General features: G+C 36.9%; 3 protein-coding genes across 3 annotated transcripts in view; 2 read left to right on the top strand and 1 right to left on the bottom strand.

Moving 5' to 3' along the window:
• The window catches only part of LOC102516063 (remodeling and spacing factor 1), a 51957-nt gene extending 36040 nt beyond the window's left edge, over positions 1–15917 (top strand). Inside the window, exons 10-14 of the mRNA XM_032489497.1 lie at positions 1639–1706; positions 2978–3185; positions 4797–5017; positions 6996–7184; positions 9954–15917. Coding sequence (XP_032345388.1) covers positions 1639–1706; positions 2978–3185; positions 4797–5017; positions 6996–7184; positions 9954–10525 — 1258 coding nt within the window. The 3' untranslated portion in view covers positions 10526–15917. The remainder of the gene's footprint in view (positions 1–1638; positions 1707–2977; positions 3186–4796; positions 5018–6995; positions 7185–9953) is intronic.
• An 8907-nt stretch (positions 15918–24824) lies between these two features.
• CLNS1A (chloride nucleotide-sensitive channel 1A) lies at positions 24825–42278 on the top strand. The gene is made up of 7 exons (XM_006191645.3): positions 24825–25046; positions 30164–30300; positions 33408–33509; positions 34169–34276; positions 35352–35525; positions 38930–39019; positions 41525–42278. The coding sequence occupies exons 1-6, from the start codon at positions 24922–24924 to the stop codon at positions 38995–38997; spliced, it is 714 nt and encodes a 237-aa protein (XP_006191707.1). The 5' UTR covers positions 24825–24921; the 3' UTR covers positions 38998–39019; positions 41525–42278.
• A 7513-nt stretch (positions 42279–49791) lies between these two features.
• On the bottom strand, positions 49792–63164 carry AQP11 (aquaporin 11). The gene is made up of 3 exons (XM_006191644.3): positions 62218–63164; positions 54570–54686; positions 49792–51300 (listed from the first exon to the last, which is right to left on the bottom strand). Exons 1-3 carry the CDS (start codon positions 62834–62836, stop codon positions 51221–51223), a joined length of 816 nt encoding a protein of 271 aa, XP_006191706.1. The 5' UTR covers positions 62837–63164; the 3' UTR covers positions 49792–51220.
• Between the last annotated feature and the right edge of the window lie 8925 nt (positions 63165–72089).

Below are 72089 nucleotides of genomic sequence, written 5' to 3'. Positions count from 1 at the left end.
CTTATGGTTTTGATTTGCATTTCCTTGATGGCTGATGATGTTGAGTATCTTTTCATATGCTTGTTGGGCATTTGTATGTCTCTCGTCACTTTTCATTAATTCCTTCTGCTTCTTAGTACTTTTTAAAGAAATTTCATGGGATCCTTCATATGCTTTCTCTAATTTTTTTAAAGTTTGATTGTTCAGATTTAAGCTCTAAATACACCTAGAGTTCACTTTGTAGGTGGGGTGCAGCAGAACTGTTACGAGTATAAAGTGTAAAGCACTTAATAAAGTATCAACACAGAAAAAGGACCAACTCCCCCAAGATTTTATCATTACTATCATTTAATAATTGTTTATCACTTTCTTACTGCACCTAAAAGAGGATGACATCAGAGTTGACTAGAAAGAGCATTGTATTGGGGACCAGAAGACTTAAGATTATAGTCCTCACCATGCCACTGATTTGAGTGGTCAGTCCATTGCCCTGGGTCTTGGTTGCCACACCTATGATGGTGGACTAACCCAGATGATCCCTTTAGCCTTAAAATTATATAACAGTAGTATAAGAATTTACTATAAACTGTGTTCTTTGCCATAAAATGTGTTGTGTGATTCATTTCTTTATGCCCTGCTAACGCTATCCATCCAATAGAATTTACTGGTTATGAAAATGTTCTGTTTCTTTGCTGTCCAGTATGGGAGTCAGTAGCCATGTGTCACTGTTGAGCACCTGAAATATGGCTAGTGAGGAACAGAATTTTTCATTTTAATTAATTTAAATATAAATACCCACATGTAATTACCATATTTAGCATTGTCTTCCACAAGTCACTTTGAGGTTATCCTTTGATTACCTCAGTCCTAAAGTGAAAGGACTTTTGTAAGTGAAGAAATCTTAGGGATTATCGAGTCTTGATCTTTTCTGTTAAGTTGGAGGAAATATCTCTTGTAAGAAAAAGTACGTTTACCTACTTCTATAATTCTGACCATCTGTGTGAGTTTCAGTAGTAATAATATAATCTCTAATAATAATAATATATTCCTCACACTTAGTATTATTTCTATTCTAGAACACTAATTTTGTTCAGCTTACTTTGTCCTGTGATTTGTGTAATCAGGGGTTGGCAAACTATGGCCTGTGGGCCAGTCCAACTCACTGCCAGTTTATGTATAGCATGTGACCTAGGAGTGGTTTTTACATTTATAAGTGGTTGAAAAAAAGAACCAGAAGGAGAAAATTACATGAAATTCAAACCACAGTGTCTTTTAAATACAGTTACCATGGAACACAGCTGAGTTCATTCATTATATTGTCTGGCTGACTTGGCACCACAGTGGCAGAGCTGGGTAGTTACAAGAGACTGTACAGTTTGCAAAGCCTAGAGTATTTACTGTCTGGCCCTTTACAAAAATGTTTCCTGATGCCTGGTATAGATGATCTTTGAAAATGAAAAACAACAACTTAGATACTGACTTACAAAACCCTATCTTACCAAAGAAATTGAGGTTATAAGGAGCCAGGTGATGTGGCCCAAGCCCCACAGCTCCAAAGCAGTAGAGAAGTTTCACATTCAGGCCCTTTTTACTTCAGAGACAAATCTCCTAACCCTTATGCCAGGACAGGCTCTAATGTGATTGTTGTATATATTTTAGATTTGATGAGTTTGATGAAGCAATTGATGAAGCTATAGAAGATGATATCAAAGAGGCTGATGGAGGAGGTATGTGTTTATCATTCTTCTTCAACTTGGTCAGTATGTCAACTAAAGTGCCCTGGTTAGAGCAGTGAGCAAGCATATTTTCATATTCCCCTTGGTATGTATCACAGTCACTACTGATCTTAAATGGCTGAAATTCAAAATCATCTGTGGACACAGTGTCAGTGTGTAGACTGAGATCTTACTAATTTTTTAAAAAGTAGTTTGTTTTATGATCTGATATAAAACATAAATGTTCCTCTTCAGATTAAAAAATGTACTTCTGAGGCGGGTTGGGAGGGTACAGCTCAGTCGTAGAGTGCATGCTTAGCATGCACAGAGTCCTGGGTTCATTCCCCAGCACCTCTATTAAATAATCAATCAATCAGTCAAATTACCCCCTCCTTCAAATTTACTTCTGTTTCCAAACAGAAAACTGAGTGAAACTTTGCTTTTGTCTTTCCATTTTTAGATTACTACTGCTACAAAGTCTCAAAAATTATGGATGATCAGAATATAAATGATTGTTTTCAGTTAACATTTTAAAAATCATTTATTAATTTCATAGTCTCTAACAGGCAACATTAAAATAGAATTTGAAGGTAATTTAATTAAAGAGCTGTGTGGGCAATTACCAGTGCTGCAGTGTGGAGCATTGTGATTTCTGTGTAGTTATTACGAAAGCTCTAGAAAGGATTCGTAATAAGTAGGCTATTGTAGTGGAACTGAAGAGGTCACTAGCTTTTCCAGACATGTATGCCTTATTTACATCTTTACTGCTGAATTCTCACTTTTTCTATCCTGCAAACATAGTTTAAAAAAAAAAATGGATTGGCCTCTTTCTAAAGCCGTCTCCAAAAGACAGCTTTCAAGAAGAGATTCTTGAGTGACTGCTAATAGGTATGAGGTTCCTTTTTGGGGTGATGAAAGGGCTCTGGAATTGGTGGTGACGGTTGCACAACTTTGTGACTATACTAAAAACCTCTGAATTATATACTTTAGAAGGGTGAATATCATGGTATGTGAATTGTATTAAAATATTTTTTAAAAGAAGTTCTCCTCACAGTGAACTTCTATTTAGTAGGGTAAACCTCTACTTGGGAACTCTGTCAGCTAAAGTTGTGAGAAAATTGCATATTTGTAGGAAGAAAATGAAGAAATCCAAAGAAAAGCTATTAAGCATGATTAAGTACAATATGTAAATATTAAAGGGAAGCTTTTAATAAATACACAGTTGTCTTTCTCTCTCCTTCCCTCTCTTTCCGTCACCCCCACCCTCCTGCCCCTAAACTCAGGTGTTGGCCGAGGAAAAGATATCTCCACCATTACAGGCCACCGTGGAAAAGACATCTCTACTATTTTGGATGAAGAGAGGAAAGAAAATAAACGACCCCAGAGGGCAGCTGCTGCTCGCCGGAAGAAACGCCGGCGACTAAATGACCTGGACAGTGACAGTAACCTGGATGAAGAAGAGAGTGAGGATGAATTCAAGATCAGTGATGGGTATGTGGTCTGTCAGTAGAACCTGTTCCCTAGATCCAGGCTTGAACAGGGCTGGTAGAGAAGCTTGGCCCTGCTGTGATGGGGCTCTTGTGATTGCACATAGGCAATCTCTTTATTGTCCGGATATTAAAACAGATTCAAGGATGCTGATTTTTGTTCTTTTTAGATTAAAACAAAGTAGGTTGTTTATTTAATATTCAAGATTGTATTTAAATTTCATGAACTGTAATTGAGCATTCATTTGTTGTGTACCTCTGTGCCCTCTGTGCCCCCTTCTGCCACCATGACCATGAGAGGTTCCCAGTCAAATATGAAAAATGGAGAAGAACAAGTAACTAGAAACTGTTCTCTGGTGACCACAGGGGGTTTGCGTTGGGGCAGGTAATTCAGTATGGATGATCAGAAAAGTCTTCCCTGCAGAGCAGCTATCGAAACAATACTGCAGAGTTTCTCCTCTCACATTGTTAATGGAGGAAACATTTAAACCACAAAAAATCATTCTGCATTATTGCTACTAAAATACAGGTAAAGCATAAGTCAGAGTATGTATAAATAAATACATACTAACTTTTAAATATATATAAATAAGTACATATAAATTTAAAAAAAAAGTCTGTATGGAGGAGAGTCAGATCAATCTAGGAAGGTCAAGGAAAGCCTCAGAGTGGAAATAAAGCTTGATCTGCAATTTGAAGAATGAATTGAACAGATTGATGAATTTGGGATTATAAGCAGTATGAGGAAAGAAAGTATTCTAAGCTGAAAAGTCATGTATCCAAGGCAGCAAGGCATAAAAATATTATGGGATATTTAGGAAACTCCTGGTGTGTCACGATAGCAAGAATGGAGGAGAAAGCAGAGAGTGCCCTGCTGGAGATGTGGCCAGGACATAAAAAGGAACCAGATGATGGAGTGTTTTGTTTGTCATGCATAGGAATTTGGACTCTATCCTGAAGATGATGAAAACCCACTAAAGGGTTTTTAAACACCAGACTAATAGGAGTTTTATGTTTCAGAAGGGTTCATCCTGGCATTCATTGGGAGGATATGTTGAGGGGAAATGAGTCTAGAGATTAGAGAGACTTCAAGGAATTGCTGTAGTAGTTGAGATGGGAGATGAGAGCCTGAACAGAGAAGAGGGACGGGTTTGAGACATTGTCTGTAAGAAGTAGACTTAGGAGGAATTAGTAATTGATCAGATGTGAGAAAGAGAGAGAGAAATCAGGATAAATACCAAGTTTCTCCTTTGAGTTACTGGATCGGTGTTGGTACCAAATACCAGCTTAGGGAAAAGAAGAGAGGTAGGTTAGGAAATAATGAGTTTGCGTTGGGGCATGTTGAATTTAAAGTACATGGGGAATATCTCAAGAGGCCAAAGCAATTTATATACAAAAATAAACATCAGTTCATCTTCATAACTTCTTAAAAAAGGATAGGTAGCAAAACATCTCTTCATTTTATTAACAGGGAAATTGATACAATTATTTAGATATTTTACATCAGACATTGTGTAATGATTCACTGGACTTGTTCAAAATTGAACTCAGAACTCAAACATGGGTTTATGGTTTTAAATGTACTATTATAATTCATCTGGTTTCTCTTGGACAGATCTCAAGATGAGTTTGTTGTATCCGATGAGAACCCAGATGAAAGTGAAGAAGACCCGCCATCTAATGATGACAGCGACACTGATTTCTGTAGCCGGAGACTAAGGCGACATCCCTCCCGGCCGATGAGGCAGAGCAGGCGTTTGCGGAGAAAGACCCCAAAGAAAAAGTACTCTGATGATGACGAAGAGGAGGAGTCTGAGGAGAATAGTAGAGACTCTGGTAAAAATAATTTGTGTCCACATCTCACCAAGTCAATAAATTTTTATGATTTCCGGAGTTAAGATTTCTTAAATTTCCATTCAGTTGTAATACAAGCTTTCTGATAAAAATATTGAGTTCTATTCTTACAGTTCACCACCGACTAAATCTTTCATGTAAGATATGTAAATGGATATGTTAACTTCATACCAAGTTCATTAAGGATTGTGATGAATCCTTTTGATGCCAGGTGTTTCCATGCCTAGATTTTACCTTCACAGTGTTTTTTGGGAATCATTCTTAATAAGCTGAGAACATTTTTCTCAGATGTCACCAGTTATTTCTATCACGGTCAGTGATTTGTTAGTTTTCATAAATTAGCAGTGGTTGATGTTACTGTAACGAAATCAGTAGTGAGAGGCACAGATACCGGTGCTCCGTGGAACTGGCAGGCAGGCAGCTGTCGTCTTGCTGAGGAGTATTACATCCTTAACTCAGGCCAGGCTTACAGAGTTTTTTTGCTTTGTTTATTTAGCTTTTTTCCTAAACCTTTTGAGTAAGTAGAGACATCATGCCCCTTCATCAGTGATTATTTCCTAAGAACAAGGACATTTTCTTACATAACCATAGTCCAATATCAAAATCAGAAATTTTAACACTGAAAAAATACTACTATCTAATCAGCAGTATACATTCAAATTTCATCAGGTATCCCAATTTTATCTTTCATATAATTATTTTCCCTAGTCCAGCATCCAGTTTAGGATTACACATTGCATTTATTCATGTCTCTTTAGTCTCCTTTAATCTGGAATATTCCTCAAACTTTGTCTTTTTTGACCTTAGCATTTTTGAAGAATACATACTCCTTATTTTGTAAAAATGTACCTCAATTTGGGTTTTTCTTTTTCCTTATGGTTATTAGATTGAGGTTTTTGGCAGGAATATCCCAGAGCTAATGTATGTCCTCTAGGTCTCTCCTTCTTATTTTCCCTTTGTAATTAATAAGTAATTCGTGGGAAGTTATTTTGAGACTGTAAATATCCTATTCCTTATCGGATGTTTCTCCCACTAGTTTTAGCATTCATTGATGATGTTCTAACTCCATCATTCCTTTTATACTTACACTTATTACATGGTGTTCTGTGAGGAAGCACTTTCTCTTCTCCCCTATCTGTGTATTTATTTCTTTGTATCAGTATGGACTTACGGATTCTTATTTCAGTTAGACTCAATTTGTCCCATATTTGGCCAGTGGGAACCCCCATAAACTTTTGGCTAGCTGTTTTGTAATACTTGAAATCCACTAGAAAACAAAGTAGGATATGATGATTCATTAGAATTTGTCAGCACTCCTGAAAAGCTGCTCTGACACAATGCCATAGTCTGACTCTGGTTTATTGATCGGAGATGACATGACAAGAACAGTACTGTTAGCAGCACTTCGAGAGTTACAGTAGCCCTGTGTGCCACAATGAGCAGATTTTAATTCCATATGGAAAAAAGCCAAAAATACAACTCCAGTTCTATACTTATCTGAAACAGGCTCATCAAATTTCTGTGGTTAGAGAGTTTAACCTCTGTGGTACATTGTGAAGCGATGACCATAACCGAACAGCCACGTACATAGAGCAGCAGATTATCATGAGGCAGAACAGTAACTACCTCCCAGGAAGAGCAGTGGTGGCAGCCATGCAGCCGACTGGGGAGCTCTAGGTTGAATGAGATAAAGGATTATGTTAAACATCTTTTAATCTTGGGGATTGACTGCTAACAGGATGCATTGTGAGGTTTGGCATTAAAGCCCCAGATTTACTCATATTATTGAACAATTAAAGATTTATGAAAGTTACTATTCACTTAAAAGTTATTATGATTGAACTCTGCTTAGTAGCTTTACATTTTTTTAATCTAGGTTAACTACATTTCTATTTAGTGGAATTAAAATTTGTACTTGACTTCTTTTTCCTCCCCTCACCCTTTTTTTTTTTTTTAACAGAAAGTGACTTTAGTGATGATTTTAGTGATGATTTTGTAGAAACTCGACGAAGGCGGTCAAGGAGGAACCAGAAAAGACAAATTAACTACAAAGAAGATTCAGAAAGTGATGGTTCCCAGAAGAGCTTACGGCGTGGTAAAGAAATCAGACGAGTTCACAAACGTAGGCTTTCCAGCTCAGAGAGTGAAGGTAAGGACTAGCTCTCCAATTGAGTAGAAGTTTGGACAAGGCAAAAGTGGAAGTTGTAAAGTGAGCTCCAGATTGTGATTCTGTACCATTTCTTAGGAATTTAATAACCATAATATCTTTGAGATAAAACTCATTATTTTATGCCTGATCACTATTACAGTTTAAATAACTGATACTTGAGAAGATACTAATTTTTAAGGTCTTCATTGTAATAATTCTTCATTGAAACTAGAATAATGTCAGAAAGTTGTGATCTGAACAAGATTTCTTTCACTTTCTTGTTATTGGTGGCCTCATTTTGAAATAATGTCCTGTGCCTTGAATAGCCGAACAGTTTTCATATCAAAGGTGCCTATTGTCTCTCTCCACCTTGACAGTGAGCTTCTGTTGGTTAACTGTTTTATTTCCTAATAGCTTTCACTGTGTCCCAAACCAGAAGTGCAGGAAAAGCTCTAAAGTGTGAATTTGTGATATTCATTTAGTCTTTGTAGTTATTCCAGAATTCTTTCCAATTTCATTTTAAATGATTCTAACCCTCACCTTCCCCTCTTTCTTTTTTATATATTTAATTCTCCATTGTTTATGACCTGTTTTGAAGATTATTTCCATTCATAGATCCTTGTCAATTAAGTTTGAGCCCAAGCCAGGAGAGAAAGGGGAAAAAAATGTTTGGATGTGGGAGGCTAAAGACGGGAGGTGAGCATCTGGTTGAATTTGTATTTCTCTTCATATGTCATTAAAGACAGACATAAATTTGTTAATTCACCTATTAAAAACAAATACTTACTGAACTTGTCACTGTCCTAGGCACTGGAAATAGAACATTGAGCAAAATAGCCAAAAACATATAACTCCCTCATGTAACTCTTATTTTAGTTTGGGGAAGAGAGATAATAAACATGATAAGTAGAATATCTGATATTTTAGGTGGAGATAAAAGTTGTGGAGAAAAATAAAGTAGAAAGGAGGGTTGAGAGAGTAGTTGGAATTTCAGGTAGGGTACCAAAGGAATGTCTTACTAAGAAGACAACATTTGAGTAAAGACCTGAAAAAAAAGTGTTGAGTACATCATACATTTATCTGAAAGAAGGATGGATACAGGCAGATGTAACAACACATGTGAAGGCCTTGAGGAAAGTTTGTGCCTGACATGTTCAGGGGACAGAAGGGAAACCAGGGTCGTTGGAGGGGAATGAGTGAGGGGAAGAATAGTACAGGATGAAGTGGAAAGGTCAACAGGGCCGGGTCATGTAGAGCGGTTGTCAGCAAGCTGTTTGTGTAAATAAGGATTTTGTGAATCGAGTTTTATTGGAACACAGCCACACCCACTATTTTACATATTATCTGGGCTGCTTTCACACGGAGTTGAGTAGTTATAACAGAGACTGCAGGGCCCGCCCTTTACCAAAAGAAATGTCCAGCCTCTGATGAGGAGCAGCGTTGTCCAGCTGAACTTCTGCAGTGATGGAAATGTTCTCTATCTGTGCTGTTCAATAAAGTGGCTACCTGCATATGACTGTTGAGCACTTGAAATATGGCTAGTGTGACAGGAACAGAATTTTTAATTTTTATTTAATTTTAGTTAATTTAAATTTAACATAACCACACGGGATTAGTAGCTACCATATTGGGTAGTGCAGTAGGCCATTGAATAGACTTTGGATTTTATTCTGTGTGAGATGAGAAATATTTGAAGGATTTTGAACGATATGATCTGACATGTTTTATTTGCTATGGGAGCTGTGTAATGAGTAACTTGAAGCGGACAGGGAGAGAGTCTAGGAGACTAGTTGGGAGGCTATTGGAATAGGCGAGGTGAGCAATGATGGTGAGACTAGGGCAGTAGCAGAAGAGGAGTGAAAAGCAGTCAAATTATGGATATATTTTGAAGGTAGACCCAAAGGATTTACTGCCGGGTTAGATGTGAGAAAGAAGGGAATCACAGGGGTGGGCTGTATAGCTGAGTGATAGAGGATGTGTTTGGCATTCACAAGGTCCTGGATTCAATTCCCAGGGCCTCTGTTAAGGGAAGCAAAATTTAAAACAATTTTTTAAAAAAAGAAAGAAAGAAGGGAATCAGGGATGACTGAGCAGTTGGAAGAAGAGAGTTGCCAGTAGCTAAGCTGGTAGAGACCAGAACAGCACAGGTTTCAGGAGGAAGTTTAGGAGCTCATTGGGGTTGAGTTACCTCTTTAGAAATCCAGGCATAGATGTTGAGTAGACAGTTTGATACATGAGTCTGGAACTTAGAGATTGGTTGCCTAAAACAAATGAGAGAGTCATCAGCATGCAGGTGGTATGCAAAACCATGAGACTAGGTGAGATCACCTAGATGTAAGTATAGACAAAGAAGAGGAGACATTTAAGGACTACCAAGGTCATTTAACAATACGGGGTGAGAGTTAGTGCAGTATTTCACATATCTGGAGTTGGGTGCCCAGTTTGAATCTTTCCTTATCAGTATGTCTGCACGACTGTCTAATTTGAGAGCTAAAGGGAAGGAGTGTCTTAGTTTGTGACCATCCTATAATCATTTAATTCAAGATTCTGCTCTTTCTTAAAATCGTAGGTGAAGTACACTGTGAATCATATTGGGCATTGTTGTGGGACTGAGAGGAGAGAGAAATCAGGCCAGTCATTGAAGGAAAATATGTATATACAAGCAAGTCTGAAAGCAGGACATGGGGTGAATATGGGAGGAAAAGGAGAATTACTTAAATCTGTCAGTGGTTAACTGTGCCAATGGCTTAAATGTGCTGTTTATTCTAGAGAGCTATATGTCCAAGAACTCTGAAGATGATGAGCTAGCTAAAGAATCAAAGCGGTCAGTTCGAAAGCGGGGTCGAAGCACAGATGAGTATTCAGAAGCAGATGAGGAGGAGGAAGAGGAAGGTAAACCATCCCGAAAACGGCTACACCGGATCGAGACAGATGAAGAGGAGAGTTGTGACAATGCTCATGGAGATGCAGATCAGCCTGCCCATGACAGCCAGCCCAGGGTCCTGCCTTCAGAACAGGAGAGCACGAAGAAGCCCTATCGGATAGACAGTGATGAGGAAGAAGACTTTGAAAATGTAGGCAAGGTGGGGAGCCCCTTGGACTATAGCTTAGTGGACTTACCTTCCACCAATGGACAGAGTCCTGGCAAAGCTATTGAGAACTTGATTGGCAAGCCGACTGAGAAGCCTCAGACCCCCAAGGACAACAGCACAGCCAGTGCAAGCCTGGCCCCCAATGGGACAAGCGGTGGGCAGGAGGCAGGGGCACCAGAAGAGGAGGAGGATGAGCTTTTGAGAGTGACTGACCTTGTTGATTATGTCTGTAACAGTGAACAGTTGTAAGACTTTTTTTCCATTTTTGTGCTAATTTATTCCACGGTAGCTCTCACACCAGCGGGCCAGTTATTAAAAGCTGTTTTATTTTTCCTAGAAAACTCCACTACAGAATGACTTTTTAGAAGAAAAATTTCAACAAACCCTGAAGTCTTTCTGTGAAGTGACCAGTTTTGAACTTTGAAGATAAATAATTGCTGTAAATTCCTTTTGATTTTCTTTTTCCAAGTTCATGGTCCTTGGTAATTTCATTCATGGGAAAAAAAAATCTTATTATAACAACAAAGATTTGTATATTTTTGACTTTATATTTCCTGAGCTCTCCTGACTTTGTGGAAAGGGTGGATAAGAATGCATTCCGAATCTGTGAGGGCCCAAAACAGAATTAGGGGTGGGAGAAAGCACTTGTGCTTTAGCTTTTTCATATTAAATATATATTATATTTAAACATTCATGGCATAGATGATGATTAACAGACTGTTTAAAAGTTCAAGTCTGTATTGTTGCATATTGAGAACTGTAGATAACATCATACATAAGTCATTTAGTAACAGCATTTATGAAATCAACTTGTTTACTACTGGAGATAACCACACTTAATAAAGAAGAGACCAAGAAAATTCCATCATAAAAAACTCTAACCTAAGTTTCTGTTATAGCGGAGTTTCTTGTTTTAAAAAAAGAAAATCATCTGAAAAGCATTTGTAGAGTAAAATGTATAATGAAGCTTTGACAACCAGATTGTGCTAGCAACAAATTTTTTAAAACAGCTTTATGCAGTGGTGATGAGGTGGCCTTTATTTAATATGTTATCATGGAGAGTTATTCGTGAAATGAGTGTGGTCTTTCTTAAGGCCCAGGTGGACTATAAACTTTGCAGATAGTGTAACTCTTGTCTTCTGGCCACTTAACATTTAAATATCTGAAATACCATTTAAAAAGAAGTACATCTGTACAAAACATGTGAAGAGATGGATGTGAAGCTGACAGCGGTATTTTAGCACATTTGAAGAAGGGGAAAGGATTTTCAGGTGAATTTTAACTGGTCTATTCTTGCCCTTAGTATCTACTTCAAATTGAAGTCTACAAACAAAGCAGTTCCTTTGGGAGGTTTTCAGTTTGAGTTTTAGCATGTGTGTGTGTGTATGTGTGTGTGTATGTGTGTGTGCTGGAATTTCCTATCTGCCTGGATATATTAGCAGGGTTTGAATGTAGTTTTGGCCTTTGGCCATTAGACTTCTATTAAAATTCATTAATAGTCACATGACCAACATAGAGTTGATTGAAAACCACCAATATACTTAATAGGCATGACATCCATTTCAAACATCTCAACACTTTGAAGATTAACCCTTTGTTTCAAGAAAAAGGGGTTTGTAACTAACTAAATATCTAACATGTAATTGACACTAAAATATGAACTTTGTCTTATTTAGTTTCTGTTACAGCTGTAAAATTTCAGGCAGAGCCATAAATAACATTGTATAAAGTGTAGCACTTGTGATTAAACCTTGCCTGTCAAATTCTGAAACCTTCAGCCGTTACTTCTGTGAATACTTTTGCCCTGGGATTGGGTTTTCTGTTCCAGTGTTGTGTCTGTTGCCGGCAATGGACACACCATATCTGCTGCTGGCCCAAGGAACTTCATTAATTTTCCTTTCCAAATTAAGCATTGTATGTGCTAGTCAGTGTATAGTAAAGCACTTCTCTTTTTTATTATTAAAAAGCTGGCATTAGACTTGCATTATAAATACCTCTCCAGAAACTTTATACTCCTCTTTTCCTTCCTCAACAGGTGTTGCCCTTAAATCTTATCTTTTGCCTTGAAAGTTTATAGCTGTTGTTTTTCAGCTGTTGGTTCTTGTTTGTTTTGTTTTGTTTCACTTTAGTTCTGTAGTACCTGCCCATTAATATTTTTGCTTTGATTCTAGCAATGTATATGTATCTGTATAAAAAAATAAAATAATGAAAGCAGCCTAAAAAGAGGATGCACCAATAGCATGCGGTTCCAAGCAAGTTGTGATTTTTATTTTGAGACAATGTTCCACTGGAAGGGAGGGGAAGGGCTTATATTCACAGACAGTAAGCAGGGCTATGTAAGGAGCCACATTCATTTGCCAGGCCTGCTTTCTGGCTAGGTTTCTTTCATTTATTTGAAAGAATTTGGAATGTTAGCCTTTCTAAGTATCTAAAACAGGCAGGCTATAGAAGGATTCTATTAATAATGCAAGGTAAGTGGTTAGAATGTGCGGGTGGCCTATCCTGCCCCAGTCTCCCTCTACCATTTTAGTCCTGCAACTGGGTAAAGCCACTACCATGTAGAAACACCCATGTACCCTGTCTCTACCTCTGGACACACCAGCTTCTGCTTCAGTGTATTACTTCTCTTCAGTTAAGTAAGTGACAAGAAATATTAAATCGATAGATTATTTCTTTTACAGGATGCCTAATGTGAAATAAGGAGTTCTTTTTACCCTTCCGCTATAGAGAACAAAAGGTAATTTTTATCACAGTAAAGACTGAATATTCCATTTAGCAAATGTCCCACTGACATGGGTTATGATACCACTTTTGCTGCCTGTTATTTACCAAACTTGAACTGTGAGTATGAACTTGATAGTGTCTCCCCTCTCATTCCTTTACATTGTCATTAAACCAGTTAACTATGCTTCATCTACAAAGAGTGCAGTCCAAGCACCTGATACTTAATAAATTATTATTATGCAGATAGATTAATTATGGCTGATAAAACAGTTCCAAAGCAGCTCTACTGCTTGCTGTTTAGATTCAGTCCCTGAAAGAGTTTGTGTTTGCTGAAATACTAATTCTGATCATGCTTTGAAGAAGTTGAAAAGGAACAAAAATTAGGGAAAAGTGAATGTTCTTTATCCAAAGACAATTCAGTCACTAGGAACTGGACAGAGTATAGGAAAGCAGCGATTCATCTAGAGTTCAGAACACAGATCCTAGCTGTTAGAGCACTCACCTTGGATTCAGGCTCACTGTACCTGCTATATAACAGAGCCCTTTAATACTTTAAATCCCCTTTTTGGAAATACAGATTGGATTCCCAATATCCAACACCAAGGTCTATAGCAGATGTATTAAGGGGAGATGTAGTTTAGTACTCAAAATATTTAGTTTGCAGTTTCTGTAAAGGTTTGAAGACTAGCCAAATTTTCACAAAGCAGAAACTTTGAATTAAGATACGTGAAAAGAACTCAAACTGAAAATACACATTTTGGTTTTGTATATTTGTGCTAATGAAATAGTGTTTCGTGTAAATGTTTTCTGTTGTTGGCACATTTCTAGGAAATGATGGCAGAGATATTTTCAAGAATATAGTTGATATATTGAGGTTGGTTTTCCTCGGCATATCTTTTTCCAGTTGGTCAAGGTTGCAGATTTCGAGAATAAATAGGAATTTCATTTAGAATAAATTTATTTCTACTGATAATTTTTTAAAACAACCTACCAAAGAACCAAGGACTTCAAATTCTAAGACATTGAAAGATTTTTAAACAAATTAATTTTAACAGGATATTACAAACTCCAGTTTTTACTTTTCAGTTGATAGAAGCCATCCTGTAACATGCATTTGGGCAAAGAACATATATATTAAGAAAAATACAGGCATTTACTTACTTAGAGTTTAAAATGGTGTGGAAATGTTAGCTATTTTTACGTGGGATTGATGGAATTTCCTTTGTTACAAGGAATGCCTTTTTAGCTTATGTTTGTGGGGACAAGAGATGTTAACCATTCACTAGTTTGTTCTACTGTACAATTGAAAGGAACCTAATGAAGCTACAAGTTTGATATTCAGAAAAAGTTATGAACTCTGCCCTTCACCAACACAGTGGAGCAGGTACCTGATTCATAGCATTTCCTCACAGATAGAGTACAACTTTTTAAAGACCCTGATCTTTTTTTAGATGGAATGAACATATATGTGTATGTATATATACAAAAATTAATATATATATATACATACTTTAGATGTTAGAAGAAATAAAAATGAACCCTTTGAAATTATCATTTGACATTATAAAAAAGAAAGACATAATTGTAACTGATAAGAAATTATGAACATTATTTAATTACAGAAAGCCTAGAGAAAAATAGTGAAGTTCCTCTTCTTGGTTTGACATCCTAAAAATATATTTTCTGGTTCTCCCAAGAAGCAAGAATGCCAAGACTGTATACCTTCTGTATCTACCTAGTCCTCTGCTTAATATCTGTTATTAAACTTAACTTAGAATAAAATCCATTCTTATTTTATCCACACAAAGGTACCCTATGTGTACCTTTAAACCTACCTTGAAAGTGGCAAGCTAACTGCTGATTTACATTGTTTTTATACCAGTCCTGAAAGACAAGACCCTTTGCTATCAGTGTATTTAAACTGAGTTATCGTGTTATGTGTATACTTAATAATTTGTTTTCAAAATACTTCACTCTTAAATTATCATTAACATTTTTGAGTGCCAAGAATTGCTAATTAACTATGTGACACATATTGAAGATAGTCACTCCCTAGCAAGCAAGCAGTCATAAGCCAAAATGCAGTGTGCTCAGTATGTAACTACTCTAAAAGGTACACTGAACATTGCTTTTTTTATTCATATAAACCCTCTCAGAAATTGGTTAGAATATGATTCCATAGTGAATTTTTTTCAATTTGGTCATGTAAGCTCAATTTTTTTCTCATTTTATATTTATACCATTTCGCTCTGGGAAATGCTGCAAACCCAATTCTGGCACACTGTAGTGATTTCAGTTAATAAAGATTTTGATTTTAATAACTAAGGTGTCTATCCTATGCATAAGTTATATGAGAGGGCATAACAAGTTATTAGACAAGTAGAAATCTATTAATTAAGCTCCTTAGACATTATGAGAAAAGACATTTTTAAAGGAACTACATTTGTGTTTTTTGCCAAACCGGTACAAGCTAGAAAATGCACTAAGGACTGAGTGATCTGCCTTGTTCATTTTGCCACTGGATGATGTAAGTTAAGAATGGAATTGTTAACCCTAACTATATATTTTCTTGACTTTCATCAGTTTCTAAAGAAATCTAATTTAAGTGTTTGGGGTTTGTTTGACCTGTATTTATTGAGTTCTGATCATAGACCAGGAGCTAGCTGCATGTTATGCTTATGGATGGCCAGAACACAGTCATTGGGAAACTTAATGGCTCAAGACCTTCTGAATCATTTAACTTATTTTGTATGTTGCAAAAAAAAAAGTTTATTTTGCTTGAGAGTCACATTTTTTATAACTATACAGCTTTTAAGGGATGGGAGGTGGAAAAGTACCCTAAAATAGGATGTAGATTTTTACAATTGTGTTTATGCTAGAACATCTACAGGTGCATTATGTAATTAAACCTAAAATTGTTAAAAATTTTGTGCCATGGTCTTTTTCATTCTCCTGCCCCTTAACAGAGTTGGTGCATGTCAATACTGCTATATGGAGAAGCCTTGAAATTAGGCTAACCACCCTGTCTCCAGAGCTTTAAGATCATTGCATGAAAATTACACACACATACACACACAAACACACACACACAACACGTATATACAAACATGTAGGCACACATACACACACAGATCTAATTAAATTAGTGTAAATGGATTTTCGACTTTGGAACAGCTATAATAGCCTAAATTTGGCAGTTAGCAGCATATTCTTAGAGTGTGATTTTCACGATGCCTAACTAGGGTATTCTCAGTATTGGTCTGGTTTTTGTTCTCTTATCAAAGTAGTTTCTTGATCTGCATTGTAGCTTGCCCAAACCTGCCAGGAGGTTTTGTATACCCCTGAAGGGAGTGTTGTGTGCTAGGATAGGGGCTGGGGTGGGACAAAGCTTAGTTTCTTTTTAATCTATAAAAGAAGGAAAAACTAGAATTGTTCAGTTTGGTTCTTGTAGACTTCATTCAGTAGACTTAATTCCACAGGATTATTTGCTGGAGGCATGGCAGGAAGGGATTTCTGATTCAAATTCCAATTCCCTTCTTAATTGATAAAAAGTATTTTGCAGTCTTGTAGAGTCGCCTGTTCTAGCAGTCTCTTTACATAGCACATTTTACCATGTTATACTGACACCTTTGTTTAAATGCCAGTACTTTCTGTTATCTGATAATTTACATTCTAATTTCTTACCTTTGTAGCACAAGTATATTCTTGTAAAGAAGTAAATTCATAACTTGTACCTAAGTTACCTTTATCTATTGTCAGTTAATGTGGGATGTCAGTTTCTTTCTGTCCTCATCCATTCAGAGGTGAAGCCTGGGAATCACGAATTTCCAGGCAAAGAGTACAAATTCCAGGTAAGAATTTGTAGATGGTATATGTTAGACTTTCATTTTAATTTTACAGTAATAGTAGGCTGGGATCCAGGGAGTGTTTGATCAGAATGCCTCTTGGATTTTCATACATGCTTATATGAAATGCTTTATTTTCCTATGCATAGAAAAAATTATTCCTGGAATAGGTTCTCAGAATGCTTTATTTTGTTTCTAGGAGATGAGAGCTAAAGCAGAAGCTCCAAGATTAGCATAAAACTCGAGGTAATAAGGAATGTGATGTTAGTCAAACAGGAGAAGCTGGCATGCTCTCTGCCACATATAATGTACCGCATGTGTGAGGGGGGGGAAGAGATTTGAAAACTGGAAATGTGATTCCAATAGTGCACAAAGTAAATTTTGTGCATAAAAAATATGGGAATTCCTGGTAGCTTAAAGCTTCAGGGGTTAACTGCAGTGTATGAACACCTAGTGTGTTAGAATTGCAGTGCATAGTTGTTTAAATAAAATATTCCTTGTAAGTGATGACCAAAATATGTTGTGGCTCGTGCCAATATTTTTGTTAATGAAATGTTCAGTGTCTCACTACAGTCTGATCAGAACTCTTGGTGTTATAAGACCGGCCTAAAGCTGTTTTATGGCTGTTGGCCTAACTGTGTAACTTTTTTCTTTCAAAATGTTTTATTATAATACTTATGTCATTTCTTTCACGTAATATATGTCAATTGTCATAATAAAAAAATTAAATAATCTGATGTATTTAGCATGATGTGTTTGCAAACTTAGTTTATTTTCAACTCTGTGGCACACAGAAAGTTAAGAATTTTCTATGACAGCTGATGAAAGTTGAAAATTTTTACCACCCCAGAAATAGATACTACCTAGAAAGTAGATTTGCAAGTGCGTCACTTTCCCCAAAAATAATTTTTAAGGCTGTTTGCCATGGATGTGAATTACAGATATTAGAAAGCTATTCTTGAGGTCTATCTTTGGCCTCTGGAGAATTGACATATTAAAGAGGCCTTGGACTTGTTCTGTGTCACCCTGTGGGAGCACAGAACTAGACCAGAGGGCAGAAGCCATAAGGCAAAAGCTTTCCTTTTATTCTATGGAAATTCTTTTTTACAGAATTCTCTAATAATAACCGTAGGTGTGAATTCTCACCACTAGGGGATGTTTGGGTGTAGATGGAACTGCCATTTGGCAGGAGTATAATCAACACATTTAAAAAGGGGTGAGACCAGATGACTTTTAAGGGGCCCTTTCAATCCTGAATATAATTCTCATCTACAAATGTTGATTTGATAGATTTTCCTTACTCTTGGAATACAGTAGGATTCATCGAGAAGTCATTTTTTTCCCCAACAAACTAGTTCATCACTATATGCAATTCTGATTTAAAATATCAATAAACCACTTAGGTAAAGAACTTTGGTGATCAGAATTTCACTTAATGGAGTGAAAACTGATCCATGCTGGCAAGAAATGACCAGCTACAATGCTTCTTAGTGATTTATTTGAAATGTTCACTTAAACAGAATTGGTCAAAGGGAGGTGAGATGCTGTTTTAGAAGCTAAGGGTGACAGTGCTATGGCAGCCTTGAGAGAGTTCAAAGGAGGCTTTTCTGGAGCTGCGAGTGGGGTCCAGAACATGACTGTCAGCCCACATCCCTTTCAGACTGAGACCAGAGGATGTAAAATAGTTACTTTCTTTCAAAAACTGCCAATTGGTTCACTATACTGTGATCATTTAGTAGTGATAGAATTATAAAAAGTAATGAAAATACTCTACTGAAACTAAATTAAATGTTGGGTGAGATGAATGCTTGTGTCATTGGGATTCTTTAATCACTTTGCATGAGCTCTTTATGATCCTAAAAGTCTAAAATGAAAAAGAGGAAGAACACTAAGGAAATGTGACTTGATGTTTGCAACATTAGTTTTGCACATAAAGTCATATCCCAAAAGCAAAGTTAACTAGGAACTTACTAGTTCATGGTGTAGGCCACCTATCGCTACCTTATTGTTCCTATTGCTCATTTCAGAGTCACTTTATTCACACTCAAGGCATCTGTTCTTCTCTCCAGCCTCCAAGGAAGAGACATCACTCTGTTTTTGCCACATCCGCTCTGCCTATGTCCTTGATCTGGCCCTTTCCTGCTGCCTCCTTTGGGTCTTCCCATCCTAGTGATTTTTCTCTGATCTCCATCCCTTTATACTCTCTATATAAAGTTCTCCCTATCATGGAAGACAAGTATCATCCTGTCTCCCATTCAATCTGCCTCCCAATTATTTCTTACTTGCCCACCAGTCTTTCAAATAAATACATCATAGACATGTTAAACTATATTTGAAAATTCTCACTGAAATGTCAGACGTTCCTAGGAGAAACTCTAGGAAACTAGCAGGCTTCTTGGCAGCATACTTGAACTCCATCATTAAGAACAACTGTTACAGAAAACTGAAACTTACAATAGGGGAAATGGTCCTCCCTTTTCTCCGCACTTGTTTCGTGTTTTTCTGTTGAAATGTCCATTTTCTTTTCTCTTTGGCATTATTGCTTGCTGGTGGGATACCAGTAATTGCAGCATAAACTCATGCAACCAGGATAACTCTTACTTTTAACATTTGGAGCCCAAAAATTAGAGAAGAGACTTACCAACAAGGATAGAACCTGATTAGAATATGTGCTGTCTCTAGTTTGAACAATGAAAGTTGATTTTTTGTATTTTAAGTCTAGCTTTAAAAAAAAAAAAGTAAGGATGAATTTTGAGGGTAACTAGGGCTTACCAACATCAAAGAGAAGCAAGCTAATTCAATTCTAGGAAATCAAAACACTGGCTTCAGATTCAGACTGATCAAGGAGGCTGTGCTGGAATTTACTGAGAGATACTACAGGCAGAATCAGGACAGTGCCAAAGAGGCAAGGATGAAAGGCAGGGACCCACAACCAGAAAAGGCATCTCAGAAGGGAAGAGAAGGTTAGGAAACAGTCTTTAGGATGACTGTCCTCTCTGTGACACAGCTACTTCTAATAATCTGGATGTGCTTACGTACTGGTTTCCAAAATAAAAGTACTTGTAAATTTTATTTTACAATCTTTCTTCTTAGTTCTTAGATTGAGATGTAATTCACATGCTATAAAAGTCACCATCTTTAAGTGTGCAATTCAAGTGGTCCTTAGTATATTCACAAGGTTGTCATCACCTCCCAAAATAACCGCATATTATTAGTAGTCACTTACCATCCCTCCCCTCTCCCGAGTCCTTGGCAACCACTAATCTACTTTCTGTCTGTAAGGATTTGCCTGTTCTGAGCATTTCATATAAATGGAATCATACAATATATGGCCTTTTGTGTCTGGCTTCTTTTATTTAGCATGTTTTCATGATCTCACCCATGTTTTAGCATAAATCATTCCCTTTTATGGATGAATAATATTCTACTCTATGGATATACAACATCTTGTTTATCCATTCATCAGCTGATAGATATTCGGATTGCCCCCACTCTTGGGCTACTATGAATAATAAACTTTTGTGTACAAATTTTTGTGTGGACATAGGTTTTCAATTCTTTTAAGGACATACCTAGGAATGGAATTCCTAAATCACATGGTAACTCTGTGTTTCAAGTTTTAAGGAACTGCTGAACTGTTTTACACAGCATCAGCATCTTTTTACATTCCCACTAGCAATGCATGAAGTTTCCAATTTCTCCACATCAGTAACACTTATTGTTAGCCTTTTTTATTGTAACTATCACTATCCTAGTGGACTGTGAAGAGTTTTCTTACTGTGGTTTTGATTTGCATTTCCCTGCTGATTAATGATGTTGAACATCTTTTCATGTGCATATTGACCAGTAGTATATCTTCTTTTCAAAAACATCTATTTAAATCCCTTGCCCAGTTTTAAGTTGGGTTATTTGTCTTTTAATTGTTGAGTTTTAAATGTTCTTTATATATTCTGGATATGAGACCCTTACCAAATACATGATTTGCACATATTTTCTCCGATTCTGCAGGTTATTTTTTTTACTTTCTTGATGGTGTCCTGTGACACACAAAGGTTTTTAATTTTGATGACATCCAACTTTTCTTTATTTTTGTTTGCTCATGCTTTAGATGTCTTATCTAAGAAACTGTTGCCTAATGCAATGTTACAAAGATTTATGTTTTATATTTTCATCTAAGAGTTTTACAAGTTTTTCTCTTAAGTTTAGATCTTTGATTCAGTCTGAATTTTTATATATGATGTGAGGTAAAAATCAAAATTCATTCTCTTGCTTGTGGCTATCCAGTTGTATCAGCACCATTTACTGAAAAGACTATTCTTTGCCCCATTGAATTATATTGGAATCCTTGTCAAAATGCATTTGATCAAAAATGTATGAGTTTACATCTGGACTCTTGATTCTGCTGATCTATGTGTTTATTCTTATTCCAGTACTACACAGTCTTGATTATTGTAACTTTGTGATAAGTTTTGAAATCAGAAAGTTAGTCCTCCAATTTGGCTCTTTTGTTTTTTTTAAGATTATTTTGACTATTCTAGTTACGATGAATTTTCATGTGAATTTTAGGTTTAGTATGCCAATTTCTGTCAAAAAAGCAATTGGAATTTTGATAGGGATTACATTTAATCTGCAGATTTTTGAGGGAATATTGGCTTCTTAACAATTGTCTTTTAATCAATGAACATGAGATATCTTTCCTTTTATTTTAGGTCTTTAATTTTTTCAACAATATTTTGTAGCTTTCTATGTAGTTTTTTTGTTAAATATATTTCTATGTATTTTATACATTTTGATGGTATTATAAGTGTAATTGTTTTCTTAATTTCATTTTTAGGTTGTTCATTGCTAGTGTATAGAAATGCAACTAATTTTTTTTATTTAGGAATAAACTTAACCAAACAGGTGAAAGACCTGTACACAGAAAACTACAAAATGTTGCTGAAAGTAATTAAAGAAGACAAAAACAGTAAGACATCCCAAGTTCATGGATTGAAAGATTTATTGTTAAAATGTCAATACTATACACTAAGGTGTATTTTTGGCAGAAATAAAAAAGTTAATCCTAAAACTCATATGAAATCTCAAGGGATCCTGAATAGCCTAAACAATCTTAAAAGGACAAAAGTTGGAGGACTCACACCTTTTGGTTTCAAAACTTACTACAAAGCTACAATAATCAGAACAGTGTAGTAAAAAGACATGTGGCATAAAATCAGACATATAGACCAGTGGAATAAAATACCGAGTCCAGAAATAAACCCTCACATATATGGTCAAATGCTTTTCATAAGGCTGCCAAGGCCATTTGATGGGGAAATACAGTCTTTTCAAAAATAGTGCTGGGAAAACTAGATATCCACATGCAAAAGAATGAAGTTAGACCCTTAACCTACTGAGTTCTATGTCTTCCATCTTTTTCTCTCACCTAAATCACTGCCATCAGCCTGCAGACTTACTGTAATATCCCTTGTCATCCCTAAAACAATGGGTCTCTTTCCCTAAAGACTATGAGGTCTCTCGATTCACCAAACCAAGGCCAGTTTGGAGGCTTAGTTTAATTAAGAGATGACATGGCCTGAAGTGGGCAAAGTCCATAGTTATAAGTTGAATTTATGATAGGTTGCATAAGAGGTGCCTGTGGAATCCCAAGTGGAGATGTGTAGCAGGCTGCAGGATGTAAAAGTTTATATTTCATAGAAGAGTTCTGGGACGGATATAGATTTGGGAATCATCTGTACAGGGTAATTCAAACCATGAGCATGGACAAGCTGGCCAAGGCAAGTGTAGAAGGAGAAGCACAGTGACTAATACTGTTCAAGGTTCTTTCCCTCTCTTCTCTTTACTTAATGTATTAGTTTCCTGTTTCTGTGTTTATCCCAAAACTTAATGACTTAAAACAACAACTACTATCTCACAGTTTCTGTGGGTCACGAATCTGGGCACTGTTTAGCCAGGTGCCTCTGCCTCAAAGTCTCTCCCAGACCTGCAGTCAAGGTGCCAGCCAGGGCTGCAGGCATTTCAAGGCATATAGTACTACAAAGTTCATTAACAAATAACAATAAGATGAAAAATCAGCACATCCTACTTGTGGCTACACTCTAACTTCCACGGCTAGGTTAGAAGAGGCTGTGCAACTTCTATCATTCTCTTTTGTGAGATGTTCGTACTCAACTAAACCCAGACACCATACTGTGAGGAAGCTCAGGCCACACTCAGATGCTATGTAAAGGTGTTCCAGCTGATAGTTCCCACACAGGTCCCATATGACAGCCACCATATGTCAAGTGTGTCAGTAAGGAAGCCTTCGGATCTCATGATCAATTTATTCCTGGTACATCCTCTCCACTTGTTCACCTTTCAACTCCATCTCTCATCCTCAGGGTGTGGCCTTAAGAGTGCAGAGCAAGAGCATGATCTAGTAAGAATGGATTTATAAGAAGCCTAATTCTATTACCAAAGGCAGGAATATCTTTATAATCCTTTGTCTACTAGTTCTAAAGGTGGTAGTTTATAGTGAAAACACTGAACTTGGCAGTAAAAGGCAGGGATTTAATTTCTAGCTGAGTACTAGTAATGTAGCCTGCAGCAAATCACTTAATTTCTCTGATCTTCAGTTTTCTTATCTGTAAAGCGGGCATAGTAACAGCCACCCTGCCTACATTACAGAATTACTGTAAAGATTAACGGAGAAAATGGGTGAGAAAAGCATTCTTTTAAAAAGTAAAACACTATACAGGGGGAGGTTATAGGTCAGTGGTACAGTGCAAGTTTAGCATGCACGAGGGTCTTGGTTCAATCTCCAGTACTTCCATTAATAATTAAATAAACCTAATTACACCCCCCCAAAGTAGAATACTATACAAATGTGAGATGTATTAACTGCCTACCACTTGTTACTTATAGGGATAAGAAGCAGAAGAAATAAATCTTGCCTTCTTTAGGTTCTTGGTGATAAGCCTCAGTTTGCTTTTACATTTGCTTAAATGCCTCCTCTGATTCTGTCTAACCCTCCTCTTAACTATTCAGAAGATAGAAGTAGAACTACTCCACATGTTCCTTGTCCAGTCTCAACAATCCTACAGTGCAGGTATGATTACTCATTTTACAGGCAAGAAAAGTGGTGCCCAGAAGCTGACTTGGATTCCACTAGTAGGTCTCTCATGGCTTAATTCTTCTTTTTGAGTTTAATGCCATAAGCCTCTCATCTGTAAAACTGGATCAGTAATAACTTCGCCATATAATTGTCATAAAGAAGAAATGAATAACAAGGGTAAAGTGCCTAGAACAGTGCCTGGCACATAACACCCGGTTATCTATGGCTACTCTAACGATTATTTTTAAAGTTTTTATTGCTCTTAATACTTCGCTCTTCAGTGCCTAACGAAGAAATAAAGAATTCCAAATTTGGTGATTAATTATTTTCCCTTCAGTGCCCCTTCTGCTCACTGACATATCCAGCTCTTCACTCAAAGTTAATTACCTCTTGCGCTCGTTTGCCTGAGACCGGGGGAATACGTTGTTCGTGCACTAGGATGGTGTCAGGACCTAGACTTAAGTCTGAGGCGTGGCTGTTAAGTTTAGACTTGAACAGGCCGGGATGAGGTGGGCGCTGGTGAAAAGAGCGAAACCCAGTTAGGAAACCTCCGACCTGTAAATCAGTGTGGTCTCTATTTCCCGTGCATCCTGAGACAAGGGACTCCCTGTCTCACGGCTCCGTTTCCCCATTTGTAGGAAAAGGAATTTATTATTTCTTGTGCTTACTTTCTCACAGGGTTGCTGTAATGACCCTGAAGCAGGATGTCGGGAAGAACGCTCCGTTATTCCAAGCCTGGAGCCTCAGAAATGGGAGGGAGAGGAGAAAGGGAGTCACGTGACAAACACGTTCTCTCAGGCCTCCGAGAGCTTGCCCTAGAACGTCCCGTCTCTATGGTGATGGCGCTCCAATTCCGGGGGCAGACTAAGTTGCTCTTCCGGGGTAGTTGCTACCACTTCCGGGGCGCGGCGCGGCAAGCGCGGCGAGCGCGGCTTGCTGTGCTTCAGCTGGTTCCGGCCTGTGTCTCCGCGCTCCCTCCTGCAATGAGCTTCCTCAAGAGTTTCCCGCCGCCAGGGTCGGCTGAGGGGCTTCGGCAGCAGCAGCCAGACACCGAGGCTGTGCTGAACGGGAAGAGCCTCGGCACAGGCACGCTTTACATCGCTGAGAGGTAGGGTCCTTGTTCCCCTGTGGTGGCCTCCTGCGTGCCGCCTTCCTCCTGCAGGTGCGGGGGATGCGGAGGAGCGGGGGCGAGGCCGCGACCTTGGGGGCTGCTGGGCGGGGGAGCGCGTGCTCCGCGCTGCCTGGGGGTGCCTCTTCTGGGAGGAAGACTCGATTGTTCCAGGGTTCTCTCAGGCGCTTTCTTTTCTCTCTTCAGACGGAGTTCTCCTCATTGGGTGTGCTTTTCACCCGCCTGTTTATTGGAGGTCTGATGCGACTGTTGCTCTTTACGCAAGGTCTCCTAAGGTTTTGAGTTTCTAGGCCCAGAGTTAGCGTTATGGATGTGCCTATCTTCTCCGATGAACAGGTGCCGGAGGTGTTGCCCTGGGCAGGATATATAGGTTTCAGGTAGACTCTAGAGAATATTTAAAGTTTGGTTAGGGAGTATAGATTTTCTTCTGTAAATGTGGGTGGGGAGAGGAACACCCTCAACCCTGTGCACTCTAGGATTATATCCAGGGGGACCTGACTCTCATTTCCATTGTTGAAAGGAATTGCCCATTTGTTTGGCCATCGGGAGCACTTTGTACTTTCAGTCAGACAGACATGTTTTAAAAATTGAGGTTGTAGAGCTGAGGTCCCTGTTTCCATGACATATGGTTCCATTCATTTTCAAGCCAACAGTGACACATTGAAAATCCTTTCTGCCCTTCACACCTGACTTCTGCTGCATCACTTTGGTCTACAGCCAGAGAAAATTCTCAGCTTCTTAGCGCTCACCTGATTATATTAGACCCACATAGATAATCCAGGATGATTTCCCTATTTTATTGTTAACTGATAAATAATCTTAATTACGCACAGTCTGTTTTGTTATGTAACATAATACATTGGTAGACTTGACATCAGGGGATATGAAAGTCATAGGGGCCAAAATTCTGCCTACCACAGAGGGCACAAAAAAAGAACCTTTGGTTTAAAGGGAAGTCTAGTCATTGAGCAAAGCTTAGGCTTTTGGCCAGTCACTGAGATAGGACGGGTGGAAAAGCAAGTTTGTGGCAACGTGCATATAGTTAGTTTGGTCTGGATATGTGTGGATTAGTTGTACATGTGAGCGTGTTTTTTGGGAGAGTGGTATTAAAAATGGATGGGTTTGATAGCGCAGAAGGGAAGAAGACCAAGGATAGAACCTTGGGGACACATCTACATTAAGAGGTAGGCTATGGAAGAAGAGATTTGAGAAAAGAGGGAGGAGCAGTTAAATAAAATCAGATCTGAAAAGCACCTGTTAGGTACCTACAAGGAGATCTTTAGTGACCTTGGGAGAGCAATTTCTTTTAAGGGGTGAAAAGTGGAACCCATGTATTTCTAGCCCTTACACAATCCCTTTTGTCCCCATGGCTTCTCTGTATGTTGTCCCTTCTATAATAGAACTACTGTTTTGAGAAGGTTCTGTACTTGTTTTTTCATTTTGAAAAATTTCAAACCTAAAGAAAAGTTTCAAGTGTTAATTAATACCCATAGCCTCTTCACAAAGATTCATTCGTTAACATTTGCCACATTTATCTTTCTCTTTTCTGAGCTTTCTGACATTTTACTTCACCAGTAAATACTAGCAAAAGTCCTAAAAATAAGGATATCCTCTTGTATAGCCACAATACATTTACCACACTGAGGAAGTACAAACTTTTTTAAAGCACTTTTTCTGTTTAAAAAAATTTCTTTTTTTCAACTTTTCACTAACAAATCTTTCATCTTCCTTAAGAAAATATTTTTGTAATGTATACATACAAAAAAGAATATAAATTGTGTACCTAATTTTTGGGGGGTTAATTATATGTACCTATGCTTTACATTAAACTAACATCCGCGTAACGCCTCCAGGTTAAGAATAGAATATTGCCAGTACCTTGGACACCTTTGTTCATCACTCTTCACTCATTGTTAGCCTTACCTCCTTGGTCTCTTTCCCCTTTCTGTTCTTTCCCACCTAGCATTTCCAGGTCTTTGTAGAATCGAGGTCTTAAGCTGGGAAAGCTTCCTAAGGATGTGACAAGTGAGAATTAACAGCCAGGTGAGGGGAGGAGGGTAGAGCACATGCTTAGCATATGCAAGATCCTAGGTTCAATCCCCAGTACCTCCTCTAAAAATAAACAAGTAAGTAAACTTAACCCCCCACACCAAAAACAAACAAACTAACAAAAAAATCCAGCCAGGTTTAAATGAGATGAGGCTAAGAGGAAATGTTCTGATTTGAAGAAACAGGATGCTCAGAAACAAGGGTGAGAAACAGTATTGTGTGTGCAAGGGTATGATGTGTACACACACCATCCAGCAGTTCTTCATCTAAGGGACAAGGGGAAGAGTGGAAACATAATAAAGCTGGAGAAGGAGAGAGCCATGTTCACAAGCTTGGCTTATAGCCCAAAGGTTTTGGGGAAACTGTTTCAGGATTTTAGGCAAAGAGAGACAGGATCTGATTTGGTTTTAGGTGGTTTCTCAGATGTGTATTGAGAGATTTAGAACTTCAAAGTTTAGTTTTCATAGGAAGTTGCCTTTTTATCCAAATAAGGAAGGGGACAGAGGCACGAATCATTCAAAATAGATCATTGAAGCAGAAATAAAATAGGTAAATTAAAAATAGGTAACAAACTTATAAGTAATGCTTTTTTATATCTTATTTCAAAATTAATTTTAGACTAAACAATTAAACCAACCCAAATTCAAGGCATCTCTTACCTTCCTGTCCTGTTTTTTTACCCTATACCAGGAATAAAGCACACTAGTGGTACTTGTGCAAAAGCATTGGAAGTTAGCAAAACATTCCTCTGCATCTCTACTGGCTTTCTGATTCTTGTTTTTCCCTTTTGTGACTCATGGTTTATTTGGAACTGGGTATAATTAATTAGACGGTTTGGTTTTGAAGGGCTTTTCTTCCAGAATATATGAAAAGAGAATAAATAAAACTAGAATTTAATCATCAGAGTAATGTTGCTTTTAAGAGGAACTTTCTTCTGTAGAGTACAGAATCCATGTTCATGTATAAGATTATGAGTGCTCCATAGGAAATGCTGTAGTGAGGTAGCATTCGTGTTCTGCTAGCAGTAAGGAACTACTGAGCAGTTATTGTGTGCTTTTTAAAGTGAAAGCCATAATTTGATAGGTACTGAGTCTGTGTTTATGTTTCAATTTTTGCATCTCCTAGTCGAGTCATTAAAGTTTTATGGCTCTGAGTGTTTGAAATCATTTTGGACACCCAAATTTGGAGTACTCTTTTCTGAACTGTAATAATGCCAGAGGATTTTGAGGGGTGAGAAAAAGGAGTTTCTTTGCTTAAAATAATGCATTTTTAGTAAGGCACTGGCATTACTTCTGTGATACCTGAGCACTGTTTCATCTCCCTGTTAAGAGGAAAGCAGTGGACAGCAAAGGCACGCACAGCACACACCCTCTAATTACAATAGTAAAATCGATTTCTTTGGACCCAATGGGATGAGTCATTTTGGAAAATCATTCCTAGACCTTTTACCACTTTAAGCTTCTTAAGATTTGTCACTTTTAGCTTCCCAGGTTTCTTTTCTTAATAAGCATGTTGAATGGAAATCTTTCTAAATGACTGCATATTTTCTTGCTTTTGCTTTTTTTAAGTGTATGACTCCTTATGTTTTAGTGTATTTACCGACTTGGACAATTTTTACTACAATCTAATTCTGCCTTTGCTTTTGATAAGTGAGGGTCATGTGTTACACAGTTGTATTGTGCTGTTAGACACTGATTTCCTTTATGGGGACTGAGGTGTAAAGTTCAGCCTCGCCTCACATTAGATATGAACGGTCTAAGACTACTTCACTGTCATCCCTGCACAAGGTGGTCCTAGGTTCTACTATTGTATTTGTTTTTGCTTGGTTAGAGACCAGGCACCCAGACTTGTTACAGTGGTATAGAAAGTAGAATGGGGGTTTTATTGCATTAACTTCTTTTAAAAATAACAGCTTTATTGAGATAATTTACATAGCATGCAGTTCACCTATTTAAAGTGTAAAGTCAATGATTTTTAGTCTATTTACAGAGTTGTGCAGTCATCGGCATGATCAATTTTAGAATATTCTCTTCACCCCCCCACAGAAGAAACCGACACCCATTAGCAGTCGCTTTCTGTTTCCCTCCAGCACTGTGCAACCACTATATTGCATTAACTTTTATTGCATTAACATTTTTTGTGGTTTCTTAAGGATCTTTTTTTTTTTACATTTTTCCTAGTAGTTAGTGCAATTCCAAATGGGTGAAGTATTACCAAAAAAAAAAAAAAAGCCATCCCTTACTCAGAACTCAACATACTGATTTTCGTGATGTTTCCTTTGCTATACCAATAAAATATTTGCATTTGACCACTTCTGAGGGAAAACTTGACCTTACTTATTTGTGGCTTTCTCGTAAAGCTGCAGAATAAATGAAAGGGTTCATAAAGTCTTGTCTTTCAGTGTGATTATTTTCCAACTTGTGGTATGATTACAGCCATTTCATCTGTATGGCATTTAATGTAGGACTAAGTGGAGAAATGAGTGATTCATGGGTACTTATTGCATACTTACATGCTGAGCACTCTGCTAGTGGTTTTGAAGGACGTTAAATAAAGGAATATTAACAGTTTTTGTCAAGTAGTTCATATTCTGTCAGTACATGTAAGATTTGTTACCATAAAGTGCTAAATGGTTTATTACGGAGCATAAGTGCAGTTTAGAAAGAGAAGAGATCATTATGGACTTGAGTAATTGGAGGGAGGGCTCGTGGAGGAGCTGGGACTTAACCCGATGAGGAGAATTTGCAAAAAGCAAAGAAGGTCCTGAAGACATTTCAAATGAGAACAAGCGTAAAAAGGCAGAGAAGCACACATCTGACTTAAGAAAAATTGCATTTCAAATCTAGTTGAATATTTAGCTAGAGGAAAACAGAATTGGTCTTAAAGAAATTCAGTTCCTTGCTGCTGAGTTTTCTCATTTTAGGAATCTCATTTAGGAATCTAAACAGTATGCATGAATTTATTCACATGTATAAAAGTGATAAACTTTAGGATATTAAATTAGAATGTGATTTCTTAAAGTAATCTACTTAAAACATTTTTTTCAGCCGCCTGTCTTGGTTAGATGGCTCTGGATTAGGGTTCTCACTGGAATACCCCACCATTAGTTTGCATGCGGTGTCCAGGGACCTAAATGCCTATCCACGAGAGCATTTGTATGTTATGGTGAATGCCAAATTTGGAGGTATGTATGGTATAATTTGATCTTGAGCTTCCTTCTGTGTCATATTATATTTCAAGAAGCAGTCTTTGAGCAATATAATATTTAAGCCATTGACTTATTTTGGTTAATACTTTCTTAAGGAAAATTTCAGCACAGTAACATTATTTGGACACTGCCTTTTATTTTCTATATACTTGCACTTAGAATTATTTAGTTACTGTGGAATTAAGTTTTGATTTTCCCTCTTGAGTTTAACTGTTTATTCTTTCTCTTTGTAAAGGCATTCATGTTTAGCACCGTTCGAGGCTTGGATCAGTATACTTCTAGAGTTTAGTATAGAACCTGTTTTGTTATAAAATGGTTCTCAGTGGGGGACATGTTGCCTTCCCCCAGAACCTTGGGTGGTGGCATTTTAATTGCCATGACTGGAGGTGGGAAAGAGGGTTCCTGGCATCTAGGTGGAGGCCAGGGATGCTACTAAACATTTTACAATGCACAGGACAGGTGCCCACAACAAATTAACCAGCCCAAATGTCATTAGTGCCAAGGTTGAGAAACCTAGATTCTCTGGTTTTGCTGTTGGAGGAAACTACAAAGATTCATAAAAATCTAGTAAAGTTGATGAGAGGAGTAAGAAAGCTAAAAGATCCATTTTTTAGGCTGTCCCCATGGGTTGTAAGAATTCTGAATGAGAAACAAATTAGGCACAAAATAAAAACTTGTGCTTGATTTTTTGTAGATAAAACTAAAATAAGCTTATGTACTATATTGTGTTATTTTAATATGTTCATCTTTGTAGAAATGCAGAACTTTGCGTTGAAAGGACATTCACATCTTTAGTAAATTTTTGCTTTTAAAATAGTGGGTTGCTTTTCTTTGAAATAACATAAGAGACAATCCCATGAGTTTCCTGTTGAGCTATTGCTCCTTGAATTTGGGATTTTAATATGGTTTTAGATATAAGATGAACACTTATATTCAATGTGACACTAGTCATTTAGTAATTTTTAGGGCTTTTGGCAAACCCTGCCTCATTAAGTGGTAATGACTGAATCAGCTGTCTGGAAATATCTTTGTTCTAAGATTTAGAGCTCTTGCCATTGGGAAGGGTCCAAAGATAGATAAAAACCTAGTGAAGCTTGAGAGAGGATAAGGAAAAGTAAAAGCTGTTAACCTTGTGTTGTGGTAAGGCTTCCAAAGGAGGAGGCCTTGGGCACAAAGCTCACTTTCCATCTAAGTAAGTGTAAGTCTGATTGTATAACCAACAGTTTATGTGTTGTGTTTAGTTTAAAACATTCATTCATTAATAGAAATGCAAATTTTAGAGATACCCTTGTCAGTCAATTCCAAATACTGGTGTAAAAATAGTAAATTACATTTCTATTTATTGCCTTAAGGTGGATTCCTGCAGATAGAAAACAAACTGTTGAGTTAACTGTTGATAGTGGTTATTTCTAAGGAGAGGACTAGAGTGGTAGGGACTATTTCCTATGAATCCGTCTGGTCTTTTTTACTTATTTTTATACCAGCATGAATTACTTTTATAATGTGAAAAGTGATGTTCATTCAGTTATGCAGTGATAATTACAGTATAATACCACTTTTTTTAAACATTGAAAAAATTTGGTAGTACCATAATGTGGTCAACTACTTAGAATTATTTAGAACTCTCCAGTATTTTTGTATTTTGCTGTTTTACAGAGGACATGTATATTCCATCTAACCTTACAATAACATTAGAAATAGAACAGAGAAAGTCCTATTAAATCTGTTATTTAAAACTGCTAATGGCCATTGAAAATTTTTTCCTTTTTTGCTTATCTGTATTTTTCATTATTCTGCGGTGAACTTGTATGATTTATAAAAATAAAAATTAAAAAAAGATTTAGTGGATACCCTCTTATAACTGATTCCTATGAGTAGAATTGCTATATAAAAGGTAAACATTTTTAAAGCTCTTAACATACATTGTCAAATTGCTTTCCAGAAGGTTTAGATCAGTTTACACTTTCAACAGTAGTATATAAGAATACCTTTCCATGCTATCTTCATCTGTATGGAGAATTAACATTTTTTTAAAAATGGTTACTTTAATATGCTAAACACAATTTTCTATTTTTAAGATGATTGATTTTGAACATACTTTGATGTTTTGGGGGGTCTGTTTAAGGATTTTGTTGACTTGGGTTTTTTTTTTTTTTAATTTTTATGAAGTAATAAAAGAAATTGAAAAGTGCAGACTAATAAAGTTTCATCACTCAATACTTAGTGTAAATTCTAATATTTTTTTCATAGTGACTGTAGTCTTTTAAGGAAATAAAACTATATCAATACTGTGGAGATCTTTTTTGATCCCCTCCCCATTTCATGCCTACTCTGTCTCTGGAGTTAAACATTATACTAAAGATGGTGTGTGTCCTTCCTGTCTGTTCTTTTAGGTTTTTACTGAGCAATTTAAGCAATATAATAGTTTTGTTTTGTGTTTAAAATTTTGATGTAAGTGGTATTATATATATATATATATACACACACATATATATATATACACACATACTGCAAGTAGCTTTTTCACTCAATTATGTTTTAAAATCTATTCATTTTGATACATATAAATCACATTTGTTCATTTTTAACTGCTATCTGTATATCTATAAAAGTATAACAAGGTTACATCTATTTTTTGTCAACATTTGTTTTTAATGTTTTCTATAGTACATATAGCTCTTCAGTAAACATTCACGTACAAACTGCTTGTGTACATTAAATGTATTTAGATGAGGAGTTGCTAGATAATAGGATATACAAATCTCCGAGTGGTTTTAGCAGTTTCCACTTCCACCAGCTAGTTCTCTTTATTGAACATTTATATTTTTTCTTGCTAACAGTTTTATGTATCTTTTCAGTCTTTTAACTTTTATGGGCCTTAGTTTTCTAGTTTGTAAATTGTTGGTAGTGAATCATATCAGTGGTTTACAAACTGCTGCCAAACCCTTTGTTTCAAGGTGAAAGAAGTATAAATTGCAGTATTTAGATGTCAGTAGCATCCTTTAAGAAAAACTTTTAGGCTTTTATTTTTAAAAACAAATAAACAACATCATTAAAAAGTTATTTTTTTATTCCCTTTCTAGAAGAATCAAAAGAATCTGTTGCTGATGAAGAAGAGGAAGACAGTGATGATGATGTTGAACCTATTGCTGAATTTAGATTTGTGCCTAGTGATAAATCAGCATGTGAGTGTTATATAGAGTTGATTCTTTTCCCTTTATGTTCTAAGTGTTCCCCCTCCATCCCCCATCCACACACACACTTACCTTTACCCTCATTACCTCTTTTCTATTGCTTTTTCTTCATTTTAACATCTGTAATATGGTTGAGGACCAGATATCTATTAATAAAAGATTGTGAATGAAGTGAGAGTACAGTAGATACTATGTTGCTTGGTGTGTTTTGTGAATGGAGGAATCTGGTTATTGTTAGGAACTTGGTGCTGTTGACTGTGAATGTCACTGGATAGAGGAGAGAGGACTCATGGCAGTTCCAAAGTGGAGGATGCCGGGATAGCTCAAAAAAGCCCTGTGAGCTGAGAGGCTTCACCCTGATGCCAACAGTCTGACCAGGACTCTGACACTTTTAATGAGAAAATCCAACCAGGCATGAAGAAATCTCAGTATTTTGAAATGAACTCTTATTATTTTATGACTTGTCCATTGTGATCAAGCGCTTTTCAAGATTGATTTTCCTTTGAATTTGGCAGGTTTTGTAAATATTGTGACCTTAGTATACCTCTTGTCTACTCATTAAATTCATTTGTACTGATGGTTATTTTATTAAACTTTTATTGTACATTGGCCAGAAAGAAAATTAATTACAGCTTACTTCCCTTGTTCAGTGGAGGCAATGTTCACTGCAATGTGTGAATGCCAGGCTTTGCATCCAGATCCTGAGGATGAAGATTCAGATGATTACGATGGAGAAGAATATGATGTGGAAGCACATGGTTAGTGAAGTGGATTTTTTACAGTGTGTGTATGTGTCTTTCATTTTAAGCATCTGTTTATATAGGGGGATGGGATTATAGTTCTTTATATCTGTAAGTACCCATATTAGCTATGTTTTTAAATGAAAGTGAATGGCACAATTTGTGTCTAAGCCAAATTGGAAAAATTAATGGACTTTCCAAGTTTGAGGGCAAAAAAAGAGAGGTTACTGAGGAGAGAAAATGGGTAGAGATAAATGGAAGGAAAGAAAATGATAATAGGAAAGTGGATAGTCAGGAGAATCTTTTAAGTTGGTGCAGCTGCTCCTGGAAAACAAATCGCTTCTCACCACTTATTGGAACCTGTATCGTCTGCATCTTTTAACATATTCCATCAAACACCTCATTTCCAAAGTAATTTCTTTTTCTCAGAACCCTGCTTCATTTATCTAAGAACTTTTCCCTTTACCTCCCTAGAGCAGAATACAGTCACTAGCTTGCTATAGTCTTGTAACCTGATGTGCCTGCTATTCTCTTTTCTTTTTCCCGCTGACCAGTTTATACAGTACATACCAGGTTGGGTCTCCAAAACCTTTTCCTCCATGTGTACCTACTTTCTGGCCTGAGACACTCTCATTTCTGGGGTTCTCCATATATCTAAATACATGCTCATCTTTGCGGAGATTTTTGGGTAATTTTAATTTTTTAAATTCTGTTTGTATTTTCCAGAATTTCTGATTTTTTAGAAGGAGTATGTATTTTAATAAGGAAAAAAAGTGTGTAATTCACACCTTGGGATAATATAAGACTCCCTGACCTTAGGAACACCCACTTTTCCTTCTAGTCCCTGGACATTTAATTCTTTGGGAATTCTTGTTTACTGGCTCATTCTCTCTTGGAATCCCTTCTCGTCCTAGAGAGTAGAAACATTTTTATATATCTGTCTTTAGCAGATGGCTGATAAATATATGTTAAATGAATGTTGAGTGTTTTCATTGAAGCCTTTTTTTCACTGTACTGCAGTAAATGCATTATTGATTATCTTTCTTTTTTAAAAATTGTTTTATAATAACTTAAAAGCTTTTTATTTATTTAGAACAAGGGCAGGGGGACATTCCTACATTTTACACCTATGAAGAAGGATTGTCCCATTTAACACCAGAAGGCCAAGCAACATTGGAGAGATTGGAAGGAATGCTTTCTCAGTCTGTGAGCAGCCAGTATAACATGGCTGGAGTACGGACAGAAGATTCAGTAAGAGATTATGAAGGTGAGTATCCATTTTTTTCGGTGTGAATAGTCAGATGGTCACTTGGGCAACAAGGAAAGTTCTGGAGAGGGACATACAGGTTCTTTTGGAATATCTAAGACAGGAAAGTCTCAAGAGTTAACTCTTTATAGTGTACGAAGCAAGTGTAGAGTTATAAAGAATGGAAATTCTCATGTGATTTTTTTTTTAACTTTTTGCCCTAACTATAAAAATAGTCTTTGTTCACAATCAAAAAAAATTTCTTAATTGGGTACAGACAAGAGATGAAGAATCAGGTATAATTCTAACTGAGAGACATCTATTAATTTTCTGCATATCTTTCCAGTCTTTTTGTTTGTTTGCTTATGTGTATGTGCACACATTGATGCTGCTGTTTTTATTTTTTAAATGAATTCCTACATGATTATATGCAAAACTAGGATAGTTGATTTAAAGGGCTATGCAGCATTCAAGAAACTTGGGTTCTCTTTTTGTGACAGACGTCTGGACTTTAAATAAGTAGGTTTAACTTTTGTTTCATTTGTCTCATATTTGTAAGCTTTGTAAATACTTTGCCTATAAGACTGGTTCTCTTTTTCTCAGTATCCTATTTCAATTAGAATCTTGAAGTATTCTTTTGACTCAGCCTTTACCATTTTTCCCTTATCCAGTCCAATACTGAGGTCTGCATTTTTCTCTTAAATGACTTTTCAGATCTTCTTCCTATAACTACTGCTGTCTTCTAAACCTAGGCCCTTCTCACACTGGATTTACAATAGTAAGTTTTTTGCCACAGTCATCCCTTCTCCAGCTCACTGTGCGGTATTAATCTTTTGAGAACACTCTGTGTCATTCCTATATAAGGATATCCCCTCAGTGATTGTCTGGTACTCACTGTATAAAGTTCTAACTTTTCATTCTGAAGAGACAACTCTGTCTCTGCTCCACTTACCTCTGATCATGTTCCTGCTGCCCTCAATAAAACATTTAAATAATTCTTGTATGTACCAGGTCCTGATTTAGATGTATTTACTCATTTACTCCTTCTAAGAACCCTCTAGTAGATGCTGTTTATGATCCCCATTTTACAGATAAAGAAACTGAGGCACAGAAAGGTCACATAACTTGCTTGAGGTCAAATAGCTAATAAGTGGCAAGAAGCTTAAATCAGCTAATATGCAAAAATAATCTGCCAGGAACTGTTATGAGCATTTCTTGCATCTTATATGTATTCAATATACATTAGTGTTTTATGTTGCTACAGAGTCTTAATACTTCTAATTTTTAGTGATGCGGAATGTTTGTAATTTCTTTTGTTGGTTCATATAAGTTTCTATCAAACTGCTGTGATCAGTATCACTATACACATAGCATGTTGACCTGGGGGTCCTGAAGTTATGGGATATTTAATTTGCAAAAAATCAGGCTTTGGGTCATGCAGTTATTCCTTATGTCTTCTCTCCATTTTAAGTCCTAGATGGTGAGCTCTAACATAGGCTTTAGATGACTTGTAGTTCCCTACCAAACTCTTAGCTGAAAGAATTCAAGATGTTACCTTTTTTATTACAGACATTGACTGAAGAGTACCTTTGGACTTTGAAAAATCTTTTATCACTGAAGGGTTTTTGTTGTTGTCATTGTTTTTAATTGTAAAATTCCTTTATAGCAACTGATTTTAAGGTCACAAACACTTTGCTAAAGTGAGATTTTTGGACTTGTATTCCTAAGCCTCATTAGCGTATTGAGATTTGCCTACATATAAAACTTTTTCAGCCTTTACCATTCCCCATCTTCTAAAGTCCTGGATACCCATATCACTCTCTCTGCCATTTATTAAATTAGTTTGACCTGTTTATTTTTTAAATTTATTTTTAAAATAAAAATTGTATATATTCAAAGTGTGCAACATGATGTTTTGATACATAATTAGTGCATGTGTTTATTTGTGTAAGAGGTGTTTATTGAGCTACTGTGCCAGGTACAGAGACTAAAGGAGTGCTCAAGAAGATGAGGTTGTATCAGTGGCATGCTAGTGGAGAGAAAAATGAATTAATTAGGTAGTTACAGGACATTGTGATACAGCATTGAGATATAGGAGAAGCTCGAGAAACTGTGATCTTGGAAGCTCGGCCTGTCACCCAGCTTGGGTAGTCAGGGAGAGGTTCAAGCTTCATGGAGTAAGTGACATCTAAGCCAAAATCTAAAGATGCATAAAAGTGAACAGGGTGAAGGGGGACTGCATACAGGTTGGGGAGAGAAGCAGGTAGAGGGATCAGACATGTGCAAAAGTTCAAGAGACCATGCAGCTTTGGGGAACTGAAACTTCATTATGTCTGGACTCCCAGTGTGAAGGGTAGTTACTGTAGCACCAGATAAAGGTGGAGTAGTGAACTGGGCTGTATCTCACAGGAACTTGAAAGCTGTGTTAAAGAATTTCACCTTTACACTTAGGTCAGTGGGAAGCTGTTGAAGAATTTTAGTTTGATTAGTGTTTCAAAAGATGACTCTGACTATGATAAGAAAAGTTAATTACAGAGGGAAATACTGAAGGCAAGAAGAGAAACCCTGTTAAGTAGCTTATGTTTTAAATTAGGTGAGAGATAGTGGCTTAAATTGAGTAGTGGCAGTCAGTGTCAAAAGACTGAACAGATTTGAGAAATATTTAAGAGAAGCAACAGAAGTTAAAGACATGGTAGGGGTTTCTGGGTTGGGAAGGTAAGAGGTATCCTTTTGCAAGATTGTTTGGCAAGGGAAGCATTTTGTATGTGGAAAGATGAATAATGAGTTAATTTTAGATAAATGTTAGATTTGTATACCCTGCTGGATGTCCTGGTGATGGGTGCCTAGGGGCTGCAGGCAGAAGCCAGTTTGTGGTGGACTAAAGAGCTGGGTGAATGGGAGGTGAGGAAGTGGAGAACGCAGCTGTAGAAAACGCTTTACAGAGGGCTTTTTTTCCTTGTCCGCCCTCTCTCCCTTTTTAAAAAATGAGGTAAAAATAGAGATGAGCAAGAACCTCACTCTACTTATTTTGTTTTTTCTCCTGAATTATGTTGTAAGCTTATGAGGATAGGACTTTATACCTTCAAAAAAAATTTGCACAGTAAACACCTTGCACAGTTCTGTGAAGAGTGAACAGTTGATGCTTACTGCGCTTGAAAATTCCTGCTTGGTGTTCTTTCAGTGTTGAGGTTGAGAATTACAAAGTAAGTCTTAAATATATAGACTAGTTTTAACTTGGCCTAAATCCACAGGTGGCTTTTTTCTTTCTCAATTTGTTCCTTGGTACTTTAATTTTCAAAAGAGAAAGAAATAACACCTCTTACCGGCAGAGGGCACTAGCTTCCTTCTGGCCAAAATGTAATTTGGGTCTTTACCTATTTGAAGTGCCTAGTAGACTGTTGCTCAACAGTTAATTTTGTCTTCAGATGGAATGGAGGTAGATACTACACCAACAGTTGCAGGACAGTTTGAGGATGCGGATGTTGATCACTGAAAATGTTTGCTGCTGCTTTGGGGTGAGTAGTTTGTTTTCTTCCTTGTCACTGAACGTGAAAATCACATGAAATAATTTTTATTTTCATAATTAGGAGAACTCTATAAAATTATCAGTTTGGAAAAAAGTTATCCATTTGTGAAATTACTGAAAATTACGTAGTTTTTTCCCCTAAGAAATCAAGATTTGCAGACATGGTGACATTCTGGTTAACATTTACTGAGCATTTACTACATGCCAGGCACTGTACTAGGCTAGGCATTGAGAGTACCTGGAAGAATAAGATATACCCATCTTCAGTGAATAGAAGAATGACATTAGCCCTTTGTTCAGAAACAGAAATCTCCTTGGGTGGCTCAGGTGGAAGCAACAGGGCCTGAGGTCATGTTGTGCTCTGCTCTTGAGTCACCTTTCCCCACTTCCCCACTTACGATGTTTGAAACCTTAACATACTCATCAAAACACAAAGCAGAGATTTGCTGCAACTCACTGCTGTTCAATTTAGGGAAGAAGTAGAAGTAATTCTAATCTGAGGGTAAGCCTTGAATCATAGTCTTGATTGGTTTCCCTCCTTCTGAAGATAATGGAGGACCTAGGTCTCAGGCACCTGAGTGTTCAAACCATGACAAGTCCATGTACGGCTACGTAAAAGCTGTGATTTCCCAAGTTGCTTCATACTTGCTTTTCTTGATTGACATAAGATTTCACTGCCAATTTTCTCTCCTCTGACACATTCTCATGGGCTTTGCCTGAAGTTTGTTACATGCTATTCTGAGAAATAAATTGGCCTTTGCCAGGTTGAGTATTTCAGCTATATGGTAGATAATAACTGAAGGTCATGTAGCTAGTTTATATCATACAGAGCTAGGATTAGTCATCAGCAATTCTTCCTTTAAAAACTAAGATTTTTACATTTACACTCTGTGCTTTTGTCCCACTTTCCTATTTACAGTGACCTCCTACCACTGACCTGACAGCATTTTCTTGAATACTAGCTGTTTCCATTCTTTAAGATAGTACTTATACCCAGGTCCTTTATTTTATTTAAAGTGTAAGTAATATCATGGCAAGATTTATATATTTTGCCTTTACTCTTGAGCCATTATCAGGCATCCAGTTAGGCTGTGAGATCTCTTGTTATTTCAAGTTCCATTTACCTTCCAAATTATTGCCATTGTGAATATAATGTCACTTTCTTACACTAATCATGAATTGTGATAATGAATCTCTTCTTTCCTCTCAGGTGCTGCCAGTGGAACTATTAGAAAATAATCTTAGAGTTCTGTGATTTACATCTCTTTCTTTAAATATTTATTTCCGTAACATTTACTTCTGTCATTGGTAGCCATATAGTCTGAAATCAGCAATGTCTCTTCTGCAGTGGGCTAAAATTGTATGTTAATATTGCTGGAGCTTTGTTAACTTTAATCTTCAGATCTCACAGTTCAGATGTCAGTACTTGACTACTCTGCTTCATGGGAAATCTTTCAGTACCAACTCTCATCTTGTTCCCTTATTTCCCAGGTTCTTATCTGTCACCGTTTTTATAGCATATTGGTTTTTTCTTTCTTTTTTTTTTTTTTTAAGAACTTTATTTTTTGGTTCTTTTTTTTTTTTTTTTTTTATGGTGGGGCTAGGTAATTAGCTTGCTTGCTTGCTTTATTATTTTTAGAGAAGATACTCGGGATTGAACCCGGGACCTTGTGCATGCTAAGCATGCATTCTACCACTTGAGCTATACCTACCCCCCTCATATTGGTTTTTTCAGTTCAGTAATACTTATTTAGTAACTTCTATGAGACTGGAAAACAGATTTTTTGATCTTCTGGCTTTAACATATTTCTTCTTGAAAACAGACTATTCAGAGAATACCAACTACTTTACTAATAAGGATTATGAGAAACTCATTTGATGTGTCACTAATGGTTACACAAATGAGATGTTACAGCAGTTTCTTGGCAAGAATTCTTAGGATTTGTTGTAATGTAATTTTATGGTGAAATAACCATAAAATAGCCACAAACTTTCTAATGAGCTGATGACTTGTTTTCTTATAATTTTATGCTACAGCTGCAGTGAAGAGAAATTTTATTCATAAAGTTTATACCAGTTCTTCATCTGGATAATATTGACCTGAATTCCAAACAATGTTTGTAAATTTTTAATAATTTAAAATTGTATTTGCCTTTGAGGAATGAACAAGGAATAATTAGAGTATGTATGCAACTATTAAAAATTTCAGGATAATGGAACTAGTACCTCTCAATGCATGAGATAGGATGAAGGGGACGGCACGTGAATGATAGAATCACAACTCTGCCACATACTAGCTCTGTGCTTTTGGACAAGATGTGTAACTTCTCTAATCCTTGGTTTCCTCATCTGAAAAATGAGGATGAGAGTAATGACCCGGCAGGATCGTTGCAAAGACTGAGATACAATATATGTGAGTCCACTGGCACTTTTGACTAGGTATTCAGTAAATAATAGCTATTATTATAAACATGGTGAACCTTTTGTTTTTCAGATTCTGCTCATTACTGTAGGAGAGAACTTGGTGCCTCTTCCACTGTGGAGTGGGTGTTGATGAAAGTCTTTTTCCTTCTCCAAAACTTACCTGAACCAGTTCTTTCTTGAGACAGACTATACTGAGACAACAAGTTGTTACCAGCAGAAGAACTATAACCTTTATTAACAAAGGTGAATTAATTTAACCAAGGATATTTTGTAGTTTATTATTTACCCCCAGAACTTTGTATCTAGGTGTACCTTCTGAGTAGGCTTTTACTGTATGCATCCTCATAACCTAGCAGGACTGCGTAATGGAAATGCACTGGCGCTTAAGGTTTAGGCAGACTGCGTGGGAAAGAGAGGCAGAATCTAGGATACACACCTTAGAACCTAGGGATGCCCTTACTCCTTAAAAAAGAAAGACACAGAGATCTCAGAGAAATCCTGGCCTCTGCTCAGTGTCCACAGGGATAAGGGTCTTTTTACTAATTGGGGACCCAGATTAATTAACTCTGTGAAGCCTCTTCAGGAGCATCCCACCACACATACTACCACTAACACAAGTGCTTCTGCCTAGCCTTTGCTCCTTTCAGCCATGTTTCACCAGTCTGTTCTTTTATAACCTCTTAGGTTACATCCTTTAATTTCCAGCCTCTTAGGTCACTTTCTGTAAACGAACAAGTGAGATTGGGATGAAGTCCTCGAAGTACTTCAGATAATTGTTTTGTCTTTATAGCAGCTTAACAAATAAATCTAGGTTTTTTATATTATTGTGCTCTCATTCTTGACTAAAACCATTAATAAGTGTTTTGTAAAAAATTAATGCTGGCAAAAAATGAGAATCTTTTTTGTTGTATTTTTGTTTGATTTTTGTTGAGAATGTGAACATTAAGTAAGTAAGAAAATGTATAGTTGGAGCTTCCGGCAGATAAGTAGTAGGACAGAGACTCAACATTTCAGAAGGATTTCTACTTCTTCCACTGGATTAGTAGTGATTTTTCATAGCATACTTTACAACTCTCTGTCTTCAGTAGAGACACCTGGGTATTTCTAAGGCTGATTTGTAATTACAGGTTGATACTTGGACTTTTATGACCTTAAAAATAAGGTTAGAAAAGCTATTCAGAATTACTTGGCTAATTGGTGACTAAACTAGTTTGTCACCACTAAGCCTAGTGTTCTTTTTTAGCAGTTTTACTTGGTTTCCTTCATCTTGCATGGTAGACTGAAAAGTAAACTTTTTGCTAATCCTTTTTCTGACCAGAGTCTCAGAAATACTGAATTTGTTACAACAAGCAAGTAAAAGGGCCACTTGGAAATTTACTGAAATTTACTGAGACCTTCTCTGTACCAGCCACTGTCTTGAGTCCTTTACAAGCATTATGTGTATGATATTCTTTACTCCTTCTGACGTTTAGGTGCTTTTCTGATCCCACTTTAGTGATGAGGAAACTGAGTTACAGAGAGTAAAGTAATGCTTAAGGTCATATAGGTCGTGAACTGTGATTTTTAAGCCTATACTCCCAAATACCATAGTTTTACCATCTACCAGCAGCTGAAAGAAAGCAAACTTTCTTTTTACTGCAGGGTTTTTAATGTTAAAATTTCAATGAATAGCACAGGAAGTTCCCAAATTTCTCTGCTACCAATCTCAGCAGCGCTCATAATTCTATCCTAGACATTTATCCATTTTTCAGAAAGCAGTTCAGGTATTTTCATGGGCTAACCTTAGAAGTTCTATTTGAATCCTTTTTTAAAATCATGCTTACATATTTGAAATCATGCCTTTCAGTGAAGCAAGCATAAAGTGCTTTGATAACACGTCAACAAAGTGTTGAGAAGACTCTGTGTACTGCTTCCTGTAGGCACTTCTGTGGTCAGCCTGGTACTGTGGATAATGCAATTGGCTAAGATGCAGGAGACCATGCATCTAGTTCTGACTTGGCAGACAAGGTATTTAACCTCTCTGGACCTATTTCCTCATTTCTGTAAAATGAAATGATTAGACTTTAAAAGTCTAAATGTCTTTAAAAGATTCAGCTGTAACATTCTGTAATACTAGGCGATTGTACCCATAGCTTTGAGCAAAAGAAAGTGAGAAAAAAGATCAGGGTCAGACTTTTTTTTTTTTTTTTTTTTTACTTTTTTGGTAGGGGTGTAGGGGGAGGTAATTAAGTCTATTTATTTATTTACATTTGGGGGAAGTACTGGGGATTGAACCCAGGACCTGTGTGTGCTAAGTATGCACTCTACCACTTGAGCTGTCCCCTCCCCCCAGGTCAGACTTTTTAAAAATGAAATTCATAATGATCAGCAAGCCAACATTTCTTGATTCTATTTGAGCTTAATTTTAGGGTTGCTGGAATTTTGTTTCCTGTTTCTTAATGTAGAGAAAATTTAAAGAAAAGACACATTTTTCCCTTCATAATATGAGGCATCTAAAAATATCCTTAAAGACTAAGGTTAGTGGTCATCTGTTCTAGATTCTGTTGTTTAAAAAATGTATTCATTAAAATATCCCAGTGGGTTTCCTTCTCCCTCAGGTCACTTTGTCAGATATTGATACTGTTCAAATAAGCTTGTTTAATTCTTTGATTATGCATTTTGAGATCTTGTTAGGATCTTTGCCAGTATTGTTAAAGATGAGAGATTATGCACAGATGATGATAGTATGTAGCCTTTTACTTTTAGAAGACAAGTGTGATTACTCATTATTCAAAGAGATTTTAGATATTTAGATCAAATTTGAATTATCTTCAGGATTTCAGATAAAATCACTACATAGCTAATTCTCATGGAAATCATATTTTTAAAGTCTTTCTAGACTGGATGACTCTGCATCTGGTACCCACCTTCTGTGGCTAATATATAGTAATTCTAAGAAAATCCCTCATGAGGATTCTAATTGAATTACTGCCATCCCTTGACAGAGAATCTCTAACTGAAAAATATTTTCACTAGCATCTTGCTCTGCTCATATATTCATAAATAAAACCAATATCTAATGTAGGGGCCTTCATAATTTCAGATGAGAAATCAGGAAAATCTTTTGGGAGACCAGTGAACTTAGTGAGAATTTTTGTTTTTAACATAATTTTAAGAAGATAAAAATAGAAATATATAACCTGGGAATAAGGCAGCTAAATAAAAGTGTATACAGCCTAATTCTTTGGATTTTATTTTTGGATTATTTTGAAGATTATATGAATCACTAATAATAGTGCCTAGAGGATGACTCAGTAAATTTAACTATTACCAATAGTAGTTAATTCTTTCCATACAGAAAGAAGCAGCTACAAATGTAATGTTAACTCACTTTAGAATACATCTGAGATGCCTGATACTTAAAAATCCACTGAGCAATTAAAACAGATGTGATGAAATTATGCATTTTTCTCATAACACCTTCAGGCCTTCACTGCAGGTCTCTACTCTTGCTCTACAAACAGGTCCAATTTGCTTAAGCATCTAGTTTCTAGGCATTTACCACAGGTTGGGAAAGGAGAAAGGGGTGGTTGGATCAGGCATATCGATAGTAGCATTAAATAGCTGACAGAATTATGAAGAAAAGCAAATGTATATTACCCAAAATAAAGAAGTCTAAGCCTTTACAGTATGTAATGCAAATATGAAGATAGTGTAGCAATTTATGTTCATAAAAGTATGACTAGAATTACCGGCCTAAACTCTGGTTATAAATAAATCCAAATGTAGCTAATTTAAGAAGAAAAAAATATTAGAAGGCTTTCTGGTAGTTCACAAAATGGACAGGAAAGCTGAAATAAATCAGGCTCAGAAAAAGGTTAGGAAGTAGAATTGTTTTATATAAGATGTTGTGTTTCCTCTGGGTGTTAGACTGATTTAATTGCTTCTGTGTCTTTGAGTCACCACAGAGTCCTGGTTGACACTGTGTGTGTTGCCAGAAGACAGGAGTATCTGACCCTTTCAGCTTCTGTAGTGGGAAGGCACTGCCCCTGCCCAGATTCTCACAGTGGTGGATTACCCCAGATAGAAAGGATGCTTGGATGCTGGCTTGCAAAAATTTACAGCTGTCTGCTGCAAATCCAAATCTTAAAAACAAACAAACAAACAAACAGAAACCTTAAATAAATTGGGGTTGTATATAATTAAGAAGAGATTTTTGTAAAAATTGAGGGACACTTTGTCAAAATTAAAGACATACGTGTTCTTTGACCCAGAGACTTCACTTAAAGGAATTTATCTTATAAAATTACACATTAGGAAAAATCATAAGCTCAAGGATATTAATTGCAAATTTATTTGTGAAAGACTAAAACAACCTTAGGTTTATAATTAAGCCTGTGTCAATTATTTACAGTATGCCTGTGCAGTGGAAAACTGTATCTGCTTCAAAAGAACTGAGAAGAACCTTACATACCAATACTGAATTAAGCACCTAGATACATTAAATGAAAAAAAAAACCAAGATGTAGATATTTATATAGGAGAAAAGGGGCTGGAGGTTACGGTGGGGATTATGTTTATCATGTGCCTACACATGATACATAAGAAAGTTGTTTTGAGAGAAGTAGGGGATGAGGATAGGAGGGAGACTTGAGTTTTTCCCCTGTTAATGGGTTGAATTGTGTCCCCACCAAATACATAATGTTGAGGTCCTGACCCCCAGCATCTCAGAATGTGACCTTATTTGAAAATATGGTCTTTACAGAGGTAATCAAGTTAAGATGAAGTCATCAGGATGGGCCCTAATCCAATATTACTGGTGTCCTTATCAGAAGGGAGAATCTGGACACAGAGACAGACATGGGCAGAGGGAAAGCCATGTGAAGATGGAGGACTGTAATGATGTATATACAATTAGAGGAACTCCTGAGGCTACCAGAGCTAGGAGAGAGGTCCCGAGCATACCCTTTCCTAGTGCCTTTAGAGGGATCATGGCCTGGCTGATACTTTGATCTTGGACTTCTGGCCTCCAGAACTGTAAGAGAATAAATTTCTGTTATTCTAAACCACCTAGATTATGGTACTTTGTTATGGAGGTAACTAGAAAACTAACACATCCGCTGTGTGGTCATTTTGTTTTACCTGAGGAATAGTGATCTGGGCTGTATACTATAGTTTAGAGTTTAATTTCTAATTATCATTCATTGTTTAAATGCAGAACTCTGCAGGTACAGGAAAAGTTGATTACTGCTACCTAATTTTATAAATAATTTGTGTTCTGCAATATTTTTGACATATTAAAAAGACTAATGTAACCTAGAGTATACTATGCTTAGTGAAGTCAGAGGAAGACACATACTGTATATCGCTTATATGTGGAATCTAAGATATAATACAAATGAATGTATGCGCAAAATAGAAAAAAAAATACAGATTGATTGATTGATGTGTGGTTACCAAAGTGGTGTGGGAAGAGGAGAGAGACGAATTAGGGGTATGAGATTAACAGATACAAACTACTATGTATAAAGTAGATAAGCAACAAGGATATACTGTATAGCACAGGGAATTATAGCCATTATCTTGTAATAACGTATAATAGAGAATAATCTGCAGAAATACTGAATCACTATACTGTATACCTGAAAATAATATATTGTAACTCAGCTATACTTCAATTTAAAAAAAAGACTAATGTAACACGTACCCATATATTCACATGCAACTAAGAAATAAAATTGTACAAATACATTTGAGGTTCCCTTTGTAGATCCCAGATCCCAGTCCCTTTCCTCCTCTTCAGAGGTAACCACTGTCCCAAATTTTGGTATTTATCGTAACTGTGTATGTGGGTTTTTTTTTTTTTTTTTTTTTTTGCTACATATGTATGTATCCTGTAAACATAGTACTGGGTTCTTATTTTTTAACTTTTATTTCTTAAATCCTTCTGCTGCTTTTCAGCTTAGCACTTTAAAAGTTTTACCCAAGTTGATACGGGCAGCTTTATAGCACAGTTCATCCATTCTCTTCCTGGGCATTTAAGGTTCCAGCTACTCATTATTGAAGCCATGCTGCTGCAGATGTTCTTATGCATGTCTTATGTGCATGCATGTGTTTCTCTGTCACAGTAGCTTTCATACATTCCATTATACCCACAATAAGTACGTTTCCCATCAGGACCCACAAATATTTATTTTATGCTGTTAGGCCATAATGAGAAGTATAAACACCTACTCCCTAGAAAAACACATGCATACAAGAAGACATGCACAAGAATTTTATCAGAGCATTGATTTAATAGTGAATAACTACAAATGCCATGAATAGAATGGATAAACCATGCGATTTGAATTAACTAGGGCTGCATATATCAACTAGAGTTCTGTATTAAACAATCAAATATAGATGTTAAATATACAGATGGATATGAGTCTGGAGTTCAGGACAGTTGTACAAGGTGGAGGTATAAATTTGGCAGTTACTAGGTTATAGTCGCTATAAAGCCACAAGAATGGATAAAATTGCCAAGAGAGTAAGAAATAGGAAGCTCAGAGTACTGACTCCTGGGAAGCTATCATTTAATTTGTGGAAAGGAGGAAGAACTAATAAGAAGGCAATGATTTTCTGGAAGTGAAGTGATTCAGGAGGAGGAAGCAATAAATTATATCAAATGCTGTTAATAGGTAAGAAGTATGAGAACTTGATTTGACAACATGAAAGTCACTGATGCTTTGGCAAGAATTTCAGTGGAATGGTGGAGTTGAGGCCTGACTAGAATACTTCAAGAGAAAAATGGGAAGAGGAAAATTGAAAACGTCTTTAGTCTCCCAACATCACATCTGCTTACCTAACTCTTCTTGTGCACATGTATTCTTACCTTTTCTCCTGTTACTGTGAATGCTCTGTCTGTGCTTCTAGCTAAGGCCAATCTCTTCAGTTGTGCACTTAATTCTATCTTCAATAACCTATTAAAAATATACAGACCTGGGAAATCTCTTCCTCTCCTACATCATTTTCTCTACTACATCGTTCCTTTCAGCATATAAACATGCCAGTATCTTTCCCACCTTAAACAAAAAATCTTTCTTAACCCAATTTCCCCCTTCAGCTACCACCCATATTTTCTTTGTTTACAGCAACATCTTTGAAAGAACTGTCCTGCTGTCTCCAATTTTTCTTCTGTTTCACGTTTGGGTGCAGGCATGGAATAAGTAGACATTTGGATTTACTCAAATTGTGGTTAAGCCATGTGAGTGTGATGAGATAGAGGAACAAGGGAGTTGTAAGAGTGTAATTTAAGCTGCTTAACGAGAAAAGAGTAAGTGAAAGGGGAGACGGATGTGAAAAGATGTTGGTATCAATGGACAGAAGTTCCCTCTGGCGGTTCAAATGATCATTGGAGATGGGATACTGAGTGAGTGAGCTAGAGAGAGGAGTTAGTGGTTGGGGAATGGGTGTTTGAGATTAGAGAAGAGTTTGAGTTACTGGTAATGACAAGCTCAAGGTTATGTCCCAAGTTGTAGCTGAGGCAGAAGAGAAGGAAAGTTATTGAAGAGCCTTTCAAGTTTAGCCAATGAACTGGGAGACCAGGACACTGGAAGGATCATCTCTAAGTTTTGAAATCACTAACAAATATAACTGGTATAGTATTGTAGAGAGTGAGATTGAGACAGGAATGAAGTTCCTAAAGGATCAGGAGGGAATTGAGGGGACTGCACGGTGGATAACTGCAGTAAGAAGTGCCCAGGCATGGTCTGATGACGTTTTTAATGGAGGGAGTGGAGAACAGATGAGGAAAAGAACCTATTCTACCTCCAGGCCCAGTGGTGTCAAGAGATGAGGTAGAGACTAAGCTACCACTTGAGAGGGCTGCGGGGAAAGCAGCGTCATCGGAAGTCACAACTTCTAATTCTGACAAGTGAAGTTTGAGGGCTGAGTATTTACACAAATCACTGCTCATTGTTCTTTTTCCCCTAATATTTTATTTATTATTGTATTATTTAATCATTTTATTTGTGGGAGAGGTAATTCGGTTTACTTATTTTTAGAGGAGGTGCTGGGGATTGAACCTCAGGACCTCATGCATGCTAAGCATGCGCTCTACCACTATGCTATACCCTCCCTGCAACTGCTCATTGTTCTTAAACCACAGTCTCATGATAACAGAGACATGAATTAAAAAAAAAAAACCTGTAAGAAAAACAGCCATGAAGTGAAACAGTAAGGGAAACTCAGCTTCATGTCTGGAAGACATAGGGAGTGGCAAAGAGACCACTTAAGGGAACTAGTCATTTTGTGTGGTTGTCATGGCAGAATTCAGGCCTAGTATTGACAGATCTTTAGATTTTTTTTTTTTCCCTGAGAAAGGCTGAAACTGGATTTTTGTGTGAAAAAGACTTAACAATACTAGCTTGTTATCTTAAAAAAAATTACTGTGCAGGCCAAACAAAACATGTCAGAGACTGCATTTAGCCATTGTTGCAATTTTATGAACTTTGCTTTTAAAAATAGGAACTACCACAGGTATGTATTTGTAAGTGCATGAGTTGTCATGACCATCAAACTGGCTGCCTTGCTGGGTAGCCTGCAGCAGTCTAGCTCAGCCTGTAGGTGTAAAGAGAGTGACTAGCCATAAGCTGATCACCAGGCAGAACTTAAATTACCTGGCAGTGTATCTGTTGCTTAGTTATTACTCAGATCTTATCTTGTCCCATTTTTTTTTCAATTCAACTTTTCTATTTAATTAGAATTGAAAAGAAATAAACTTAACTTTTTATGACCTGAACTTTTAATGAAAAGTAGACCTTGTACAATTAAAAAAATGAAAACAAAAAACTGAAGGTTCTTTAAGCCTGAAAAAAAAAAAAAGCTAGTTAATTCCTAAACAGACTTTAACATAAAGTATTTAGTGTTTCTTCAAAATCTTCAGTTTTCCTTTAGTCTTAATGATGACTGAGAACATTTTTTTTACTGAAGTAGAATTCTAAAGATGGTGTTTGGCTGTATCTGACCTTGGGCAGGGAGGTACACCTTAGTTTCCTTATCTGTAAAATGGAAATTAAAAATACATGCCCTACCTACTTCATGAGGTAGCTGATACGGTAAAATGAGAATGTGAAAGGCTTCCACTTCGACTTTGTATGGGTGCTTTGTTTTATTACATTCTATTAAATAATGACAACTTGCCTAAAGCTAGTGAGATTGTCTATTTAGAGAAAATAGATTAGAATATATTTAAAATTTAGGAAACCCCTTGAGTATGAGTAGATATACAATCTACTTCTAAAAGCAACTTTCCTATTGAAAGATGCTGCTGCTGATGATATCAGTGTGTGAGGTAGTGGCTGAAAAGTATCCTGTCCCCAGTTCTGCAAGCATGACTGGTTGTACTCTGGTGAAAAATCTTGTTCATTGATGTTAACACTTGATAACACACTCTTTCTTGGTCCTACTATTACCTTCCCTTTCTTTCTGACCCTGTATTCAGTTTCTTTGTCATCAAAATTAACAATTATCACTTGAGATTTATATTTAGTGTAGTAAGTCTTTTCTAGCAGCATTTAATACACACTTAAAAGAACAAGTCTTAACTCAGAAACACAGGATTCCTCGTTTTCACAGTAAATTTTTTTTGAAGTCCCAGCACTGGAAACTCTAAGGCAGCTTCCTCAAAGGAAGATAACATTGACGAATCCAGTGCAGCCGGTATGCTGAAATATGAGGTAATGAAATCTTAATCACATCCAGCTTGACTGTCCTGTAACTTAGTCTGAGTCTTCTAGAGTAATTACTCCTTTTTATTAATTGTATAGTTGTTATGCAGCCATGGAAGGAAAAAGCTGAACATCAAAATCATCAACAATATACCTGAAAGACAAAATACAGTAAAATAAGAACAAAACAATCTCTAAGGAAGTTAATAACCACTTGGTGGTTATAATTTGGGTTATATACAACTATATACCTAGAGATTTGTAGAGCTATGTTTAAAAGAATTCGCTACATCAGTTCTACACGAAGCATGAAGACATTTTAAAATCTAATATTCTCACATTATTTTTCTTTAACCATGAATCCTTAAAAGCAGTATATATGTGGAAAACCGGTTGAATCTAAACAATGAACTCAAAGGATAAGTAAAATAGAAAGATCTAGAATTCTAGTTCTGGCTCCATTTAGTGACTTGCTGGGTGAGAAACTGGCCTTGGGTCTCCACTTGCTCATTTCTAAAATGGCAGCCGTATCCCTCCATGCCCCAGGGATGTACCAGGAGAATAAAGCAACTGAAAGCACTCTTGAGTTTTTACTTGGAATGCTCAAATAAAAATATGTTAGATTACTTTCTCCTTTCTAATTTTTTCCAGCAATCTCAACCATTAGTAGCTCTGAGAACTGTATTAAGCAAAATATCTAAAATTTCAGTTGAATTTTTAAATGTTAAAATAAATATATTTGAAAAATCACATATTGGTAAATCATTTTTGAGGTCACACCAGACAAATCTATCATGTAGCTACTGGTTAATTTTTTCAGTGGGACATAGGGACAGAGAAGACTTAACCACATGGCTCAAACCACTGTCTTAAAGGGGAAGTCTGCAATAGTTATTATCTGAAAGTATGTAGGCTAAGGCTCTGAATCAGTTTAAACTCAGATTAGGAATGAGTTTTTGTCACATGCACATTTGATAGTTTACTGCTGTTGGCTAACAAGAAGAAACCATAAGGTTTGATGAGCTTTTGGATAGCTTAACATATTTTTGAAAGATGAGTCGTTTTGTAACCAAAGGCTTTAGATGAAAGAAAAGTCAGAAACAATCTATGTTAAGCAATCCACAAAATTTGACCTTTATAAAGTCAGAACTAGAAACTAAGACATTACGTTTAAAACTTTTTCTAAAAACTAGAGTTACCGTTTCATAGAAGCAAATAGAATTTGCTAATTTTCCTTGTATGAAATGTATAAGCAAAGAATTCTATATACATTCTTACAGTCACATTTCTAACATTTATTAATTTGGGGGAGATGGCAGGGGCCCTTAGAGGATTTATAATTATCTCTGCATGGCTTCTAAAAATAGTTTGTTCCCTGCTTGGTCAAGAAGAGAGGGAAGATGGGTATCTTGGGATTACTCTCCTTGGTCTCACTCTGTGACGTTACTTTACATTTCTTTGCTTTGACTCCTCATCCCTTAGCTCTCTGAATGACTCTTGTTAAAATATAATTCATTTTCCCCATCCTTCTTAGGGTTTAATAGTGACCTTATTTCATTTCAGGCCATTTTTCCCCAATGGAATGTAATTTAAATTTACGACAAAAGTCAATGGCAAGCTGGAATTCGGTATTCTAAAAGCTGCCATTTAGTCACGTCTTCTATCCACATCTGTTGAAACATTCCTGTATTGCTTCTCATTCATAAACCTCTTAAAGAAGTATAGGGACATGCCTCTTTAAATGAAAACCTACAAGAGAAATTTTCTTTGGGTCTATTTAGAAAAAACTAGGAGATTCTTAAACCAACAGAGAAAGAATTTTTGCGTGCGTATTTTCAACAAGCTAACTAGAGCCACACATAATCACAAAAAAATTTGATCCCAGTTCCATTTTTAAAAGATCCCTTGAATAGGAAGCAAAGAAATAAAAGTATATTTTTGTTGTTGTTGGGGTGTTGGATTGTTTTTTGAGTAAGTGGTTATTTTAAATGTTTTGGTAATGGCAACAAGTACTGTTGCCATCCTGTTTGCACTGCACTAACATTTCCTAAAGGGGCAGAAATGATTGTTCCTTCTTTATCTGTTATGAGACTTTTTTCCAATATGTTCTTCTAGGAAGAAGTTATCGAGTGTTTTTAAAAAAAATCATGGTCCTTTTACAGAGAATGTCAATTACTTCTGATTTTTTTTCTTTTAAAATTATTTTGGAAAGGCTTACGTTTTAGTGTTCTTTCAAGTAATGAATGACATAATTCCTTAGTATCATGGGCCTACTTTTAAAATTATAGTTGGAGCACATTAAAAAATGTGTAATGTTAATAATATGTGTTCATTTCAAATAAGACATATTAAGAGAAGTGTCTATGTAAAAATTCTCAGTAGACCTGTCTAATTAGTGACCTTTTTAACTTCTTCACGGACTTCAGCAATCTTTTTAACTTCTTAAAAATCAAGAATAGAGAAAATTTATCTTTAAAGTTATTGGGAAACACTAGTAATCTATAGAACTGAAAAAAAGCTTCCATTATTAGCATTTTAAAAATACAGGTTTTCTCTGATAATCTTCATGTTTAGGCCTATAGATATTACTGAGCATAACAGACACTAAATGTGAGATACAGGATGAAATGGGAGGAGTAAAGTGTGATGGCTATTGAAACCTGTTATGCCAATATTCCCTTCTGTATGTTCTGCCCCCGCCCTCCCCCCCTTTTTTTTTTGACAGAAATGAGCAATAAGAAACAAAATGGCTAACTGGATAAAAAGGATGCACTAATAGAAGGCCAGCCATCCTCATCCATTTATACTTATGAATTATATTCAGGCTTGACATATGACTAAACAAACCCTGATAACTTATATAAAGAAATGAATATCATGACTATAGTTATTTTATACTTTTGTGGTGTTTGACCTATATGAAAAGAGGAGTTTTATGTAGCTGACCCAGATAGAAATAACAGGAATGCAATTTATGGAAAAATTTAAAACTACATTATTATAGTTCTACATTGTTTCATGAGATGCCTTTCTGCAAAATGAGTCAAATGAACTAAATAGTATTTTATCTGGAACACACAAACTTGTAAAATCAAATTCCTTTAGCAAAAAAAAAAGATTATTTTTTAATGGAAGTAATCACTCTTCACTTTTTTGCCCTTGTATCTGAGGGCTTGTTAAAATGATATCATACCTCAAACTGACTATCCTTAACTAGATAATCTTGTTTCTTTGAGGATAAAAGCAGTTTTAAAGGATACTGCACAAAGTAAAATGTTATTTCAGGCATTAACATTTCACAGCTTTTTCATTTTCTTTTTTGTTCGTACTCTGACTTTGGAAATTGATATGTTACAGTGACATACCACATTATATTTTAAAATATTCTAATCTTTAAATCATATTAAATAAAAATATGCTTACCTAAAGAAGGAGCCAGCCAATATACAATAAAAAATTGAAGGAAGTCTTCATCAAAGCACTTGAAATGTAGTGAAAGTGCCAAAGCTGGATTAAATACAGCTCCTGTTAGACTTCCTCCTGTAATATATTTTAAGCAGAATGATACCAGCGGGAGGGTATAGCTCAAGTGGTAGAACACATTCTTAGCATGCAGGAGGTCCTGGGTTCAATCCCTAGTACCTCCATTAAAAAGGAATAAGCAATCCCCCCCAAAAATAATAAAATAATACAATAAATAAATAAAATATTTAAAAAAGAATGATACCAAACCGTGTATCTTAACATTTTCTTGTAACTGGAAATACTAAATGTGACTATTTTGTTTTAGATATTTAAGTATCCTTATTCCATAACCTTTCTTTCCAGAATCACCTGGCATATTAAAGAGTATAAAAATAGATTATAGATTATAATATGCCAGGTGTAGAAATAAGGGGTGGGAAGGACAAAGGACATTAAGAGTTTTAATACAATGCTTTTCCTATAGTATATTCTAAAATGCACATTGAAAGTTAACCTGATCCTACAGTTTTATACGGAGATTTGGCTGCCTTTCTTAACATTCATCAATTTAAATGAATGAATAATAATAAAAATAAAATGAAAATACAATTAAAATGGACACAATACCCTAGGATCCTCTTGGGCAGAAGCAACCTTTTGTGTTGAAAACAAAAAGTAAAATGGACCAAAGCATGATCGTGGACTCCATTTTTACTTGTCAACAGAGCCCTGAAGAAGTGACTGTGAATGGTATGTGAATTTTATCTCAATAGAGTGGTTATAAATTGTTTTAATATAATAATAAAAGACGTGACTCAGTAGTCAAGATAGATAAGCACAAATTTTGATTAGTTGACTACTACGTGGGATTTATGGTCCAGCCGTGCACCCAGGATATCTCTGAGATGGGGCCCAGGAATTTACAGTTGTGGCTACACAGCAAGTAAGGAAAGGCAAAGGAGGCTGGACTGCCTATCCAGTGGTACTCACCAGAGCCGTGGCTCAGCTTTTGAGAACACACCCTGAGAGTACTCCTGAGAGAGGCGTTTCTGGTGGTTCTTACATATGGAAGCTTGGGCACACACATCTGCCTCTGACTTAGCCACAGAGATAGATCTGGAGATCTTCACAATTTTATATGGACATATGCCACTACAGCATGTAAATTGTCTTCATAAAATGCAGTGAAGTAAAACTGGAAATTAAGTGACCCTTTCATAAGACTTCACTAATGACATTTCACACATGATAAACTGCAGACACTGGATCTGTTTTGAGATGAAGATGCTGAGCCATGAGCTGAGTTCACTCTATGGCTAAGAGTCTTTTCTGGCATACCAGCCTCTCAGCATGATTCATATTCATGCCTTAGCACTTATAAATGACATCACATCATGGACCTTTAGAACCACTCGTGACGAGTCAAATCCTGGCATGTTAAACTTGCAACTGCCAAGAGCCAACAAAATTGGTTGGCATGTGGTCATTTCAGCTCAATTCCACAAAAAAATTATTGAGTTCTAGATATTGAGATACTAGATACCATGGACAAGAGGTAGGACTCATACAGATCTTTACAATAAAATATAATTTAATACACACTATGATAATAAGTGACCTGTGAGGGTTTTTTTAGACATTTATGAATAAAAATAGACTAAGCCATTACACTCATAATTAATTTGCTTCAGTATTCTCATTAGGTCTTTGGTATTTCCATTAGGCCTAAGAACGCTAAGTCAGTTTTACACCATTCTAGAACTCAACTACTTCACCCTCTTTACCTTCTAATCCTCCCATCACCAATTCTGCTCCGTGTGATTTGATGGAAGCTGTCTTCCTACCAAGAGGTAAGGTCTGTTCCCCTGTCTTGAATATGGGTTGGCTTTGCAACTTGCATTGATAAACAGAATGCAGCAGAAGTGATGCTATGTGAATTCTGAATGTGAGGAGTGACACAGTGAATTCTAGGTTCAGGACTTAATAAAGCCATCACTGGCTTCCAATTTTGCTCTCTTGAAACAATGTCCTGACTATGTAAGTGGGCTGGTCTAGGCTGCTGGAGGATGAGAGGCATCTTAGATGGCTGTTGGTACAAACTGCTGGACACATGAGTGAGGTTACCTTCGCTCTTCCAGACCTACCAACTGTCCAGCTATATAATCTCAGAGGAGTTTCCTATCTAACCCACAGGATCATGAAAAATGATAAATTAGTGTTATTTTAAGTAAGAGTTAACTGATACAGAAATCTGTATCAGGAACGAGTTCTGTGTCAACAAAGGCCCAAAACATGGGGCATTGGCTTTGATGTTTTAGACTGGGTAATTCTTTGTTGGGTGTTGTTTTCAGCAGCATCTCTAGCCTTTACCTACTAGTTGCCAGTTCACAACCATCTCCCCCCATATAACAACCAAAAAAGTCTCCAGACATTGTCAAACATCCCCTGGGGGGCAAAACTGTCCCCTGTTGAAAACTACTGTCCTGAAGAACTACTGGTACTTGTATACTAGTAGACACACACAGGTTGTTTATCTATAGTAACAGTGAACTGGGAAGAACTTAAATGTCTACTCATAAGAAATATCTACTCATAAAGAAAAAAGTTTATTATTAATTTGGAATACTGTTCAGTATTAGAATAATGAGAAATCTCTGCTAAAACACAGGTAGATCTCCAAAATATATCACTGAACCACCACCACTAAAAAAAGCAAACTGCAGAAAGAATGGTATAATACCTTTCATGCTAACATGAACACATATAAAATAGTAGCTTCTATATGGGCCTATCTATATGTATAATAAATGCACATAAAAAGAGTTTGCAAGGACACACACATGCACGCAGAGAGGACTACCCTGGTGGGAAGAGAAGGCAGGGAAGGAGAGGGGACAGGCATGGAGGATGGCAGTCGAAAGGTACTTTTAGTTTCACTGGTAGTGTTTCAATTTAAAAAACAAACCACATTTATGCATTGTGTAATTAAATATGAATGATTTAAAAAGTAAGAATCATCAATCAGGCACAGAATAATAGAAAGTTGCTTTGAAACATAAATTACTATTTACTGATATCTGGAGTGGAGAAGACATAATAACATGTTAAAGAAGAGGTACCAACAGGGATATCCAGCTGTCTGGTTGCCAAGAGTCTTAGAGGACAGTGTGAACTTGATGAAATTACCATAGTCAAAGAGTGAATCTCAAATCTGGCAATTCTATGTGCTAATGTTTCTCAATACTCTTAAAGGGAATCAAATTCTCTTGATAGAATGACACTAGTTAAAATCATGTAAGACTCCTGTAAAAGCTAGAATGTCAATTAACTAATTTATAGTGGAAGCTAGGCCTTTCCAGTGACCAGAATATTTGTGCCAGGTACTATGCTAAGAACTTGGAATACATTATTCTTCATAATAGCTTGAAGAAATGGGTAGTATTATTCTCCATTTTAAAGATGAGGAAACTGAGGCCTAAATTATCTCTCCTAAGGGTACCATTCAACTCCAAGCCTGTGTTCTTAACCACTGTATTATACTGGCATGATAAAACAAAACAAAACAAAAACAAAAACAAAAAAAATGTGAACATACATAAAGGGCTTAGTTCCCTTCTCCTTTGACAAGTAATCTTACCCAAATTCTTTGTGACTTAGAAGTAAATCAGAAACTCCTGAATGGAGTAATGAAATGAAGTAAAAATACAGTTACTTCAATTTATTAGACTTATTTTGAAAGCTCTTAGACATAAAATATGAATACCCAGATATGTATTATTTCTTTATGTGTGATTTTTTAAGTGAATAGGTATTTGCTAATTATTCACTCATTCTAAAAATACTGAGTGTTTACTGTTAACAGGTGACACCATGCTAAATCCTGGTTAAACATTATAATGAGTAGAACAATTTTAGTCTGTATACTTATAAAGCTTACTGTCTGGTGAAGGAAGACCAGGCATTCCTTTACTAAACAAGTATATAATTAAAAATAATAAAAAGTAAATGAACAGGGTATAGTAATAAAAACAATCTACTTAGATGTGTAAAATAACAGATTTCCCCCTCAATATCTAATTAATTAAAAAATGAATGCAGTTCTTTGTCCTGCTCATTGAACCAAATTCTCCCAAAACCTAAATTAAGGAAGATTTGCTTGAAATTTGCATTAATAGTTTTATATCTTTAATACGTTAATAAATCACAAAGCTTTTTTTTTTTCCACTTTATTTGGGAAGCCAATAAATACATGATAAGTGGTAATGACATCAGTGGCCTCCATCTGCACATCAAAGTGCAGGGTACTAAATCAATAAGTACACTTGATCACTGGCTATCCAAGGAACCCATGGCTACACTGCTGGACAGTTATGTCCTGTAATCTTAAAACACAAAATCAGTTACTTTGATGTGACCTATATTAGTGACTTCTGGGTGTCCTCAAAGTGCAAGTGATTAAAGAAATATCCAGGCATGCAGCTTTTCCCAACCAGTACTAATAGTATCTTCGAAGTTGAAAAAAAGGACACATCAAAGTAATTTGTAACAATGCCTGACTTAGCTTCCTGACTTCCCCTGCCTTTCTTACCTCCTTCCTACAAATCCTCACCTCTGCCTGATAAGACACAAACTCAACTAGTCCCAAAACTTCATTCTATTTTAGAAAACTCTGTTCTAAATTTATGACTTATATCCATAAAAAATAATGGGGAGTGACATGGCTTAGTGCAGCACTTCCCGAAGTATGTTCTCTTCTGCTACACACTCCTAGACAAAGAGATTCTATAAGTTCGAAAAACTGTGTTCCACATCCTTCTCTTGGAGTTTTATAATAAACAGTAGAACAGTAAAGGCTCCAAGAAGTCTTAAATTAGAAAATCTGTTTAATCCAGTGTTTGCCAAATTTATTTGGCAAAAGAATCCTTTTAAAACTTAGAATTTTAAAAAATTATGGTAAATATATATATATATATATATATATATATATATATATATATATACATATAACATAAAATATGCCATTTTAACCATTTTAAAGTGTATATTCAGTGGCTTTAGTTATATTCATAATGTTCAACTGTCACCACTATTCTAAAACGTCAAACAGAATCTCTGTATCTATTAAACAATAAGTCCCTATTCCTCCCTGCCACCCAGTCCATGATAACCTCTATTCTACTTTCTGACTCTATGAATATGCCTATTCTGGATACTTCATATAGGTGGAGTCCTGTAACATTTGTCCCTTTGAGTTTGGCTTATTTTGCTTCACATATTTTTAAGGTTCATCCGTGACATAGCATGTATCAGAACTTCCTTTTAATTGCTGAACAGTACTCAATTGTATATAGTTTTGTTACTTTTGAGAAGCATGCTCTAGAAATGCTGATAATGAAATAAGCATGAGCTTTAGTGTCAGTTTGAACCATGGTTCCAGCGGATTCTAGCTGTGTGACCTTGGACAAGTCATTTCACTTTCCTGAGCCCGCTTACTTCACTAAAAGTGGGAATAATGTATTCATCAGTGGGTTGTTGTAAGGATTAACTAAGATAACTCATATAAATTCCCTGCATGCGTGGCATGTTGCCCAATGAATATTCTTATCTCCCTTACAGTGGCAGAAAAGGAAGATCATAAAAGATTATCAATTTCTGTAACACTAGTAATTGACAATTGTCTGTTAGGTCCTGTCCCTGCAAACAGTCTCCAGTGCTGTCCATTACTGGACCCACTAGCCACAGTTGGCTACTGAGTACTTGAAATGTGGCTACAGTGACTGAGGAACTGAGTATTTAATGTTAGCTGATTTATAACCAAATAACCACATGCGAAGAGTGGCTACTGAACTGGCCAGCAAAGTCTAGACTGGAGCAGTGGTTCACAGTCCTGGTTTCATATTGGGATCACCTGGAAAACTTTAAAATATATCATTGCCTAGGCCCCTTCCCACAGGAATTAAATCTTAATCTCTGCGCCCAGATATGGGTATGTTTAAAATGCTCCCCAGGTGATTGTAGTGCAGAGAAAATGTTGAGAATCACTGCTCTAGTGATCCCTCCACTCTCTTCTCCTCCCCCATCGATTAATACCCTCATTTCAGCAATGTCAGTGTCTATAATGTGAGGGGAAGAAAAAGAGCAGTGTTTTTGGATACCTTAAATTGATTATTGTATGGTTTTTTTTCCCAATAACTCTCCCTATATTTATGTATAACTTCAAATGTTATCTTGTTTCTCTTCTCTCAAAATCTTTGTCACTTATAAAATAGGTATTGGTTAATATTATATACAGTAGTATTTATGAAATCACAAATGCATTATTAAAGTACAAAAGCAGGAAGAATACCAACTTTAGAATCAAGAGAGGGAGAAGGAACTGTGTATAACATTAATTTAAAACATCTTATAAATGTTTACTGCTTTTAATTATATAAGCACAGAGCTAAACCGTGGCATAACTTTTTGCTAGGGATGATTCTATTCATATATGGGGGATGTTTCTGCTTTAGCCAAAACCTTAGCAACTATTCACCAACCCCTCAAATATGCATATCCTTCCTTCTCTCCTATACAATTTATTTCCATCTGCATCTACAAGAAGAAAGGTACTAGATCTAAAGAAGGGAAAATGGATTGGATACTCTTTCATTTTTACCTAGGAAGTTAAGCATATGTTTTACAAGTCCTTGTCTTAAGGTTTGCTTCTACTTATAGTTTCACTTTCAGTGGGCAGAAGATAGACTCTTAGTACCAATTTACTTTTATTATATTCCTATTTCCAAAACATTTTATAATTCAGATTCAGTCCCAATGAAAATATTTTGTTATAGTCATTTAAAATGACACATCTCATAATTAAACTTTTGTTTTTTGGATTTCCTTGTCTCATTAGAATATCCAGATTACTGCATCTGAAGGTCTGTCTAGGTAAACAAAATATTTATAAGAAATCAACAGATTTCTCAAGAGTTATTTGTTTTTAAAAAGCATCTTTAATTTCAAGCAAGTTTTAATTTCAAAACACATCTTTCTTGATAGGCCATAAAAGTTCATTTATAACTCAACATGGATTACTAAGGAAATAAATGATTTTAAGTAATTTCGTAGAAGAAGAACTAAGAAATAGAACATAGAAATTCTACTGCCCACTCTTCCTACTAAACCAATCAAGTAGCTTGTGCTTTAAACTGGAAGGCGCTTTTTTTTCTTTTAATTGGAAAGAACTTTTAAAACCCAGGATCATTTTTCAGTGAGGGTGTCAGAAAGGATCTATACCAAGTTGGCAGGAAGTAACCGATGTTATCTTTCCTCTCCACCATTAAAACAATCCCTTTGTAGGATATCTGAAACTTTGACAGTATCTCACATGATCTCAGTTTCAGCACAGAAGTGGCTTTTTCTAGGGGCTCAAAAACACTGAATGGAGGATCTGTATTTCTACCCTATCGATAAAGAACGGGCTGCGAAACAATTAGAACAATGGAGATAGCAATACTGACATCACACAGGCGTAGGGGGGTACGTTGAAATGTATCTTGGCAAAGAACTTAGAGCCTCAAGTCATAGAGGCTCCGGACGTGCCAAGTGTTTTGTGGGAATAACAAACCTGCATAGACCAAAAAGGTGATGAGTGCTGACAGCAGGTGGATACGAAGCTTGGTTCGGACCTCCTGGAAGTGCACCAAAGCGCTGTGGAAGATAAAGGAGCAGACGGCCTCTATGACTACCGCTTTGGGCAGGTCGACTTGGATGGGATTCCTACAAGCGAAGCTCCTCTCACTGACGTGATACTTGGTCAGCCCCAGGTTCCACAGGGCGCTTATGCAGTGCCTGCTGCACAGGGCACCGATCACCTGAGCCAACAGCCTCAGCGCGCCGGTCTCGGCGGACATTCCCCCCAGCATCATCTGCATCATCACGCCGCACGGGTTGCTGGAGGTGCCCACCAGAGTCAGTCCATGCACCAACGAGAAGAAGTAGATTAGCGTCAGCGGCCAGGTGGGGTGCAGGGGTTCCTGCTCGCTCAGCAGTTGCAGCTCATGGGTGCAGAAGCAGAGCTGGAAGGTGGCCAGAAACTCCAAGATGAAGGCGTGGACCGTGGGCCTGTTCAGTTGCTGCCGGGTGACCACGCGGGCCAGTCCCACGAACAGCACGATCAACAGCATCAGCCCCAGCGAGGTGCAGGTGTCCTGCATCTCGGGCCAGGGCCCCCATAGCGCTGTCATGGCTCGCTCACCGCTAGACTAGGCTGCCTGCTCTGTCTCGGCAGGAGGAGGCGTACGGGCTAGAGTCCGAAGTCCGCAGCCCCGCCCCTTCCTCACGCCCCTCGGGGCGGGCCGAGTCCAGACTAGCCTGAGGCCCCGGGGACGTCACGCTGAAAGGCTCCTCCCCTCCTCCCCGGCTCGGCGCTATGGTGGTGTTACCAGAGTCGCGGAGGAGGGGAGGCGAGGGACGGCTAGGAAAGCTCTGTGAGGGCGCCGGCTGAGGGGCCAACGGTCAGCCGGAACCGGGCAGGGAGGCACACACCCTCGCCGCTTCCCTCGGACTGGAAGCAGGCCCGGGTAGGGCAGGGAATGGAGGGACGCTGCGCGCCCGGATGCCATTGCGCATGCGCTCGGCGGCCCGTGCGCCTTTGCGAGAGGCTTGACTTGGGATCCCGGGACCTCCGGCGTGGTGGGGCGCAAGTTCCCCTAGCGCAAAGCGGGAAGGCGCGCGCCCAGCTGCGCTTTGACAGGTGCTTTGAAGCAAGAACTTTGAGGGCTGTCCCTCCCCGCTCCTAGAACTGTGAAGGCGCCAAGCTAGAAAGACCCCTAAAGACCTTCTCGGCCAACCACCTCGTTTTTAACTTATGGGGCGGCTGAGAAGACGGGAAATGGAGGTGCTGCGTAGAGGCCGAGGGGTGGGGCGGGGTGGGGTGGTTTAGCGGCAGTAGACAGACTTCAGAGGGAACCAGGGTTTTAACTGTTTGAAGAAGGGCGTGCAACTGTGTCTCCTTCAGCCTTAGTTTTCTTCACTTGCCTGTAACGTTTGCCTCATAGAATTACGGGTTTCCTCATCGATTAGTTTTAAAAAGTATGAAAGGCACTTAGCGCGGAGCCTAGCAGACAGGAAGTATTGAGTAAGTGCTAGCTTAATGTTGAAAGAGCAGGTCTTGCCACCACACCCTACTCCCAACAGCTCGCCTACCTGGGGCGGCCCAGTGGGTGCGGCTGGGAGAGACTGGGATTCCTCACCTAGCGTGGTTTTGTGCTAATGGAACAGGTGCCATGGTTTATTTTGGGGAGAGGGGTCCAGATGCCTCAGCGCTCTCCTGCCTCAGTCCTGCCTCCACCGGGCTTTGCTGACCACTGTCCACGTTTCTTAGGGCTGGCGAGAAGGGAGGCAGGAACAAAATGAGAGGAGAGGTTTAGTCCGAGCTTCAAATGGTAGAGCACTTGGAAGATACTCTTGCTCATTCTCCCCAGCTTTCCTCTCCTTTTACAAGTAATGAAAGTTCGCTTTAGAATTCCCAAGTTTTCTGTGGTGCCAATAGACATTCTCTGAATTAAAAAAATAATTTCTTTCAGAAAACACAGAAACCATGTAGAAAAATGAAGTTCTTTCCTCTCTCCTGTGTTGGTGCCTGATCAGAAAAGAATTTAGAGTAAATTAAAACTACTTTTTAGTCACTTCTGTTGAAGGAGGTTGCTTTTAAATCAATCCTGTGAGTAACTCTTTCATCACTCACTTTTACTAGAAGTCACTTGAGGATTAGTTAATGTGAATATATTTTGTTTACTGATCTACTGATAATTCACTTCTACTAGCAAGCACCATGCAAAAAACTAGTCTTTGGACTTGGATTAGGAATTTTAATGACATAATATACATTGTCATTAAAAGGACTTTGGACATTGTTTCAATTAAAGAACAAAACCAAAATAAACCCAATTAATTACTTGTGATTGTTTCATATTACATAAATTAATCTCTTTTCAGAAACAAGAAATCCATCCCATTTCTTCAGCATAAATGTTTGTTGGTATGGGTGTCAGAGCTGCATCTTGCAAACCCAGCTTACAAAATTCCACTTCCAAGACCAGTGTCTTCATGAAGAAGAATGACTCTTAGGTAGGTTGGGAAGATTTAGAAGAGTCTGGCTTCCCCTGCAAGTTTGGCCCCATTTTAACTACTAAGCTTCTAGCCATTACAGAGATATCCTGTTTCTGAGAGGCAGGAGGTATGTAATACTAGGTTTGTTGAAAACACTGGATTTAGCACTTGAAAATGAGGGTTTGCATCTTACTCTGCATTTTCTCACTATGAGATCTTGAGGAAATCATTAAACTTCTCTGAGCTTCAGTTTCCTCATCATAATCATATAGTAAATAACTAACTTAGGGTTTTGTTGTGAAGATTGAATAAGATGATACAGATGAAGTGCTTTGTAAAGAGCTATTATAAATGTTTTTAAATTGAAATATAATCCATCTACCATAAAATTCACCTTTTGAAGAGTGCAATTTAGTGGTTTTATTAAATTTACAAAGTTGTGTAACCATCATAAATTAGGTATTATTCTGAGTGGTGATTCTTAGAAATGAAGTCCTAAATTTATAATGTGACTGTCTCTATAATCTTTGGCATGAATTATTTAAATATGATAATATGAAACAGTTATGTCTTCTTATTATATACACTGCTTCCTATGTGGAGAGGAAACCCAAAACATAACTCTAGAGAGGTCTTAAGATAGCAGTGGATGGATCCTAAAATAGAAGGTACTTGTCTCTAGTGCTTTATCATGTATAATCAATTAAATTTTTGTGAGGTCTTTTTGCTCCTACCTCAGTGATACACTGTCAAAAGTAGTCTATCTGTTATTTCTAGTTTTAGTTTAAAAAAATTTGTTGAGCAACAGACATTAATAACACAATATTATAATAATATGTGATATTTATTGAGCACTATTTTGTACCAAACATTGGATATTATTAGCCTCCCTTTACATAAGCCCAGAGAGGATTAAAAAAATTAGAGAAGAGCGGGGGAGTGTATAGTGCAGTGGTAGAGTGCATGCTTAGCATGCACGAGGTCCTGGGTTCAATCCGCAGTACCTCTGTTAAAAAATAAATAAAACTAATTAACTCCCCCCCCCCCAAAATTAGAGAAGATATCGTCTAATATGGTGGAAGAAGAAGAATGCCGGCAAGTTAAAATTATTGTAAGGCACCGCCAATACTTTAAATTTGGACTATTTTGGACTATATGGCTAAGAATAGATTTTTACAGAAGTTGGCTTATTTGAAAAAGCCCTCTAGAATATCCTTCTCCTTCTGCTCTGATTCTGTGCTATTTACTAATATGACTTCCCATGTTTCTTTTTGGGGGGGTAGGTAATTAGGTTTATTTATTATTTTTTTAGAGGAGGTACTGGGGATCAAACCCAGGACCTTGTGCACTCTACCACTTGAGCTCTACCCTCCCCCCCTTCCCATGTTTTTTAATACCCGAAAAGAGAGGCCTTGGATAGAGGATACAAGAATTTCTACTACTACAAGGAATATGATTTACATTAAATAATTAAATGATATTCCAGTTCATGCTTAAGGGACTAAACCATTTTTTTAAACTCTCAGTTATGGAAATTTCCTAACATACACAAAGTAGAGGGAATAGTATAGTGAATTCCTAGGTAGTTTTCACTCAACTCTTCAATGATTATTGATACTTCGCCAATTTTGTTTAATTTATTCTCCAAAGTTTTGGTGGGGAAGAGGCTGGAGTATTTTAAAGCAAATTCTACATATCTTGTCGTTTTTGCTGGGTATCTCCTGTTTCCCTCTCCCAGTCCACTCTTTCTCTACCTCTCATCCCTGCTCGGATTCCCTGAGGCTTACCTGTATAGAATGCAGGTAAAGAACTCCCTTACCCAATAGCATGTAGTTGGGTTCTGGCAGTGGAGAGCATCACCAGGAGATTGGAGGAATGGAGGAGCTTAATACTTTGAGGTACTATTTTTCTGGCTCCCTTTCTGAGGGTTTGTTGCAGCCAGGTGTCAACCAAATGTCACAACTTCTCTTCCCAGAGTTCCCTGTCTAGGTTCTGATGACCAAACCTTTTCCTCACCCTGGGCCTCGAAGTGGTAACAGTTGTTGTTACTAGTCCAGGGGTACTGTGTTAGCCCTTCTAGATTCCCTACACTCTTCCTACATCTTCAAAAAGGGTCCTTTTATTAAATTCTCTTTAAATTACTTGATTTGATTATGCTATTATTTTCTGCTAAAATCTGACTGAAACATCATTTTACCCATAAACACATCAGTCTGTGTCCCTAATTAATATACATACTAAAGAAAAAATAACCACCATGTCATTATCACATAAAACAAATTAACAGTAATTCCTAAGTATCATTTAATACCCAGTCCAAATTCAGATTTCTCCAATTGGCTAAAAAAAATCTTTTGGTAATTGGTTTAAGATCTGGGGTGGGGGGGCAGGGGGAGGTGTAAGTTGGTGGTAGAGTGCATGCTTAGCATGCATGAAGTCCTGGGTTCAGTCCGCAGTACCTCCATTAAAATAAAATAAATAAATATATAAGATAAACCTAATTACTCGCCCTGAAACAAACAAACAAAAAACCCAAAGATCCAAACAAAATCCATGTTTTAAAAATTATTGTGCCTCTTAGTTTTCTTTAGTTTATAACAATCTCTGCACCCCCCATTTAGAAAATGTATGTTGTTGATTTATTGGAGAAACCAAGTTACTTGTTCTGTAAAATGTCCCACGTTCTGGATTTAGCTGATAGCTTCTACACGATGTCATTTAACTTGTTCTTCTATCTCTTGCATTTCCTTTAAACTGGTAGCTACATTTAAATCTTTGATTAAATTTAGTTTCTTATTTTTCTTTTCTATTTTTTAAGGCAGAATACTTCATAAGTGTTGCTGTGTACTTGAGGTATATAATGTATAATTGTTCCACTTTTGGTGATACTAAGATTGATCAGAGATTTTGTAAATTTACCAGTCTTCCAGTCTTCCATTTTTCAGTGTCCATTAATTGTGTAGCTCTTTATGTTATGACAGAGGCATGAATCCATGGAGGCTGAGCTGGAGGCTGATCTAAACAACAGAGACCTGTTGATGATTTTTTCACCGTTTCTTCTCCCTTCTGACAATGGCTCACATCCTTGAACTGGGCTTAGGGACCCAGCTCTCTCTTAGGATGGCTTCTTTCCTAAGATGTTCCAGGAGCTACATATGGAGTCCTGAAGTCCTGACTTCTGTCATTTAGGTCAGCCTCCAGCTCAGCCTCGATGGATTCATGCCTCTGTCATATGGTAAAAGAGCTGTAATTGAAAAAAAAAAAAAAGAAGTCAACCTACATAGAAACACCTGAACAGTGAAATACTGTTCAGTGACAAAAAGGGATCAGCTATTCATAATAGCCAAAAGGTAGAAGCAACCCAGGTGTCCATTGACACATGAATGGATAAGCAAAATGTGGTATAAACATACAACGGAGTATTATTCAGCCTTAAAAGAAGGGAATTCTGACATGTTACAAGTTGAATGAAACTTGAGGATATTACATTAAATGAAATACGCTAGTCACAAAAATAAAAATACTGTATGATTCTACTTATATGAAGGACCTAAAGTAGTCAAATTCATAGAGACGGAAAACAGAATGGTGTTTGCCAGGGACTAGGGGAAGGAGGAAGGGGGAGTTAATGTTTAACAGGTGTAGAGTTTCAGTTTTACAAGAGAGTTCTGGAGATGGATGGTGGATTCCACAACAGTATGAATATACTTAATACCATTAAACTGTATACTTAAAATGGCTAAGATGGTAAATTTTATGTTATATGTATTCTACTACAATTAAAAAAATTTTTTTAAAGAGATAAGCTATCAAACTAAGCAAAGACATGGATGTATCTTGAATGTATATTGCTAAATGAAAGAATAAAGCCTGAAAGGCTATAAACTATATGATTCTTTTTGTAGGACATTCTAGAAAAGGCAAAACTAGAGAGACAGAAAATAGATTAGTAGGGATCAGTAGGGATTCAGTGGGGGAAGAGAGTTGAAAAATAAAGCACAGAGGATATTTTACAGTGATGAAACCATTTGATATAATACTGTAATGATGGATGTATAATACTATGCATTTGTCAAAACCCATGGAACCTTAATATACAAAATTTAAAAATAATTTAGGGGATCAAAGGGTTCCAAGATGAAATAAAGAATGGGACAAAATAATTTAACTATATTATAAATGTATAAAACAACCTCACTGAAGGGGATGGGAGAAAAGGTACTGATCTAAGTAACTTTGGAAATGAGTGGAGTCTGTGAAATTAAATGCAAAAGAAATTCTACATCACACTGTACTCTAGTTGAAAAAGTTGTGTACCCATGGGATATGCAGTAACAATTTTGAATTCTCTCTCTGTATATACTGGAATTGAACAATTAAGTAAATGAAGGGCAGATTGTGGGAGTCAGGTTTCTCATTGCTAGAGTAGTAGTTTACAGATAATCAAGGGGAGGAGGGTAGAAAGATCCATGTGGTGATGAACTAGAGTTGGAGATATCAGTATGGACTCATGTGTAGCTTAATACATAGATAGTTACATACAGAAATACTTGTAGATATGTGTATGTATGTGGGTTGGTATACACACATATATTTCCTTACTCTGTCAGTCAGGAAGGTAGATTAGCCCAAAAGCAATGAGTGCACCTAGTGCCCAGATCTTGGTTTCTAACACTGTACTCCAATAAAAGGAACCAGGACTACTTGAAGAAATGGCTGATTCAAGGACTGGGGCAGGAAATGTACAAGGTGAGCCTGCAGCATTTTATAGTGCCAGAAAGTAAGAGGGTCCTGAAAGACAAAAAATGGAGTTATGTCAAAGGGACACAGTAGCCAACTGAAAGAGCTGGCCAAAGTTAGACCATTGAAGCAATAAAATAAAGTAGTACTGGATTATAACTCAAAGTATAAATTAAATTTCCATAAAGCAATTATAATACACACAAATAATTGAATAAGTAAACAAATGGGGGAGTATATAAAATTCTCCAGTGCAGAAGAATTGCAGACAATTTATGTAGATACTCTGCCTTCAAGGAGTTTGGACACAGCTCCTTACTTGTTAAGTGCTGGTTGTGCATGTTGAGTTCCTTTCAAACAATAGTTTGGCAGACAAGGAGAGGGGAGGACAGGTAAGAGTAAATTTGCAGTGGAGAACCCTGACAATCACTACCTTAGCCAGATGATCAAGTGATGTTATGTTGATAGTATGTACCCTTGAGGTGATGTAATAGGAATGGCACTTTACTTCTGTGATTTTCTTTCCCAAAATATATAACCCCAATCTGTTCATGGGGAAAACAGCACAGATCCCAACTGAAGGACATTCTACAAAATGCCTGACTAGTATACTCCTCAAAACTGTCAAGGTCATAAAAAATAAGGGGAGTCTGAGAACCTGTCATAGCCAAGAGGAGTCTTAGGACATATGATGACCAAATGTAATGTAGTAGCTTGGAAGGGATCTTGGAACAGCTAAAGGATGTTAGGTGCAAATTAAGGAAATATGAATAAAATACAGACTTTAGCTAATACTAACATTAATATTGGTTCATTAGTTATGACAAATGTTCCAGACTAGTGTAAGATGGTAATAATAGAGAAAACTGTGTTTGGAGTATATAGGAATGCTCTGTACTATATTTGTAATTTTTCCATAAATCTATTTTTTTTGTTTTTTAAAATCTATATTTTAAGTAAAGAGTTTATTAAAAATAGTAAATAAAGTAATATCACACACACAAAATAGAAGTTGCTTTTAATTATTTTTTAGCAAAATTGGACCACCAGGAAGTTTCAGCACAGCCTGGAGTTGGCTCTGGTGATTTTGGCAATGGTAAGAGAAGGTGATGTCCTCAGCAATAGCCCTAGGGTAGGCACCTGTGGGCACTAGCAACGGCAGAGAGCACTGGGCAGGTACCAGAGGCCGATCTGCCCTTTAAGCCTGGATAGAAGCGGTGGGGTTTCTACAGAGAACAAGAACTAGAGCAATTTGGAAGGAAATGGTGGTGAAGACAAGTGCTCTACAGGTACATTTGGAGATTCACAAAACAATTTGGGAGGAAATAAGGGAGTCTGGCAGGATGAATGGAAGCAGGGCCAGAGGATTACTGTTTGTAGCTGTTGTTGCAGCCCTTTATTTACCGTGAAGGGTGCCATTTCCTGGAAAACAGGCGTCTACAAATGAGGGTACTTATTACTATGGTACCTATAGATCTCTTTAAAATCTGTTACATACAAAATGCAAGATATAAAAATCTATAAAACACACACACACAGTAAATGCAATTTAATGACCTGAGTCAGAGTGTATTTTTTTTTTTTAAATAAAGCTTAAAACTAAGTACACAGATACAGAAATCCCTTTCATTGTACCTAATCTATTAGAAATACAAACCTCGGTCAACTGGTTTTTCAACTTCCGTTTTCCTCTAACGTTGGGACTGGTGGTTTGAACACATGCCTAAATTTCTAGTATTGGATTTAACTGGACAAACCTGATTCTTGCCAGGATTATCAACTCTTTGAATTCTAGTTTTAGGAGCTACCTCTTCCTAAATTTCACTCCACCTTTCCTTTTTCTGTTCCCTTTCTGATGCTCATCTAGCTGTTTCATCTTTACTCAGCTTCTCTTAACAGTATGTGACTGGCTCTTCTATGTTAAAAGTTGAGATTTGTGTTTTTCAGTAGGATTAATTCTTCCCTTATCTCTAGATGGTGAACAGAATCTAACTGGATCTATCAAGACACACCCTCCCCCAGAATAAGTCTTGCTCAATCAAGATTATGGACAGAATGACTAATTAATAGGCTCTTATCACCATGGAGTCTTCATTCATTCAAGGAGTATTTACTGAGAATACTCAATACATCTAACTAGGTGCCAGCTGGTGTGCTAACAATGAATAAATACTATCCCTTTGCTCTTGGTGTTTGGCTATTGTTAACGTTAAAGAATGATTAAATATGCATATTAAGTTAGGAGAATATTGTGCAAACATTCCTAAGACTGTTTTTTTTTTTTTTATCTTTTTGGGAGGGAGAGTCATAGATCCTTTGAATTTGATCAGTGTTGTAGACACTTGCCCCAGAAAACAAACATACCCCCAAAAGCTGGCCAGTAATTTCAAGGTGTTCATGGATCCTTTGTAGCCCTTGCATGACCTCTGGGTTTAGAATTTCTACCCTGAATGATAAGCACCAAAATAGGATGAAACCAGAAGCAGCAGAAATTCTAAGATAAATGGAGGGGAAAATAGACTAAATGCTTAGAAATGACAGCAGCAAGAATGAAAAACTAGTTTCTTTAGCTTTATCTTACATGTGTTATCACCAGCTACATACATAATAATTAATGTTTCCAGGAATAATCCATTACTGAGGACA

Source organism: Camelus ferus, chromosome 10, assembly GCF_009834535.1.
Source record: "Camelus ferus isolate YT-003-E chromosome 10, BCGSAC_Cfer_1.0, whole genome shotgun sequence".
NCBI classification, from domain to species: domain Eukaryota; kingdom Metazoa; phylum Chordata; class Mammalia; order Artiodactyla; family Camelidae; genus Camelus; species Camelus ferus.
Note: the sequence above shows the minus strand (reverse complement) of the source record. Positions and strands in the feature narration are given on the sequence as shown.

Bases quoted from the DNA above. Each gene is read 5' to 3' on its own strand.
- AQP11 (XM_006191644.3), bottom strand. From the start codon at position 62,836: ATGACAGCGCTATGGGGGCCCTGGCCCGAGATGCAGGACACCTGCACC. The intron at 54,687-62,217 runs GTTTGTTATTCC...AATATATTACAG, and splicing joins CACCTTTTTGGTCTATGCAG to GAGGAAGTCTAACAGGAGCT. The intron at 51,301-54,569 runs GTAAGCATATTT...TTTGTCTTTCAG, and splicing joins TTGGCTGGCTCCTTCTTTAG to GTATATTGTTGATGATTTTG.
- CLNS1A (XM_006191645.3), top strand. From the start codon at position 24,922: ATGAGCTTCCTCAAGAGTTTCCCGCCGCCAGGGTCGGCTGAGGGGCTT. The intron at 30,301-33,407 runs GTATGTATGGTA...TTCCCTTTCTAG, and splicing joins GGTGAATGCCAAATTTGGAG to AAGAATCAAAAGAATCTGTT. The intron at 34,277-35,351 runs GTTAGTGAAGTG...TTATTTATTTAG, and splicing joins ATATGATGTGGAAGCACATG to AACAAGGGCAGGGGGACATT.